The 71521-nt window shown below is 53.5% G+C and overlaps 2 protein-coding genes across 2 annotated transcripts in view; both read left to right on the forward strand.

The window, feature by feature from the left end:
• Window positions 1–5740: 5740 nt before the first annotated feature.
• Window positions 5741–40744, forward strand: LOC144734787 (ras-specific guanine nucleotide-releasing factor 1-like). Its single transcript, XM_078617163.1, has 29 exons — window positions 5741–6238; window positions 6362–6535; window positions 15490–15590; window positions 16205–16352; window positions 16781–16876; window positions 18068–18321; window positions 19018–19097; window positions 19294–19487; window positions 23333–23442; window positions 24849–24967; window positions 25517–25677; window positions 26741–26813; window positions 27628–27752; window positions 28162–28244; window positions 29280–29528; window positions 29825–29922; window positions 30175–30339; window positions 30876–30980; window positions 31580–31660; window positions 32260–32369; window positions 33569–33681; window positions 34643–34703; window positions 35236–35339; window positions 35521–35605; window positions 36831–37028; window positions 37911–37990; window positions 38504–38621; window positions 39296–39364; window positions 40652–40744. Exons 1-29 carry the CDS (start codon window positions 6137–6139, stop codon window positions 40742–40744), a joined length of 3549 nt encoding a protein of 1182 aa, XP_078473289.1. The 5' UTR covers window positions 5741–6136.
• A 14468-nt stretch (window positions 40745–55212) lies between these two features.
• The window catches only part of LOC144717159 (creatine kinase U-type, mitochondrial-like), a 19146-nt gene continuing 2837 nt past the window's right edge, over window positions 55213–71521 (forward strand). Inside the window, exons 1-9 of the mRNA XM_078592488.1 lie at window positions 55213–55371; window positions 61962–62142; window positions 63563–63761; window positions 64556–64651; window positions 65036–65257; window positions 67059–67144; window positions 68046–68169; window positions 68759–68893; window positions 71216–71341. Of these exons, the coding sequence (XP_078448614.1) occupies window positions 61982–62142; window positions 63563–63761; window positions 64556–64651; window positions 65036–65257; window positions 67059–67144; window positions 68046–68169; window positions 68759–68893; window positions 71216–71341 (1149 nt within the window). The 5' untranslated portion in view covers window positions 55213–55371; window positions 61962–61981. The remainder of the gene's footprint in view (window positions 55372–61961; window positions 62143–63562; window positions 63762–64555; window positions 64652–65035; window positions 65258–67058; window positions 67145–68045; window positions 68170–68758; window positions 68894–71215; window positions 71342–71521) is intronic.

The raw sequence follows: 71521 nt of genomic DNA on the forward strand, positions 1-71521 counted from the left end.
CATTACGTGTGCGTGCGTGCATGTGTGTGTACGTGTGTGTGTGTGTGCGTGCGGTGTGTGTGTGTGCGCGTGTGTGTGCGGTCGATATCCCTGTACCGGTATTAGTATTATTCCTACCAGCCCACCCCGCAGGGTCCTGTTAAAATAATACAAATAAAACATAATAAAATATTTTATTGTGTTTTAATTTTTAAAACATAATATTATTTTTAAAACATAATCAAATATTTTATTATGTTTTATTTTATTATTTCCCTTCTATGTGACTTTACCGAAAGAACCAAGAAGATGAATCCCTGCAGTCACGAAAGCTTTAAATCGAAATTTCACGGGAGGTTGTTTGACCATACTTCACCACGGCTGGTGAGGAGTGAGGTTCGGTGAAGGTTGGCTGGGATGCGGAGACGTCCAGAGACACTGCGGAGAGGCACCGCTGAGATCCTGGGTTTGAAATTTTCGTTTCAGCCACCCCTCGTCCCCCGCGTCGGCACCGCCCCACCAAAAACGAGAGCCAAACCAGCAGCCACTGCTGGCTTCGTTTTCAACAATTCGACGAAGCCCCCCCCCCCCTCCACTCACCGCTCCTCGTAGGGATGGGACGCCTGGGGCGACCCCCCCCCCCTTGCTCCCCCCCTCCCCCGAAGGCCCCCCCTCCCCATCCCATCCCATCCCACATTCGCTCTGGCACTGCTTTTGTGCAATAGCGCAACACAATGGCATCGCGCGAATCAACGCAGCTCGTGAGATATTTGAGTGATTTGAACTTAACGCGATGGATTGGAAAGAATGTCCTCTATTCAATGGGCCCTCTGTACACATTTAATCGAGTAAATGCGATTGCTGTTCTTAAGTGGGTCAGCCTTTATGCATTGACTCTCTATATCGCGACAGCCTATTTCTACAACAATAACAAGATTAATTCCAGCCATTCTCAATCTACAAATGTATGAAAGCCTCCCCAAGATGTGTCGGTTATGGAGCCCCCCCCCCGCCCATGCTTAGCCAGGCTGTGTCAGTGCGGATTGGGGAACGGATGGTTCTGGACCGGTTATGATATCCATCGCCACTGCAGGTGCTAGCTCCGTCCGTGGCCGGGAATCGAACTCTGGGGTCTCATCGCGTTGCACACTAACCGCCGTGCCACGGCTCCACAATTCTCTCGACTCGCTTATACGTGCGCTTCTGTGTGCGGGTGTGTTATGTCAGAACTTGTCCTTTGCTTCCATTAGGTCGACTTAGCCTTAAATGCATACCTGGACAAAGACGGACGATTTTAACAGGTGCTCGCTATCACCGCTTGCTCCAACAGTATATAGAAGCCCATGCGTGGAATAATGTGTGGATGTGTGTGTGTGTGAGAGATGGAGAGAAGTGATACGTCGAATATGGTAATCATAAGATCTTGGGGGGATGGAGCTGTCGTGGAAGAGACCTTCATCCGATAGTGGAAAGATAATAGCTCGATGACAATTGTATTGAAATGGTCTATTGTCAAGCATGGCTCACGCACGACGATCGTTTTGGGGTGTCTTACATCCAGTAATCCAGCAGTGGATAGATGATGATGATGGATGATGACAGCTGTCGGGTAGTTTTTGCTGGGTTGTTTGCGCGTGGGGGGTTTCAACGAGATGGTAACGTGGGAGCGCTCCGCGAGAACGGCAAGGCAAGATGATTTACATTTTGAAATGTTTACGTAGCTGCTGCTGTTGCTGCTACTGATGATGATGACGACGATGCCGCCGATGACGAATTGTAATTGGCGCACGTGAGATGCCGGTCCACGCGCGCGCACGTGGCCGCGCACGTGGTTGCTTGCGCGCGTTACGTAAGATTGGTGAATGTGTGAGCGAGCGAGCCCGGGTTGATGGTGACGGTGTTGGGGGGGGGGGAATCAGAGGATGGCGATGCGTCGGGTCAGACGTGGATCTACAAGAGTGGTTCTTAAACCTTTACTCAAGACTTGCACCCCTTTGGTTCTTAATCGTATTTTTTTCTGTAGTAATGTTAATACATACGTAGCTTTGATGAAACAAAGTAGGTGTACTTACATGCCCGTGCATAATTTGTGTTTTTTCGATGATATACATGACAAATTCCTGCGGGGGGAGCTGGTAGGAACGTTGGGTTGCTCGGTCAATGGCCAGGGTCAACGGCGGCGTGGTGTATTCCGAAAATATGCCCGACTGTGAGGGCGGGCACAAGCCGGCGTGAGTAGGTTAAACGTTGAGTTTTATAAGGGCACCACCGGGTGACCAGCCCCTCCCCACCCAGCCCCACCCCTCCCACCCCCCACCCAGCCCCACCCTCCCCACCCTTTCCACCCAGCCCCTTCCCACCTTCCCCACCCTCCTCTCCCCTCCCCTCCCAGCCCCACCCTCCCCACCCACCCAGCCCCTCCCCACCCTCCCCTCCCCACCCAGCCCCTCCCTGCACGACGGACACAATAATCCCCTGTGGGCTGGTGTAACCAGGATGTTCCTACCAGTAAAAACAAAATTTGGCCATGTATCGCACCACCAGAAATGGCATCTCGCACGCCCAGAGGATGCGTGCTCCCCAGGCAAAGAAGAACTACTGGTTTAGAAGAACCACTGGTTTAGACACTTCCCAAGGGAGTGCAAGAGAGGCGGCGGTGGGGGCAGGGAGGCTGGGGGGGGGGGGTCCCGAAATGTCAAGCTTTTAAAATATGTCCCTCCATTGATATCGGGCATGTACAATTAAATAGAGCCTTACATCAAAAAGGCAATCTATTGTATCTGGTGAATAGCGTTAACATAGCATTTCTCGGCGGGTGGAGGGGGGGGGGAGACCTCGCCCCCGCCCCCCACAGCCGAGAGACGTGACGACACGTGGCACGGCGCGCGGGTGTCACCTGGAAACCATGGCAACTGTGTCACCCGCATCACGTGACACCAGTGACGCGACATGCCGTTGTGGAAGCGCGTGGCACGTGCTGCATGGCGCCCGTAGGACACCTGGGATCGAGTCGAGAGACGGTCGCTGTCGATGGCGTTGCTTCCTTCTTAACCGAAGCACCAAATCACACAAACGCGGCGAGTTATTTTGTATCGACCCGGGAGCTCGACGATGACTGTCAGCTATCTCGGGATGAAGGTACAGTCGACGGTGCTTTTCGTTCGGGGAATTGTGGCAAGCGCAGCAGCAGTGATGGGGAATGAATAAACACGTGCTTTGAATGAGTGAAGGACGCGACTGATTTCATCGCCGACTTAATTCTGATTATCTCTACGCGTGGCCCAGTCGCCTCACGCGAGAACAGGCAGAGATATACCCCTGTGAAATGACGACCACGACGGTGATGATGATGTTGGTGTTGATGATTTTGAGTGACGACCAATAATTATGATATCGTATATCTATTATATCTAGTGATGGTGATGATGAGAACTGATCCGGAGTTGTTGCGTTTTTAGGTTAGGTCACGTGGTAGCTTCATGTCAAAATTCATGTCATTGGCATAACAGGGTCACGTGGCTCAACCGAAATTAACTATTGGTGATGATGATGATATCTTGTGATGAAGTTAAGGACCTCTTGACTGGCATTGATGAATAACCACGCACACGCAAAGTTGTAATCGCTGTGTGAATTATATTTGGTGGTTTGGTGAGGGACGAGGTGAGGGAGGTGGTGAGCGATGGGGGTATTTCTGTATGTTGAACTTCTTTCGCGCCGTACGTAGCCAACCGTGCTCTTTGGAAGTGCGGAGTTGCAGGTGAGGGGAGGTGGTGAGCGACCGGGGTGAGGGAGGTGGTGAGAAGAGGTGTAGAGGGATGGCGGTGATGTGGTGTGGGTTCGGGGTGACGGAGGTTTGGCGCGACGGAATAACACATTCCTGCCGAAGGAGCTGGTAGGAACGTTGGGTTGCTCGGTCAATGGCCAGGGTCAACGGCGGCGTGGTGTATTCCGCAAACATGGTCGACTGTGAGGGCTGGCACAAGCCGGCGTGAGTAGGTTAAACCTTGAGTTTTATAAGGGCACCACGGGGTGACCAGCCCCTCTCCACCCAGCCCCACCCCTCCCACCCCCCACCCAGCCCCACTCTCCCCATCCAGCTCCTCCCCACCCAGCCCCACCCCTCCGACCCCCCCACCCTGCCCCTCCCCACCTTCCCCTCTCCACCCAGCCCGACCCCTCCCATTTTTGGATGCACGACGGACGAACGGACACAATAATCCCCTGTGGGCTGGTGGAACCAGGTGGTTCCTACCAGTAACAGGTGGTGGTGAGGGAGGAGGTGAGCGATGGGGGGGGGGGGCGAAGGAGGTGGTGAGGGAGGTGGTGAGAGGCGAAGCTGGTGAGTGATGGAGCGAGGGAGGTGGTGAGCTGTGGGGCGAGAGGCGAAGCTGGTGAGTGATGGAGCGAAGGAGGTGGTGAGGGAGGTGGTGAGAGGCGAAGCTGGTGAGTGATGGAGCGAGGGAGGTGGTGAGCTGTGGGGCGAGAGGTGGGGAGTGAGGGATTGGTGCTGTTGGTGAGGGAGGGGTGGGCGTGAGGAATCTTGTGAATGATTTAGGAACGTGCACGAGTGAGCGACGAGGCTCGAGGGAACGAATGAACGAAGGAGAGAAGGGATTTTCCGAAGATCGGTTTCCCATCCCCTCCCTGCCCAGGTTCGTAGCGCAGCGCGCTCACCGCTACACTACCGCTCCCTCCTCCCCCACCCCCTACACGCCCGCACATTCTCCCTCCCTCCCTGTCGCTCTCCCTCTCTCTCCTGCACCCCCCCCCCCTCCTTTAGCTGAACACATCGATACGCAAGGAGCTCTCGTGCAGCTGGCGCCGGTGCGCAACGAATCCTCGCCGATTCCTCTCGATTAAAGCAGCAGCAGCATCAGCATCATCAGCAGCATCATCAGCAAGCAGCATCAGCAGCAATCATCATCATCAGCAGCATCAGCAAGCAGCAGCAGCGGCAGCAGCAGCAATCATCATCATCATCATCAGCAGCAGCATCATCAGCAGCAGCATCAGCAAGCATCATCAGCATCATCAGCAAGCAGCATCATCAGCAGCAAGCAGCAGCATCAGCAAGCAGCATCAGCAAGCAGCATCAGCAAGCAGCATCAGCAAGCAGCAATCATCATCAGCAGCAGCAGCAAGCATCAGCATAATCATAATCAGCAGCGCTCCGAGCTGACTATGAGCACCGCAGCAGCGCACAGAGCTGCTGTGCGCATGGCGGCGGAGGCGGAGACGCTGGATTTGACGCACATCGCTAAGCATTGATAGTGGGGGGCGCCAGGGATTGGTGGGGGTGCGGCGGCGGGGGGAGTGGGGGGGGGCGTAAAGGTGGGTTCACGGATCGCGTCTCGCACCGCACCTGGCGAGAAGAGAGCTCTCCGTGTCTCTCAATCTCTCTCCGTCCGTCTCCTTGTCTATCCGTGTGTCTGTGTCTCAGTGCCCCCCCCCCCGCCCCCCCGCCCCTGTACTGGGCTCAGCCTCTTGTCTCAGTTTCTCTCCGTCTTCCCTGTGCGGTATATATCCATCTGCGTGCGTCTCTCTCTCTCTCTCTCTTTCCAATGCTCGCTCTCTTGCTTTCTCTCTCTCGCTCTCTCTTGATATCTCTCTCTCTCTCTCACTCTGCCGTCTCTCCAGCGTCGTCGATCAGCTCCAATGAAAGCGACGCGCTCCTAACGAACGCCCGAAAAACATCGGTCTCATCGATTCCACGAGAGGAGACGACCACGCGTTCAAGCTGCGACATTCCCCGTGTATCACGCGCAGTGTTTATCATTACACGTACTATTTACATTCATCAGCACCACCGTCACCATCATCTTCGATATTGTTTATCAACGGCTCTATCATCTTCACCATCATCAGCAGCAGCGTCATAATCAACATCAGCACTAACAGCTGCAGCAACACTACAAGCGATATCATCGTTATTATCCACACACACTTTTACCATAAGCAACACCGGCATCACAATCAGCAGCAGCATCACCTAAGTCAACATCATCTAAATCTGCAGCAGCACCACCACCATCGCCACGATCATTGTTTTTTTATACACATGCTCTATCACCATAAGCAGCAGCTATAAATTCATCACCACCAGCATCATCATCATCATCTAACATCCTCAGCATCATCATCATCATCGGCGGGCATGCAGAAGCTATTGCATTACAATGACGAGCACATCATGCACGTGGCACGGGTGGCGCGCGTCGAAGGCTCGCGCCGCGGCTACCTCCGCGTCCGCCTCGCCGCCGGCGTCGGACCGGTGCTGCCCGCGCTGCCCGGACTGCCCGGGGTCTCGGCCGGCGGGCCCGGTGGGCCGGGTGGGCCAGACGGGCCCTTGGGAGCACCCGACGGGACGTGCCCGCAGCAGCAGGGCCCACGGCCGTGGCGAGCGGCGTGGTGCGCGCTCCACCAGAATCTGCTCTTCTGCTTCGAGAGCGAGGGTAGCGCGCGGCCTCACTCCGTCTTCCTCCTGGAGGACTCCGCGTGCGAGCGGCCTCACCGCTCGGGCCACGAGGAGGAGCAGGAGGAGGAAGACGGTCAGGTGCGAGCCTTGGAACGTCGAGCGTGTGTGTGTGTGCGTGTTTTAGATTAATTGTGTGCGTGTGTGAGAGAGAGAGTTTGTTGATGTGTGCGTAATATCGTCGTAATCATCATCAGCAGCAGAAGTCGTGCGAGTAGCAGCAGAACGGTGGTGATTGATCCGAACTGTGTTCATTATCATCAGCGGCAACAGCAGCAGCAGTAGTATCAGCAATAGCGTCGCTATCATCAGACGCAACAGCAGAAGCAGCGACATCCTCATCATCCTCAGTGGCAGCAGCAAGACCCACGACTATTATAATTACGTATATTCTTCATCATCATAATCGGCAGCAGTTGCGTCAACAGCGTCATTGTTATCAGCAGTACCATCATCATCATCATTGTTCACCACCATCAGCAGCAAAAACATAATCAGAGCAGCATTGTCAACAGCACCGTTATTATCATCCGTAGCAGCAGTAAGATCAACTGCAGCAACAACAGAAACAGCATTATCAGCTGAAGCAAAATAATCACCAGCCAGTGGTGGCATTATCGGTAGCAGCTTGATCAGCATCATTAGCAGAAGCAGCAACAACAGCATCATCAGCAACAACAGCATTATCATCATCAGCAGACACAGCATAACGCTGCATATGAAGAAGTCGTTTGCATCCTGCTCGGTACGAATCCGGAGAAAGCCCCAACACGCATACGAGAAAAGAGTACTCAATGATCCGCACAGACGGATTCACGAATCCCGCTCGCTGTAGCGCCATCTTCTGGTCACCTTGCGGCCCATCTGTAGTATATGCAAAGCATTGCAACCTCATACTGAGCTCACGGTCTGCATCGGGAAATGTTCGCGATGCCAGCAGTGTTTTAAATTTTACTTTCAACCAGAAAATGCCTCACCGAGTCTCGAGAGTGTGGAATCAATGCATTTATTTTTTTTAGATGTTTTGGCCAATTATTTTATTTGTTCTTCATCTCGGAGGAAGCCGAAGAAACCTCGCACAGAGCCTCGCCACGCATCCGAGGGGGGGGTGGGGGGGGAGAAGCCCAAAATTAAATAAATATATAAAATGGTTATGGGTCTGCAACTGAGTGGCCGCCAGAGAGGACGTAGCCTGGCGTGGAGATGGAGCGATGGAATCAGCTTGTATGCAGGTGCTCGGTGATTATAATCACATGGCAGGACCGTGAGAGTCGGCGAAGGCGAAGGGAGGGAGTCCGTCATCGATGCATTATTGGATTGATCATCGCTCCCGCTGCTTGATAACTGATGATGGGCATGCTGTGTAATACTACAGCTCCGATTAGCACGGTTGGTTGCGTATGGTGCGAAAGAAGTTCAGCGTACAGCACTAATCGTGGTGGTGGGTGTGTGTGGTGGATCCCACGCCGCGTGCGGGGACTACAAGGGTGAAGTATGGCTTAAAATGGAGGTGGTTATCACGAGATGTCATCACCGTTTGATGTCGATGTAACGAGGGAAGAGTACAAACGAGCGTGCCGATAGAGCGACGAGAAGTCTGCATCAGCAGCAGCAGGGTAATCAGCAGCATTGTTATCATCTGCAGCAGATTCAGTATCACCTACAGCACCATAATTATCATCATCATCAGCATCATTATGATAAACAATCTTCAAAAGCATCAGTAGCTCCACCTGTAACGCCATTCCCATAATCATGAATATTATCAACAATCTTTGTCATCAACGGCATTATGATCATTATTAACCACGTAATTGTAACGTTTGAATCGTATTGACTTGATGTCGCCATAACCATCACCACTATTACCATAATCACACCAACCATTATCATTATAATTTACACCACCACTACCACCACCGTCTCTATCACAATCACAAACAACGATACCAACATCGGCGTCGCTAACACGACCACCACACTACCAACATCATCCTAATCAGAATCAGTGACCATCGGCATCATCACTATTACCATCTTCAGCATCAAGACCATTATTGGCATCACCACTACCACCACCATCAGCAGCATCATCACCATCATCAACATCACCGCCATCAGCAGCAGCAGCATCACCACCATCATCATCGACATCACCACGATCACCACTACCACCACCATCAGCAACATCACCACCATCAGCAGCATCACCACCATCATCATCGACATCACCACGCTCACCACTACCACCATCAGCAGCATCACCACCATCATCATCGACATCACCACGCTCACCACTACCACCACGACCATCACCACTACCACCACCATCAGCAGCATCATCACCATCATCAACATCACCGCCATCAGCAGCAGCAGCATCACCATCATCATCGACATCACCACGATCACCACTACCACCACCACCATCAGCAACATCACCACCATCAGCATCATCACCTCTGCTGTGGTCAGCGTGCTCGCCACTGGGTGCGGTTTTCTAGGAATTTCCGCAGCCACAAAGAATTTTATTGGTTAACTAAACCACAGCGGCTGTTTACAACAAAACCAAAACCCACCCGTGACGTCTTGGAAAATAATAATAATATTATTCGTGTGTAGGTGCGAGATAAATTATCATACTGCAGCATCGTGAGAAGTGGCTGCGTGCGCTTGGGGAGGCCTTCATCCAGCAGTGGATTGATCAAACAATAGAAACGTGTTAAAAAAAAAAAACCAGCCATTTGCACATTATGCCAAAAAAATTACGACGAGCATTTCCTTAACAAATGCATTCTGGTCCTTCTTGTCTTAGATCAACATCAACATGCATCGGAGCAAATGTGACTCCGGCTGAGTGATGCATTGAATAGACGACGGTGGATCGGTTCCATGTCCAGTAGGACTCATCAGCACAGCATAGTCACATCCGCACTGCGATGGGCTTTGTCGTCGTCATTTTACGTAGCTGCATCAAACTTCACAGCTCATCGGATTCCTCCAGTCTAAATGAAGATCATGAAGTCTTTCTCTCTCTCCTGGCTAACCAAAGGACGTAAAGAAACTCGTCGTTAGTCCACGTACGCCAGGAGAGCGTACTCGGACTCGGTTCAAATACGAATTAAGCCGTTATTCGCTTCACGCGCCTGATGATTGCTAAACGCGCGCCACCTGCCGTGGATATCGCTGCTTAATTGTAATTCAATAATTAGCCGAGATATGCATGTCCTTTTGTGTTCTGTCCCCCCCCCCCCCACAGCTGTGTCCCTCCAGTTATTGTTGTTGTTGTTTGGAAACCTGTTGTGAGAACGTTTGTTTTGCTCATTTTGCAGCAGTCTTTGTTGACTTGTATAATTATCTCCTGTAGTTTAGTCTCACGGCTGTTTTGCTGACGATAAGACCTTCTACTCTAAGACCTTTTTGGGGGGCGCCGTGGTGGCGATGATGTGAACTCCCTCGCCTGGTATGCAGGAGGTCGTGGGTTCGATCCCAACGCTGACACCTGCTGCTTATTAGGAGTTTGAATGCTCTCCCCCGTGGTAGCCTGGATTTTAATCTGGCTCCTCCTCCGGTTGTCGCCTCTACATTTAGAAGCACGCTTTTGGAGTATTTCGCCGTGAAAAACGTCCACGTCATAAGCCGCCACTTCGTTGAGCTCTAATCTGTGACAAGGTCGCTTCTGAAAATGAGCTATGTCGCTCTGCGTGGGCCTTCTTGCATGGTAAAATTAAAGAAATTGTTTTACATAGTAAATATGTTACCCCTGACGCACCACGAGAAAGAGGAGTAGAGTGAATGGAAGCAGAGACAGGAAGGGAAGAGGGGAAGGAGGAATGCCGGGACGGACGTTCCCGAGACGGACAAAGAGGAGAGAAGACAGCTCGAGATGAGCAACAAGGGAGCCTGGAGGAGGAGGATGAGCAGCGGTGGTGCAGGGAGAGGATGATGGTGATGAGAGGGGAGAGACGAGAGGGAGAATGAAGCTATGAGCTGCATGGCGCAACGTCTGTTTTTACAGGGGGCGGAGAGAGGGGGTGGGGAGGGTTTATAGTGGGGGTGGCCAGACACAAGTCACGTGATTTATTTTTAAATTATTTTAAGATAAAATTCACGGAAGGCTCCAGTTGATTTAGAAATAGTGTCGACATCTTCTCATTATAATGGGTCATATTGGTCGCAAAAACAAACAAAAAAAGAGCCCTCCGTGTTAAACTGGCGGTGCGCGCGAGTCAAAACACGCGAGCCAATTCGAACGAGACGGAGCCACGACGGCGGAGAGCGGAGCGAAACGACTCCAATCGAGATCGCGACCACGTGCAATGCAATGGCGAGTGGTGGGAGAATTGTTGCACGCCGAGAGAGGGAGGGAGAGAGGGCTTGGGGGATGTCTGCACGCGGAGGGAACGCCACAGATTGGGTTGCCTGCCACCCACATGCGACCTCGTTTCCTCCTTGTTCGTGTGTGTGGGGTTTGTTTTTTTGCGCCATCTTGCCCGTGGTCTTCCCCCAGCGCCATCGCCCACGGTACTTCTTAATTTAGCAGCGTGCTTCGTGCCGCTGAGCGTGGCTTGCCACATGCCCCCACACACACCCCCCCCTCCTCTTTCCAACTCTCACGTTCATCCAGTAGCAATGGGACGTGGGGCCCCTTACGTTTTGGTAAACATAGAAAAGACAAAGATCCCCCGTACATCCTTATCAGCATTTGGGACAAGTGCTGTTATCGAGCAGCACCGAAAAAGGCCGGCACGCGACGCACGGTGGGGTTGGGTGGCCAGCACCACGCCCGGCCGCCTTTGTGTCCCGAGTGGCGAAGTGTTTACACACCGCACTAGGGTACTCATTGGAGCCTGAGTCGACCTAGGGGAGGCCCAGAACCGGTTCAGATAATCGTCACTGACGTTGGTGACCGCGAGCGGGTATCGAACTCAGCGCCACCATAGGACTGCACTTTGCACACACACACAGACCTCCGTCACTTCTGTCACTGCAAGAGGGCCCTGATTAGTGACAGACGAGACTGAGCGATTTACAATTAGCAGAAAGAGAGAGAGGGGGGGGGGTTGCCAGGTCCATCATATTCCTTGAACATTTCCAGCGACGGGATTCATGATCGTCTGCGGGTCGTTTCGAAGCGGTGAAAGTGCCAATGCGCTCCGTGTGGGCCCGCAGGGCGCACGGAACAAAACTTGCGAGGCCGGCTACAAGCCCGCGGGGCCGTAGGGACTCGCCCACTGCTCGCCCGGGGGGACACGAAACGTCGGAGATGTTCGTCTGTTCCCTCTGTGCGCGCCGCGCTAATCGTTCAAGCAGAATTGACGCGATGCTATTTATTCCCAACAGCTCCGCTACGCACCCCTCCCCCCGCCCACTCCATATCCACCACCACCACCCCTCCCCCCCAATATTCTCAAGTCACCCATGGTGGATAATTAATAGTCGGGATTGATGACTGCCTGCCTGCCTAACCACCAACCCCTACTACCAGACTAACCTCGTATGTAACCCCCCCCCTCTCCCATCACCCCCGCTCCCTCTCTCTCCTCCACACTCCACCTCCCACACGAACGCCCCCCGCCTTTTTTTGACTCGGGTGGCTGTGACGTTTAAAGATCAGAGCGCGTGTGTGTGTGTGGGTAGCAGGGCGTAATAAGAAGAGGGGGCTTTCCCCGGTGAACACGTGTTCGCCGCTAGCGGAGATGTCACGGATGCGTCTATTCGTAATCGATCGGCGTCGATTATTAAGGCTCGCGACGCGCGCGCGGATCTAATAATTATCGACCGTTAGCGGCCGCTACGTTTCTCTAAAGTTAATCGAATCGTCGTGGCTGGGGATATATCAAAAACCGAGAAGGGGTTGGCTTGCAGGTTTATTATTTTTGAATGGAAGACCGTAAATACGACGCGTCGTAGGCTTGAGCTGGCACAGCAATGGATTCTTGAGTCTGTCTGTGCGGAGCTGCGGTGGATTTCTTCGGCTACGCTGGTTTCCTTCCACACGAAGCCCAACACGGTGCCTGTGCACTTTTGAGGCCACGCGTCGTGTCGAAGGCTCGCAGACAGGTCAGGGAACAGCGTGGGTTGAACTGACTGAGATGACTGGCAGATGCATCACCTGTGTGCCCCCCCCCCCCCACAGTGCCGACTTGCTGGCTTTTATCCGCCCGTCGCTCCATAGTTCTCTCACTGCTTCCAAAGCTACCGAGTAGCGTCCTTCACGAGCCGCCTCCACAGAGGCCGATCTTGACACCGCTGGTGCCAGTTATCGGCAAGTCCACTCGGCTCCACGTATTTCTCTACCGCATCAGCGCACATCGCTTCCTAGACCAGTGCCGTGTCCGATTAGCGGCCAAATGGAAGCTGTGGGTGGGTTTGAGGGTTACATGACCCAGCCAACGTAGCCTCGCCTGCCATTAGGAGCTCACCGATGGGACTGTCACACCCACACACACAAAGACAAATAAACCCCGTATAGTCTAACAGACAGTTGTGGCAAGTGCCATTAACGAGCACCTATGAAGGCCGGCACGGCACACGAGGGCGTGGGTGGCCAGCACCACGCCAGACCGCTTTTGCCTCTCCAGTGGCGATGTTTACACACCGCACCAGGTACTCATTTGAGGCCGAGTCGACCTAGGAGAGCCCCAGGACCGGTTCAAATATTCGCCACTGGTGTTGGCCATGAGCGGGAATCGAACTTGGGCTGCCGGTTTAGTAGTGGAGCGCGCTAACCGCCACACCACCGCTCCCGCCACACCACACACACACCCCACACATACACCACACACGCGCGCACACCTACACTCACCTAGACCCACCACACAACCCATTCGCACGCCGTGTAATGCCGCAGGATTGTGACGCGTGCCCCCCCCCCGCCTGCTATAGACTGCGAATATGGGGTGGGGGGCTGCTGTGGGAGGGGGGGGGCTGTATGAAGACACATGTCACGGGTTATTTATTTATTTAGGACCCGCCGAGACTGCGTTACCCGAGTCCCGCGCGAGATCGATGGAGGCGCGGGGGGCCACGGAGGCCACGGAGAAACCCGCGGCAGCTCTCACGGGCAAGCTGCCATTTCGCCAAAAAAAAGAAATGCCCCATTGCTTGGACGAGGGGGCCTTCTCCCGCTCCCCGCCGCCCCACGCCGTGCCGGTCATGGGTTCTTCAACAACCATACTTCACCACTGCTGGTCAAGTGCGGGCTTGGTGAAGGCGGGCGCATAGACGTGGGAAGCATAGTAGTACAGCACAACGATGTATATTTGCTGCACTCTGGCCACTTGGCTGACAACGTTGCTCCAGCAGCATGGCTTCTAGATTGCATGGCGGTCGCCCATCCAAAGCATGATAGATCCAGGCTCACCCCCATCCTGCTTAGCTTGAGAGATCTAGCCAGATCGGGGACATTTCGGATGATTTGACCACCTGCTTAGCTTGAGAGATCTGGCCAGATCGGGCGAATTCCGGATGATTTGGCCACCAGGCTCAGGGCTTAATTTTAGACGGGTAGAAAAAATAGATATGTTGTCTGTCCTCGTGCGGCACACCACGTCCAGTATACATCGTCTCGCTGAAGCCAGGCTGGGGCTACTACTTCAGTTGTCACATGCCACCGGATCACATTCAAGTGTGAAATTCAGACAGCACCACAGTTATTCGCTCTATGGAGAGAGAGAGAGAAAAAACCAAACCCCATCAACAACACAAGCACATCTATTGCAAGCGAAACTAAATGACGGCAGCCGTCAATTGATTTAGCCCAAGTCAATGGCTTTTGTCAAGTTATTTCTGGGGAATGTATTTTGTGTTGTTGTTGTTGATATCTCCGCTGCTCGGTGCTCGGGCATTCCTCAAATTCCGAGACGCGTCCGTGGTTACAGCCCCGATCGATACAAAGCAGCAGCAGCACCCCCCCCACGTGCGTGCGTGCGTGCGTGCGCACAGATCCCGGCTGTCTCCGTACAGACAAAGATCCCTCGTGTAGCCTTAACAGACTGTTTGGGGCAAGTTGCTCTTGGCGAGCACCTTTCATGAAGGCCGTGGCACGGGTGAGCGCGCACGAGGAGGGACGTGGGTGACCAGACACTCACCTCAGGTACAGGACTCGCTTGAGGCTGAGTTGACCTAAGGGGGGAGAGGCCCAAGAAGGGTGCAGATAATAGCCACTAGTGTTGGCCGCGAGCGTGAATCGAACTCTGTGTCCGCAGTGCAGTGCGCTAACCACGACGCCACCGCTCCGCATCCTGTATAAAACACTACCGGCGCACACGATTTGCGATCATTAACCTCTCCCCTCTCCATCATCCCACAGTGATTCCGTGATTGTATTATCCAGTCCCCGTGGTTTGTAGTGGCGTCTACAAGTCGTATTCGCTGTATCCGTCTGGCGCCTCGATTCGTGTGCAATGAACCAGGAGCATGGTCCCAAAACGTGGCCCCGTTATCTTTTACCCTTTTTTTTGAAGAAGACACAGCGTCAATTGAGGCACGTGTTGAGGTTTTTTTTTTATTGTACGTGCTTGTGAACTACTAGCAATGCAGCAGCATCACCACCACCATATCATTCGACGATTATATTGTATTGTTCGTAGCTGTTGTCGTTTCAATTTAAGTAATCGATTATTTGTATGCTCGTTGGTTCTTTCGGTAAAGTCAGGTAGGCGTAAAATAAAATAAATCACGACGTTTCGGGCGCAACACAAGCGTCCGTCATCAGGTGGGAAAGCATGGTCTGCTGCTGAGGCAGACCATGCTTTCCTACCTGATGACGAAACGTCGTGATGTATTTTATCTTATACCTACGTGACTTTACCGAAAGAACTAAAGAGTATCGATTCCTGCAGCCACGAACGCTTCAAATCAAGATCGATTATTTGCTCAACGGTGATTCCATTGCCATAGAGTCACCATTGGGCCATCGCCAGGCCACAAGCTGCAGGTAACCCCTGACTCGCGCTTCTCTCTCAAGCTCACCACCCACCACCACCTCGCCCTCTTCCCTTGCCTCACCGCTCACCCCGAGGCAGATGGAGCTGGTGGTCCGGTTCGGGCCCGACGGGCAGGGCGCACTGCACCTGCGCGCCCTGGACGAGGGAGATCGGGACGCGTGGGTGGCTGCCATCTCGCGGTGCAGGTGGGCGGGAGATGGACACTCACCTCATAGACACTCACCTCATGGACACTCACCTCAACCCTCGGACCCTTACCTCACCTCACGGACCCTCACCAATCCTCACCTCACGGATACTCACCTCACGGACCCTCACCTCATTGACATTCACCTCACGGACCCTCACTTCACGGATCTCACCTCACGGATTCTTACCTCACAGACCCTCAACATCACAGAGCCTCACCTCACAGAGCCTCACCTCACGGACCCTGACCTCACGGACCCTGACCTCACGGACCCTGACCTCACGGACCCTCACCTCATGGACACTCACCTCACTTCACGGATCTCACCTCACAGACCCTCAACATCACAGAGCCTCACCTCACAGAGCCTCACCTCACGGACCCTGGCCTCATGGATTCTCACCTCACGGATCCTCCCATGCCCCCCTCCCCTACCCTACCACCCCTGCCCCTCCCCCTGCCCCCCTCCACCTGCCCCCCTCCCCCTTCCCCCCCTCTGCCCCACCGCTCCCCTACCCCTCCGCCCCTGGCAACCCCTCACCCCGTCCCTCCCAACTGGCCCCCTCCCCCCGCCCCCCTCTCCTACCCCCCCTAACCCCCCACCCCCAGCTACGAGTCGGTACGTGCGGAGCGAGACCGCGCGCTCCACAAGTACCAGCGGCTGCTGCGCCTCGCCGAGGCCGAGAAGGCGCTCGGGGCGAGCATCCGCGAGCACCTGGACGAGCAGGAGAGCGAGGCCGACAAGCTGAGGGCCGAGGTGAGGGAGGTGAGGGCCGAGGAGGTGAGGGGAGGGGTGGAGGAGGAGGAGGGGGGGCGCTGAGCAGTGAGGCGGGCCGAGCGGTGAGGGGGGGGGGGTGTTGGCGGCACGAGGTATACTATAAGCAAACCAAGCAATCTCAACATCGTGTTGATGTTGTTGATGATGCTCATGATGAACCTGATCCTGATGCTACTGATTATGCTGCCGATGATAATGTCACTGCTTCTGATAATGCTGCTGATGCTGATAATGCTGCTGATGCTACTGATTATGCTGCCGATGATAATGATGCTGTTCCTGCTGCCGCCGATGATGCTGCTGCTCATGACGCTGCTTCCGATTATGATGATGCTGCTGCTATTGCTGATAATGATGCTGCTGCTGATGCTGCCGCTGTTGCCGATGGTGTGCTGGTGGCCTGGCAGGTGGTGAGCCTCAACAGGAGCAAGGAGCGCATGTACGCGGTCGGTGAGGACAGCGACGATGAGGACGAAGACCCCGACATCCGGAAGATCAAGAAGGTGACCGCGGCAGCGAGACGCTCCTACGGGGACCACACCGCCTCTAGAAGCGGTGGTTCTCAGTCTTTCTTTTTTTTAGAGAAATACAAATAAATGAGACGGACGTTGTGTTCTTGCTCGCTGGTTACTCTTGAAAACGCCGTTGTTTACGATCGCTGAGTTTAGGAGTGTCTTTGATATCGCTCCAGGCTACCGTACGGATTAAAATGTTATCGTAGTTATTTTACACATTTGCAGATTCACACGTGATTATTCACCAACGACTCCCACGTACGGATATACTTTCGCACGTTTGGAAATCACCTCACGTACCCCCTGGGACATTGCCGCGTAGGGAGCCCGCCTCGAACTCCCCGGGTTGCGACACCACTTTTCTAGAACACCGGGGCCACGTGGCAGCACGGAAAGCAAAGCACGGACTAGCCCACCAGCCCCGAGTACTATCCCTACCCCTAACCAACTCGCCAACCAGCAGCCACTTTGTACTCTCTGACCATCAAGATCAAGATCTCATCTTGGCGAAAGCCACGATTCCTATCTCCTTCGCTAACCTTACTTCTGAAAGTTTGGCAAGTCTCCTTTTTATTTTATTTTTTTAATCAAAATTTCAGATGACTCCCCTTCGCCCCATCCCCCACCACCCCACCAACTCCGATACTCCGATTATAATACTCCGATTGATGCTCCTGCTGTTGTGGAGTGACTCATGCAGCCAGCTATGGCTGCAGGGTTTTGGTAGTACATGTTGTTTATGTCATTTATTGTGAAAATTCCGTCACAATTCCTATGATCACTGTTTCATTGCTTTCATGGCTTTATTTTGGTGATTTCGAAAAGTGTATTGGTTTAGCCATGTTTGTTTGTTGTAGTAGAGTTAGACTGATGGCCTTAATCTAAGTTGTCTTGTGGTTGTTGGTGTTGTTTGACTTGCATCCCACTGGGATTTTTGCACACAGCGTTGGTGTACGGTGTTTTTTCTGCAATATTTTGCTGTCTTTTCTTGGATTTTCTGTTTGCACTCAGTCACATATTCACTTTAATATGTTTTTTTGTTCATGTTTTTGTTTATTGTTTGTTGCGGTTGCACCCGATTCAAGAGCCGAATGGCTCACAGGGTCACACCTAATAAATGAACTTGAACTTGAACCGCTTTCCCCACCAAACCACCCCCCACACCCTCCTCCACCGCAGGTCCAGAGCTTCCTGCGTGGCTGGCTGTGCCGGCGCAAGTGGAAGGCGATCGTGCAGGACTACATCCGCTCCCCGCAGGCCGAGTCGCGGCGCAAGCGCAACCAGCTGGTGTTCTCCATGCTGGAGGCCGAGGGCGAGTACGTGGCGCAGCTGCGCGTCCTGGTCACGGGCTTCCTGCGCCCGCTGCGCATGGCCGCCAGCTCCAAGCGCCCGCCCATCTGCCACGACGACGTCAGCGCCGTCTTCCTCAACAGGTAGCCGCCGGCCTGCTATACTACCGCTCGCGGGGAGCGGTGGTGCAGCGGTTAGCGCGCCACGCCACGAACCCGGCGACCCGGGTTCGATTCTCGCTCACCGCGAACATCTGAATCGGTCATTGGCTTCCCCTCGGACGACGCAGCCTCAAATGGGTACCTGGTGCGGTGTGTAAACATCGCCACCGGGGAGACGAAGGCGGTCGGCCGTGGTGTTGGCCACCCACCCCCTCGCCTGCCGTTCCGGCCTTCATAGGTGCTCGCTAATAGCATTTGCCCCAACAGTTTGTTAAGGCTGTATGGGGGATCTTTGTTTGGGCGTGCTTGTGTGTAAATATCGCCACTTGGGGAAACAAAGGCGGCCGGGCGCGGTGCTTGCCACCCACATCCCTTGTGTGCCATGCCGGACTTCATAGGTGCTGGATAACAGCACTTGCCGTAACAGTCTGTTAAAGCTATACAGGGGATCTTTGTCTTTGTGTGTGTACGCACGTGAGTGTGCGTATGTGTGCATACGTGTGATTCTGTATACGTGTGCGTACGTATGCGTGCGTGCGTGTGTGCATGTACGTGAGTGCCGGGTTGTTGGTATTGCGAGCCGACCCTCGTTTTGGCGTATGTGTTGGCGTTCTTGGCGGTTCTGCTGCTGCTGCCAGTGACTCAATCCCCGCGTCCCCCACCCCGTCTCCACTCCAGCGAGACCATCATGTTCTTGCATCAGATCTTCCACCAGGGCCTGAAGGCTCGCATTGCCAGCTGGCCCACCATCGTCCTAGGTGAGCCCCATCAGCACTTCTCATCCCAGCTCCTCACTCATCTGCATCTCAAACTATCCAACGACCGTTTTCCGGCCACATTTGTTGTTGATGCTTTTGTGAATTGGAAACTGTGTTGATATGTCTTCAGGGAATCATCATCATTAAGGCTCCCCCAACCCCCTCCTCCTCTTCCTCCGACCCCTCGGCCTGACAGCGGACCTGTTCGACATGCTGCTGCCCATGCTGAACATCTACCAGGAGTTTGTGCGGAACCACCAGTTCAGCCTGCAGGTGCTCGCCAACTGCAAGCAGAACCGCGAGTTCGACAAGCTGCTCAAGCAGTACGAGAGCCGCGCCGAGTGCGAGGAGCGGACCCTGGAGACTTTCCTCACCTTCCCCATGTACCAGGTGAGGAGCAGTGAGGAGTGGTGAGCGGAGACTCTGTGCGCCCAGCGTTGTGGGGTTAAAATATCGCCACGGTGGCGAGATGTTAACTCCCTTGGCTGGTATGGAGGAGGTTGTGGGTTCGATCTCGAACCTGATGCCTGTATATTTGGAGTTTGCATGTCTCTCTCTCTCTCTCCCTGTGATCGCGTGGATTTTTCTCTGGGTCCTCCGATTTTCCCTCAATATTTAGAAAGCTGCTATTTAGAGTTTTTTGCTACTGCTATAAGTTTCTACACGATAAGCCACTTCGTCCAGCTATCATTTGTGGCCAGGTCACTCAGTGGGCCTTACCTGGTAAAATAAACACATGTTTTTAGTTTTAAATAATTTCAAGTGTTTTTCCTCCCACTTCTTCCGTGATGTCTTGCCGGCGTGGAAGAGTAGGTCAAATACCCTATAGAGGACCTCTCTCTGGAGGCCCTTCCAACAGCAGTGGTGTGAGCGAGCAGTTCCAGCGCTGCGCCTTTATCTTTGCCCTTTAGTTGTAGGCCAAACTGACAGAAAAAATAAAAACGATGATGTCAAAATTGTGTAAATGCTAGCAGCAAGAAGGCCATCCCAGCAGGTGAAAGGTTATCACAATGGAAAGCAAGTAAATTAATGAAAATCAAAAGTTAATTGGCTGAGCATTCTCACATTTTGGGAGTGAGAGCACAGGGCTTTGCTGTTCCTTTTTAAAGTGCGTTCACTCACGTTCTGAGGCTAACTACCTCGCCTGGTATGCAGGAGATCGTGGGTTCTATTTTGACCCTGACAATACCTGTATATTTTGAGTTTGCGTGTCTCTCTCACCGTGGTCACGTGAATTTTTCTCCAGGTCCTCCGGTTTTCCCCTCCACATTTAGAATCAACGTGCGTTTTGAGTATTTGGCTTAAATGCATTTCCACGCGATCAGCCACTTTTGTTGAGCTATCAATTGTGACCAGGTCGTTTCTGAAAAAGAGCTATATAGTTCAGTGGGGCCTTACCTGGTAAAATAAAAATAGTAGTAGGAATATTATATTCATTCTAGATTTGAAGTTTTCGTCACTGCAAGGATCCATACTGTTTGGTTCTTTCGGTAAAGTCACGTAGGTGAAAAATAAAAATAAAAAATAAATAAATTAAATCACAAAAATATGGAACGCTTCACGCAAATTCGTGAAGCGTTCCATATTTTTGTGATTTAATTTATTTCTTTTTCTTTTTTCATCTACGTGACTTTACCGAAAGAACCAGAGAGTAGGGATATTATAGTAGGTCAACTGATAAAATTGTCCCGTAACCTTCCGGCAGTCGTTCCCATTCCAATACCATCCTATTTCTGTACGTGTAAAAACTTGCACGGACACACAACACTTGCACTTCACCAACACGTACGGACATTGGTGCCTGTTGCTCCCTTGCACAGATGGTAATACATCTCCAGGGAATCACACTTTGGGTTTAACGAAAAGGCCATATGATTTACCGAATCAAAGGGCATTACTGAACTAAAGGGAATTAAAATCCCGGCTACCAAGGTGTGGTGATGAGATGCACCAATGCAGCAGATTTATAGAGTGTCACAATTGTCAGCCGCGATCAATCCACTGCTGGGTGAAGGTCTCTCCTTGAGCTGCCGTTGCCATCCCTCACCGTCCCGCGATGCGGCAGTACACCGAGCGCCAGAGGTCACGCCGCTCCGACCTCTGCTCCGGACGTCCTCTTGGGTGCTGTTCTCTCCTTTGGCCGCTGCTCCACTGTTCTTCTCACCCAATACATTTCCACGCCATTTGCCACTTCGTCGAGCTATCGTTTGTGATAGCCAGAGCTCAGTCAGCTTTAACTGGTGAAAGAAAAAATTGTTCAGTTTAATTAATCGCCGTTGGTCAAGGATAACGACGGAGTGGCAGCCAAACGTGGGGAATGTCCCCGACGGCACGTCCATTGAGGAGATGGAGCGAAGAGGTCAGCTCGTGCGCAGTAAGCGGGAATGGGTTGTGGCATCGCAAGGCCGTGAGAGATGGCGACGATGTCTCGTCGGTGCCAACGGTCCGGCAGTGGCTTGTCCGTGGCCGACGGTGATGATTAGCAACTCATTTGGATACAATCGCGGAGTAACCCTATTCTAGGACGTGCGATTCGAATGCGCCTATATAAATACACCTAAAAGAGCAAACGAAACACATTTTAACCACAGAATCGCTAACAGCTCCACCGGAGCCAGATTACCCTCTTACGACTTCACCGCACCTCGCGGCGAACCCGCTCGCGACCTCATCAAACTCCTCGCTCCCACGCCGCAGGTCGGAGGCGTGGGCCAAGGTCCCGAGACTTCACACCTGGTGGGGGGTGGGGGCTCTGGTTCGCCCGGGGACGGGCGAGGAAGCTGTGCAATTACCGGCGGTGGTCGCAGCCGTGATTTGACCCTAATTTGTGGCGAGCCGAGGGACGCTCCCCCACCCGCCCCTGCCGTAGCAGTGGCGGTGTTGTCCCCGGGGTCCCCCCGTGTTTTGCGTTTGTGGTCGTTCCGTTGTCGCCGGCCAGGCTGTGGTGTTGACCAAGCTGGGAAACGGCTCGTGTCTCCACGGGACCCTCGCCGGCTTTACCGTTACTTTGTGCTCTTTAGTCGGTGCTTTCTGTCAATTCTCGATTGTCTGGGGTAATGGTCGGACGGAATGGCCCAGATGAAACGACATTTACAGAAAATGCGAAACGTATCTGGATTCGATTGTCATTGTGCGTATATTGTTTAGCTACGCAGAATAGGGCTGAAGAATTAGACCGTGTAATTATTCTGAAATGCAATATTTCATGTTTTATATTCATATTTTTACAAGCACGGTTAATGCAGAAGCCAGATTATCTGCACGCAGGCGATCGCAAGTGCTAAGTGCATAATATTACAATGAGGCTTTTACTTTGCCTCTCGTTATCCCAAGGGGATTTCCAGGATAAATTAAATACAAATGGGAAAACATAAAACGAAGGCCATGAATACACACAGCGAACCTGAAAACAGAGCAAAAAAAAACTATCGGTGTAAACTGTGAAATGACAAAATCTCAACCTGCACTAAGTAAAAAAAATAACAAGATATAAAGATAAAAACCTCTTCAGATAATAAAATAACTCTTGAGCTATGATCTAATACCATTTTATCATAGCTGCGGATAGATGATGGCTACGGATAGATCATGGCTGATGATGATGAAGATGATGATGCTAACGACGATTTTAAGGATATTGCAATTCAACCGGGTGCCACTGGGCATCTCCAGAGATCACTCCGTCGCCCAATATCCCTGTCCGTTCACGCTTTAGAGAGGTCAAGAAGTTATTATTGTTATTGTTAAACCATACGAAGAGGAACGGCGTTCAAACAAGAAGCGCCGCTCGGCAAAAGAGGAACCACAACAGGTCATTCCCTCGTTATTCGCGAGGGATACGTTCCGGAGATGCTCGCAAAGAGCAAATTTCGCGGATGATGATATTGGCCTACGAATTACTTTAAATAAATATCGAAATAAACGATTAAATACGTGACAATTATCCGAATAACACAACAAAATAAAAATTGGTCTTGATAAAAATACAATTAATAAAAAATGTATATTAAAGTATTAAATAATATTATAGTTTATGAATGTATTCGTACAGAGTTCCAGATGCCATTCGCGGATAACCAAAATCGCGGACGGCAAGTTCATGTATAACGAGGGAATACCGTGCACCCTGCACAGGGCAGGTGAAGTCACGCTGCAGCGAATCGTCTTCAGAATCGGAATACTTATTTTTACTGGAGGAATCCGATGAGCTATCAAGCTCTTTTTCGTCCCCGCAGATCCCGCGCTACATCGTGACGCTGCACGAGCTGCTGGCACACACCCCGCAGGAGCATGTGGAGCGCCGGAGCCTTGAGTTCGCCAAGTCCAAGCTGGAGGAACTGTCCAGGCGAGTAAAACTAAACTTAGCTTTTTACTGGTAGGAACCTCCTGGTTACACCAGCCCACAGGGGATTATTGTGTCCGTCCGTCGTGCATCCAAAAATTGGAGGGGTGGGGCTGGGTGGAGAGGGGAGGGTGGGGAGGGTGGGGAGGAGCTGGGTAAGGAGGGGAGGGTGGGGAGGGGCTGGGTGGGAAGGGTGGGGCTGGGTGGGGGTGGGAGGGGTGAGGCTGGGTGGGGAGGGGCTGGTCATCCCGTGGTGCCCTTATAAAACTCAACGTTTAACCTACTCACGCCGGCTTGTGCCCGCCCTCAGTCGGCCATATTTGCGGAATACACCACGCCGCCGTTGACCCTGGCCATTGACCGAGCAACCCAACGTTCCTACCAGCTCCCTCCGCAGGAATGTGTTTTACATTTTTTTACCAGGTAAGACCCACTGAGCTATATAGCTTTTTTTTTCACAAGCACCCGGCCACAAATGATAGCTCGACGAAGTGGCCTATGACGTGTGAATTCATAGCAGCCAAATACTCTCAACGCGTGATGTTGATTCTAAATACGGAGGGGAAAAAAATCGGAGGGCCTAAAGGAAAAATCCACGTGACCACGGGTAGAACATGCAAACTCCAAATATACAGGTGTCAGGGTCAGGATTGAACCCACGACTTACGATATATCAGGCGAGCTGACAGATAACAACTTTTGGCTGACCATCGAACGACGTTTATCGCATCGTGTGCTTTCAGGTGCGCTTTTGCGGCCATCTGGAATGCTCTTACTTCTGATTTTAGGAATCCACTGGAGCTATGCACTTGTAAACCATCTAGATTGAAAACTAATTTCTTTAGGACTGATTTTTGTGTTTAGTTTGGTGTCCTTCCCCCACACCTCCGATTATCACGGTTGGCTACGTACGGTGCAAAAGAAGTTCATCATGCATACATACCTATCGGCCACTGTGTTTGTTCTATCGCGGGACCGGGAGAGGTTGCGACGGCTTGGAAAGATCATGGCTAATAATAATAATAATAGTAAAGATAATCTTTGCATGCATAGTAGCGTGTGCTTATATTCCCCAGCTGCTCAAAGCGTCTTTTATCGCATCTCATCTCAGTGGCAGGGGAGTCTGCGCAGTCCAGTGGTGGAATTTCCACATTCCCATGGTGGGGAGTTTGTCTTTCCGTAGGACGACCAGCGTTGACTGGAGGGATGATGGGCCGAGTCAAAACGTCAACCAGAATTTGAACTCGCTACCTCTCCGATTGCGAGCACATTCTCTCCCCCGCTGAGCCATCATCCTTGGCCGAATGACGCTCACGATTGCTCTCTGCACAATACCAGTCGCTGTTAATCATGATGACGATGGTGATGGTGATGACTCGTGCTCGTCAACACGGACGTTGCGTGCGCAGGATCATCCACGACGAGGTGAGCGAGACGGAGAACATCCGCAAGAACCTCGCCATCGAGCGCATGATCGTGGAGGGCTGTGGCATCCTGCTGGACACGAGCCAGACCTTCGTGAGGCAGGGTGAGTGGTGGGGCAACGCTGGCAACGATGCTCAGCGCGCGTTATTCCCCCCGCGCTGCGGCTGCTTTCTTGTGATTTATTTATAGCGGTGTCGTGTGCCAAGCGAATGTGCCAACGTTGGGCATGTGGTTGGAATTGTGCGCCCATCGTTTCTCCAGCATCGATGACGATTATGATGGCTCTATGTTGATAGCGACGATGATGATGACGAGTGTGATGATAATAATGATTGCGATGACGACGATGGTTATGATGGTGGCGACGATGATAACAATTATGATGGCGATGATGATAGCGACGATGATAATGACAATGATAATGATGGCGATGATGACAGCGACGATGACGACGATGGCAATGATGACTACGATCACGACGACGATGGCGATGATGACGATGACAACGATGATGACGACGATGGCGACAATGATGACGATTTCTGCTTGCCCAACTCGAGCTCGCGGTGCTGACGCCGGCGTTGACCCTGGCTGTCACGTTGACCCACGGGTCGCCCCCCCCCTCCCCACCCTCCCTGGCGGCATGCCGCAGGCTCCCTGCTGCAGGTGTCCACCGCCGAGAAGGGCCGCATGAGCCGAGGGCGCCTCGGGTCGCTCACGTCGAAGAAGGAGGGCGAGCGGCAGTGCTTCCTCTTCACCAAGCACCTCATCATCTGCACGCGCGCTTCCGGGGGCAAGCTGCACCTTAACAAGGTGGTGGGGTTGTGTGTTCACGTGTGTGTGAACCGTGTGTGTGATCCGCTTACGTGTGTGTGTGTGATCCGTGTATGTGAGTGATCTGTGTGTGTGTATGGGTACATGCATGTGAGCCCCGTGTGCGTATTGTGTGTGTGTGTGAACCGTGTACGTGTGTGATCCATGGGTATGTGTGTGATCAGTGCGATTGTGTGTACGTGCGTGTGTTTGGGGCGTGATTCATGTGTGTGTGGTTTGGGTGTCTTGAGTGAGTCGTGTGTGTGATGTCGTGTGATGCATGTAATTGTGATGCAGCTGTATCTAGCTGCTTTGTAAATCCAAATTGTATTGTATAACTTAATTATAGTGTGTGTGCGGGGATGGATGTGGAGATTTTACAAACCGCGTCTTGACGGCTTTGTCGGATATCGTGAGGGTTGCGCAGTGGGTATTAATTGGGCAGAGTAAGGGTCCAATGTGGGGAGCGGTGGTGTAAGCGGTCAGTGCACGGCACTACGAACCCAGTGAACCGAGTTCAATTCCCGCTCATGACCACAATAACATTAACGGATATTTGAACCGGTCCTGGGCCTAACCGAGGTCGACTCAGCCTTAAATGAGTACCTGGTGCGGTCTGTAATTATCGCCATTAGGGAGACAAAGGTGGTCGGGTGAAAGAGTGGTACTGGCCACCTACCCCTTAGTGGGCCATGCCAGCCTTAATAGGTGCTCACTAACAGCACTTATCTCAACAGGGGGGAGTTGTGGTGAAGTGGTTAGCGCACTGCGCTAAGAAATTCCCCATTCCCGTGCCGGGGGAGAGTGTATCCACAGGACAACAACTGTTGATTTACCTACAAAGTGGTTACATATTTTATCTACCCCAGAGGGGATGATGGGCAGTCAACCCCTTCCCAGGAGTTGAACTCGCAACCACCGAGCCTGCTGTGTGACAGAGCGCCCTGTACTCTGATATAAATATGATTTACCATTATAATTACATGCAATCAAATTGACACGAAATATTATAATTAATTATTATTGTTCGAGTGATCATGTGTGTGTGTGTGTCCTCCATCAGAACGGTGGGGTGCTCCCCCTGCTGAATTGCACTCTCCTGGAGGATCTGGAACCTGCGGATGATGAGGGTGAGTGTGGGGTGAGGGGTGAATGGTGAGTGGTGAGTGCTGATGTGTTATGGGTGGGAGCGAGGAGTGAAGGGTGAGGAGTGAGAGGTGAGGGTGGGGAGGGTTAAGGGGTTAGGAGATATATTTATAATCAGCAGACATGTAGCTGATCAGTTGAACACGTAGGCTTTCGCGACCATTATTATTGATAATACATTTTTTTGGGGTTAGATCGTGTAAGTATAAATGTGTCGCAACCCTCCACCACCCGACACGGCCAATCACTAAGAAATGTGTCACGTTAACAAAACGCCAATTAGTTATTTCATCAGCCCACCGATGTGATTGAAGAGCGAATCCACAACATTTACAATTTGAGTACGACGTTTCGCTGGATATTACATGCAGCATCTTCGGGCGATTTGCCAGAATAGTAGCTGTTCCCCTGGTAGTCAAACCACTACCAACTCCTCGTGTGCCGTACCGGCCCTAATAGGTGCTTTTGGGGAGCGGTATTGTAGGGGTTAGCGTGCTGCACTACGAACCCGGCGGTCCCGAGTTCGATTCCTGCTCTCGCCCAACACTTGTAACCATTATCCGAACCGGTCCTGGGACTCCCCTAGATCGACTCGGCCTCAAAACATTACCTGATGCGATGTGTAAACATTGCCACTGTGGGGAGACAAAGGCAGCCGTGTGTGGTGCTGGCCACCCACGTCCTCCTCGTGTGCCGTGCTGGCCTTCATAGGTGCTACTCGCTAACAGCAGTTGCCCCAATAGTCTGTTATGGCTACGCGGAGGATCTTAGGCTTTGTGAGTGTGTATGCACCTACGTCCTCAGCGCGCAGTGCGGTGCAGGACCTGGAATTCCGCTTGGCCATCGAGGCCGGAGACACCCCGCCCTGCATCGTGCTCGTCGCTGCGTCCAGGCAGCAGAAGGCAGCTTGGACCAGCGACATCAGCCAGGTGTGTGTGTGTCTAGGTGTGTGTGTCTGTGTGTCTAGTAGCATCAGACAGGTGTGTGTGTGTGTCTAATTGAGTGTGTGCCAAGATGTGTGTGTGTCTAGATGTGTATGTGTGTTTGTGTGTGGCGACATCAGCCAGGTGTGTGTGTGTCTAGGTGTGTGCGTGTGTAACTAGGAAGACAAAGGCGGTCGGGCGTGGTGTTGGCCACCTCGTGTGCTGTGCCGGCCTTCATAGGTGCTCGTTAACAGCACTTGCCCCCACAGTCTGTTAAGGCTATACGGTGGCGTTTGTTCCTTGGCAAACATGCGGCGGTCCGTCAATAAGTCCCTAGTTCACCGCCTCATGTCTTCTCTTTCTCTCCCCCACCCCTCCCCCCACATCGCATCGTCTCTCCTCTCGCTCAAACCAGTGCATCGATAACCTGCGCTGCAACGGCCTCATGATGAACGTGTTTGAGGATAACTCCAAGATCTCCGTGCCGCAGATGGTCAGGTGAGGTGGGGGTGGGGGGATGGGTCGGGTGACGGCGGCGCCCACTGGCGGTGGTTAAATAAAGGGCAAGCTGGGGCGCGGGGAAGAAAAAAATGGAGGTCAACTTACACGCGACCGCACATAACGAATCGTAAACAGCGATGCCCCGTGCGATTTTGCACGTGTAATCGTGAGAATGGGTTTTAAACTCTAAACAATTTTTTTTTACTTTACCAGGTAAGGCCCGACTGAGGTGTATACTTCTTTTTTAGAAGAGCCCTGGCGACAAATGATAGCTCAATGAAGTGGCTTAAAGTGTGTAAATGTATAGAAGCCAAATACTGTAAACGCGTGTTTCTAAATGTGGAGGGAAAAACTGGAGGACCCGGAGAAAAATCCATGCGACCATTGGGAGAGACACACGCAAAATCTAAATATACAGGCATCGGGGTCAGGATCGAATCCACGACCTCTTGTATACAAGGCGAGGTCGTGAACGTCTCGATGGATCGATGCGTTGTCGCCGCATCGCATTTCCACCCCCCCGTGGGTGCCGGCAACGTCCAATTTCTTTCTGCCGATGGGTGGGCGATGGGTGACCCGGATAATACAACGATAATACGATGTGTTCCTATTAATAATAAAATGTATTCGTTCATTCCGGGAGACTGTTTTTGGACTCTCTTGTTCACGGCTAACAGGATGAATTTGCTGCCAATGTCGTGCCCACTCCGATTTTATCCACGAGAGATGTGGATAATAGGAAGGACCGTTCATCCATGGGGTAATAGGACCTTCGGAGTCACGGGTAATGGGGCTGCGGAATAAGAGCAGTCGCTGGTAATCGCTTTTCGGACAAGTGGGGTTTTTCGGGATAACAGGGTTGCGGATAATAGGAGCCACAGGTAATGGGGAGTAACGGGGCTACCGAAAAAACGGACGAGTGTACAATGAGACTTTGGTTTTGAGGGGTTTTCCGGATAACAAGACTGCGAACAAGAGAGGTTTTGCGGACAGTGAGTCTGCGTATACGAGGGTGTTTGACCGTCCGCGCAGGTCGGACCGCAGCCTGTACTGCGACGGCGCCGACATCCGCTTCAGCCGCACGCTCGACTCGTGCAAGGTGCCCGTGATCCGCGCGGCGAGCGTGAGCCGCTTGCTCGAGCGCCTCACCGACCCTCGCTTCCTCAGCATCGACTTCCTCAACACCTTCCTCTACTCGTACCGCGTGTTTACCACGGCCACCGCGCTGCTCGCCCGCCTCGCCGCGGGCTACCGTCGCCCGCTCAGCGCCGTGCCCGCCAGGTGACGGCACGCGCAAAGGCAACGATACCCCCACCGCCCCTCCCCCTCCCCCCCGCACCACCTCGAACGGACCCGTTTGGTGGGGGGGGGGGGGGGGGGGCGATGTGACCGGAATTGGCCAAAACATCGCCATGCTGAAAATTAACCTGCAGATTGCTCAATTGGGATCACACAACTGGCAGGACCCTCGCGAACGAGAGTCTTCAGAGTCTTGAGAGACTCTCCTCGGTAAGCGAACGCAATAAATAAACAACAACAACAAATCAGCGTTGTCTTGGTGTGTGCGCACGCGGCAGCTCACTGGAGCTGTTCTTCTCGAGCAGCCTGCCGGGACGCCCGCACTACGGCGAGCCCCCCAAATCTCCCCGCGCTTGCCGCAAGTTCTCCACTCCCCTCTCCCCGACATCCCCTCCGGGCGCCGTCATCGCCACCATCGCCACGTCTCCCCCGCCCGGAACGAGTGGCGGCAGCGGCGGCGGCGCCGTCATCGTCGGCGTGAGCGTCAGTGTCAGCGTCAGCGTCAGCGAGGCCCCCGCGGCCAGCGACACCGACGTGGCCACCTCCCCCCTTGCCGCCGCCCCCGCCACAGCCGGCGCTACCGTCTCCGAGCCGGCGTCGCCGCTCACGTCCCCCACGTGCCTCCCGGCCCCCGGCGCCATTGCGGGGGTCCCCTCGCCATTCCGCGGGCGCCGGAAGATGTCGCTGAATGCTCCTCTCATCCACGAGCCGCCGGTGCACGCCGCCCTCCCCCGCGGTGCCGATGATGCCGCTGCTTCCTCGGCCGGATCGCCCGATGGACGAGGAGGCTCCGGTACCATCTTCTTCTTTCTTCCTCTTATTCCTTCTGCTTCTTTTTTTCTCTTCTTCTTCCTTCTTCATTCCTCTTCTTTGTTCCTCTTTTTCCTTCTTTATTGCTATTCCTTCTTCCTCTTCTCCTTTCCTCAACAAAGCGGCTAATCACGTGGAAATTCACCGCAGCCAAATACTCTTAAACGTTTGTTTAACTCGCGATCAGGCAGCTTCCCCTGAATCCCCCATTCACAGAGGAGGTGTCCGCATCTCCCGTGTGTAGTTCCCACCCAGGGGCGAAGCGTAGTTTGGTGTCTGTCGGAGCTTCAATCCGTGCCTTGTTCAGGACATCGCAGGCCGACCTCCACGTAACTGGCCACCGGCTATCGATGTGTCACTCCCGGTTGATACAATTGTTGAGTCATGGTAACAGAAAGGTGTCTTTGAACTTTATCCGGTGGCTGGGAGGTTTGCGACGATCCGATGTCTCGATGTGACATATGCCGTCGCTGTAATAACTCTGTCAATAGCATTGCCCCATCTGCGTCGCCCTCGCAGGAGGAGGTGGTGATGCTCGGAGGTCGCCCCTGGATGCTGAGCAGCATGAGACGGGACCTCTGCGGTCCCCTAGCACCCCGCGCCACCGCTCCTTCCGCCACTCGGGTCCGTCTCCCCATGCCGGCCCGGGGACAGGGCCTAACCTGGTTTAGCCTGGGCAGGGCCTAACCTGGTTTAGCCTGGGCAAGACCTGACCTGGTATAGCCTGGGCAGGACCTGACCTCGTTTAACCTGGGCAGGGCCTAACCTGGTTTAATATAGACAGGGCCTAACCTTGTTTAACCTGGGCAGGGCCTAACCTGGTTTCACCTGAGCAGAGCCTAACCTTGTTTAACCTGGGCAGGGCCTAACCTGGTTTCACCTGAGCAGAGCCTAACCTAGTTTAACCTGGGCAGGGCCTGACCTGGTTTAACCTGGGTAGGGCCTAACCTCGTTTAACCTAGGCAGGGCCTGACCTGGTTTAGCCAGGACAGGGCCAAACCTGGTTTAACATGGGCAAGACCTAAGCTGGTTTAACCAGGACAAGACCGAACCTGGGTGAAACCAGGTTAGGCCCAGCCCATTCGCTGCCCCCCAATTACCCCTCACATTTGAATGTTGACTGTGTGTGCGTATATACATTTGGGCACGAATGTGGATATGGGTGCGTGTGGACGTGGTTATTGGGTGCCCATTGTAAGCACGCTTCCTGTTGCCCTTTGCAGAGTTCCCCCTCTTCCACGTGGGGTCGACGGCCGAGGTCGGGGGCGAGACGCAGGAGAAGATCCGACGGCTCTCCCTGGCTGGTACGCGAGTTACGCTCATACACACACACACATGCGCACACACACGTATGGCAACAACACCAGCCCGCCATTCACCACTAAGCGTTGGTGGAGTCTCGGCACAGCAATTATGTGCACTTTGTGCCACGCTATGTGCACTTTGTGCCAGGCTAAGTGCGCATGAACGCGTTGAATGCTCGTTGAAAGGATGTCACGGGACAGGCCCTGGTGTTACGATTTGACTAAGATGACTGACAGATGCACGACCTGTTCTGCCGGCTACGGCACTTGCATACATACATACATGTACATACAGGTATGTGTACGTACACATACGTACACACACGTACACACATCCACATGTGTACAGCTTATGAAGAAGGACCATGGCTTGAAACATTGCCCATTATAAATATATCCTTTTAAACCCATGGAATGGACAGACGTGTTGAGTTTGGAGCCTGTGCAACCCTACCAATGCAAGCGGCATCGCCAAACTACTGTGTAGTCAATCGGTGTGGTTGCCTTCGTTAGATCGGTTACATCCATCCCGCCCACCTTGCCCCCCACCCCACACTCTCCCCACCCCCCAACCCACCACCCCCCCCCCCCACACCCAGGTTTCTCCATCGCCGAGCACCGCATGCTCGACAAAGAGTTCATCATCCGGCGTGCGGTCACCAACCGCGTCCTCAACGTCCTGCGCCACTGGGTGTCCAAGCACTCGCAGGTTTCGTCCCAGTGAACATGGAATGTTGGGCCAACGTTGGGGCAACGTTGGGGCAACGTTGGGCCAATGTTGGGCCAATGTTGGGCCGACCCACGTGCAAGCGTTGGCTCAACGACGGCATGCTTACCGGGGTGTGTCTGCACATTCCTCCATTCGGCCGGCAAGTGAGCTGGGCCATGCTATGCCGTCAGACAGTGCGAGGATAAAATGAGCCTAAGAGCCCACCGAGGAGGCTCTCTTGCAAGGGTGTGACTTGGGTCAACAAGTGACAATAAAATCAGCTGATCGATCAATGAATTGATGCAGCAGCCACACGGATTCACTCGTGCAAACGACCGGACTGATCATCGGGCAAATTAGACCGACGGTCGGTGGTTAATTCAAGCAAGTAACGTTTATTTTAAGCGTTAACCCGGAGAAAGGCCTTGGTGGAGATTGTGCCCCTTGTTCTGCATGTGATTGGAAAGTTAGAGCAAATCCAGATCACAAACATGGGAGACAAACTAAAACTAAAATAATCCTAGGATATGATTATAAATCACTAATTATAAATTATGAGTGACAAGCGGTGGCACCATGAACCCGTGGCCTGAGTTTGATTCCCGACGACAACTCACATAAGTGGCGGCATATCCGAACCTGGCCTGGGCCACCCTTAAATGTGTACGTGGTGCGGATTCTCATGAACGTCAGCGCTGGGTGTAGGCAAAGGTGGCCAGGCATATTGCTGGTCACACCACCATTGTTGGGTGTCGTGCTGACTTCATTAGGTGCTCACAAACGGTACTGGCTTCTATAATTCCTCTCTGCCACTTGTAGAGTCCAAATGCGCCACGGCTGTGTGCCGGACCTGCACGGCACGGCTCAGGAGGTGCCGGGTTGTTTTTTTCACTGTAGAAGCCGAGCCGTGCCACCAACGTTGTACGCAACCAACGCTTCGTTAACCCCGCCCCTAGTCCTGCTTGGCCGCACAGCTAGATTCAGATGATACTGTGAGGCCAGCCTATCACGGCTTGGTTCCAGCTCGGCTCGGCAAATAGTCGGTGAAAAAACGGACGCGTACCATGAGAGCGTCCCGCCCTGGCTCAGCTCGACTTGTGGCAGTGGAAAAAAAATGACGCATACCATGAAAACGCCCCGTGCTGGCTCAGCTCGATTTGTGGTAGTGGAAAAAGTTGTTGTCTTTGTCTGTGGCTCAGGACTTTGAGTCAGACTCGGATCTTAAGTCGGCCGTGGTTCGGCTCCTGGAGGAGATTTCTCGCGACACAGAGCTCATCGGCCAGGAGCGCAAGGCAGCTGCCAACATCCTGAGGTGAGACGATGATGAAGATGATTACATGAGGATATGATGATGTATATGGTTATGAAGAATGAGTATGATGATAATCATGTTGATGATGACCAACATTGATGATGATAATATTAATGGTGATGATATTGGTGATGGTGATAACGATGATGGTGATGATTACATTAAGCTATCTTGTTATGAAATCATATATACGATAACAACAACAATAGTAAAAATGTGGTGGTCACGTTGCTTTTAACCTATTAAAGCAATGCTTGCAATTACGATTATGACAAATCAAACGAATAAAAACAATCATAAGAAGCGTGCATCCCACAACGGCGCAGTCTTTTGCGATACAGGCGCGTCTCGCTTAACGAGCGAGATACGTTCCGTGGAAATTGCTCGGTAAGCGAAAACTCCCACCCCTCCCTACCCACCCGCCCGCCCATTACAGTGCCATCACAAGGCTACCTCCCCCCACCTCCCTCACACGGCGAACCACGCGCGCACGCAGCCCACCACAGACTGCATTCAATCGATCGATCGGTCTTCGCTCGTTATGCAAACATTTTGCTCGTTGTGCGAACAAATTGGTTTAAATTCGAATTTGCTCGTTTTCGCGAAATTCTCGCAGAAAGAACACTCGTTAAGTGAGACACACCTGTATATATATTTTTTAAGATTGTTAGAATTGTATGTACTGCAGGTTTATGGAGTGCGGGAGCCAGAGACCCTGTGTGAGCATCTGTGGAGCGGTGGTGACATTAGCTCGTGTGCAGGAGCCAGATGGATTGGGGACGGCGTGGGGAGGCCTTCAGCCAGCAGGGAATAGACCATGACCGATGATGATGATGATGATGCCTCCTGACATGTTAACTAGTTTACATCATGGCGGTTGTGATGATGGTGGTTATGATTGGTTATATAACGAGGATGACGATGATGCTAATGGGTTACGTGATGGTGACGACCATGCCAGAACCCTGACGCAAGAGGAGTCGGAGGACATCCCGATGACAGTGGAGCAACTCGCGCTCACGGTGAGCAATTCATCAAATCCTCTCTGATTCGCCGCTCCCTCCCTGACCTGCGAAATAAGTTATTGGGGTGATGTGGGCGCGCCTGTCTGCGTTGGTGATTTGTGTCCGTGCTTGCGTCTGTCTGTATGAACGTGAGTGTGTGCATTCTTGCATGCACACTTTGCGTGTGTTTCAGGAACATGTGTTTTGCGTAATTGCGTATTTCTGTTTACGTCTGTGTGCGCTGCACTATGAACCCGGCGACCCGAGTTTGATTCCCACTAACCGTCAGTGACGGTTATCGGAACCGGTCGTGGGCCTCCCCTAGGTCGACTCAGCCTCAAATGATTACCCGGTGCGGTGTGTTAACATTGCCACTCGGGACACAAAGGCGGATGGGACGTGGTGTTGGCTGCCCCCCCTGCCCCCACCTCCCCCCCATGTGCCATGCCGGCCTGCATAGGTGCAGCTCGCAAACGGCACTTGCCCCAAAGGCCTGTCGAAGGCTATATGCGTTAGGATCTTTGTCTTTGCTGCGTGCGCGTGGCGGCAGTGTGAGGGCCAGCGCGGCGAGGCGTTCGAGTCATTCACTGCGATGGAGCTGGCAGAGCAGCTCACCCTGCTCGACCACCTCGTGTTCCGCAGCATCCCCTACGAGTGAGACGCACGCACGCACACGCACGTATGCACGCACGCTCGCGTACGAACATGCGCACAAGCATGTTTACACGCACATATGCATGTGTACACACTCGCACGCTCGCACGTGCGTTTGTGCGCACCTATGTTTGTGCGTGTACACGTGTGCCATCGCTGTGCCGGGCTGCGCTCCCTGCAGGGAGTTCTTTGGCCAGGGCTGGATGAAGCTGGACAAACACGAGCGAGCGCCGCACATCATGAGGACAAGCAAGCACTTCAACGAGGTTCGTGTCGCGACGAGCGGGGGGGCGAGCGAGCGGGCGAGCGGGAGGGCGAGCGGGGAGGGGGTGAGCGAGCGGGTGCGCGAGCGGGCGGGCGGCGTCTCCCCCGTCGACCGCTGCCCGCCGCTCGTGCCCGCGCTCTTTCCTCCAAACCGCCGTCGCTCACAGCCGCCCTCGCCTGCGAGGTTTCTTACGGAGACGAAGTAACCACGAGTGTCGCTGCGCGGAATATATACGCGACAGACATTGAAGTAACCACGAGTATCGCTGCGCGGAATATATACGCGACAGACATTGAAGTAACCACGAGTGTCGCTGCGGATTTCGGATAACCGTCGAACGAAGATGGTCGCAGCATCGCGTGTGCTTTCTGATGCGCTTCTGCGGCCGTCTGGAAAGCTCTTCCTTCCGATATTAGGAAGCCACTGGAGCTATGCACTTTTAAATCATCTGGATTGAAAACTCATTTGTTTAGAACTGTTTTTTGTGTTGAGTTTGTTTTCCTTCCCACGAACCTCCGATTAGCACGGTTGGCTACGTACGGTGCGAAAAAAATTAAACACACACACACATACGTTGATCGCGTAGGTGCCGAGCAACGCACAACACTGCTCGCTCCTCTGCAGCAGCAACAGCAGCAGCAGAAGCTTGCAGCAGATCCACCACTAGATGGCAGTCACTTTACCAAACGCAACTTAACTCTTTTTTTTATCATCCAAGGTCCACTGAGCTTATAGGTCTTTTTCAGATGCGACCTGGCCACAAATGATAGTTTATCATTCGTGGCTTATCATGTGGAAATTAATCTCAGCCAAATACTCTAAACGCTTATTAAAACATCTGGAGGGAAAACCCAGAGCACCCAGAGAAAAATCCACACGACCACAGGGAGAGAGATAATGAAAACTCCAAATATAAAGGCATCGTCAGGGTCGAACCCACGACCTCCTGTATACCAGGCGAGGTAGTAAACATCTCGCCACCATGGCACCAACCCAGGGAGCGGGTGAACCGGCGCTAATGACCGCGTAACAGCGCCAGCGAAGGTGCGGCATGGGTAAAGAAGAGTCGTTAATTTCGTTTCTTGAAGTGAGCGAGCGTGTCAAGAGGGCCACGGTGTTCTTGACGGACGCGCCGAGCGTGGCAGTGCATGAGCCGTCGCCCACCCACCCCACCCCCCCACCACCCCTTGCCCTCACCCCGTCCGCCCGATCCTCCCGCCGCTCAGATGAGCAACCTGGTGGCGTCGGAGGTCGTGCGCCGGGCGGAGGTGGCGTCGCGCGCCGCCGCCATCGAGAAGTGGGTCGCCGTCGCGGACGTCTGCCGCTGCCTCAACAACTACAACGGCGTGCTGGAGATCCACTCGGCGCTGAACCGCACCGCCGTGTTCCGCCTCAAAAAGACCTGGCTCAAAGTCTCCAAGCAGGTCCTCCTCCGTGATAGAGGGTTTTTTTTTTTTTTGCGTGGGGTTAGATCGTGTAAATATGTATAAATGTAGTAATGGGTTTATACCCTTTGATCTGGCACCAAAACTGACACCTTTATACAAGGGATTATTTTTGCAATAACCACAACACAGTCAAAATGCAAACAAAAAGAGACAACTCTGATAATGATATGCACTGTCCTTGGAATTGATTGGTCCACACCCGAGACGGCTTTTCTTAGAGCCTAGTCTCACATGGTGTTGGACAAGATGACGCCAAAAGGCGCACAACTCAAAAACAGCGCACTATCAGAGTATTGAGAGCTCGGGGTAAGCATTTATATATCTTGCTACTGGCAAAGGAGGTCTCATAATGTATAAATGTGTCATTGAAACCCGCCGCAACCCAACACAGCCATCTAGTAAGAGGCTGTCACGTGAACAGAACGTGGCCAATTCGTCACTCGTACAGCAGAGAGCCAAGCCACATTTACAATCTGAGTACGACGTTTTACCAGTAATTACAACTAGCTTCATCAGGCGACAGCCAGATTTGTGGAGAAGTCCACCTGTTTCGTTCCTCCTCCCACCTCCTCCTCTGATGAATCTGCTCCTCTCTCCTCCCCCCTCTCCCAATCCTCCACCCTCTCTCTCGCGTGCGAGAAGTCATGTTTATTTTGTAGCTGTGCGTTGCGCGTAACGGGTTCACATGACCCCTGCAGCCCACTAGCGGCTCCTCCATTCACCTCTTTGGAATAAAATCGCGACCGTGAATTGTGACAATCCGTTGGTGGCGGCCGTGGTGGTGATTGTCGCACCCTCTGTTTAAGCGCCGTTCACTGATCTTATCAGGGTCCGCATGTCCTTTCTCTCTCTGCACAGACTAAAACCCTGTTCGAGAAGATGCAGAAGGCGCTGTCATCCGAAGGGCGATTCAAAAACCTGCGGGAGATGCTGAAGAGGTACCGTGGGGCCGTCGCTTCTGGGTGGAATGACGCGTCGATTCGCCGATCCGACGTCGATTTTATGTCTCGCGCGGCAGCGTTGCGTGGTTGGTGTGGGCCCAGGTGCAAGGGATCAAATGGGCCCCCATCCCTAGCTGTCGCCCCCAAGTCGTCGTAGCCCTGGACCTGGGCCCCTCCGGCTCGCAGGCCCCGGTGCAGTTGCACTGCCTGCGCACTCGACAGCCACACCACCGAGCTCGCGATACAACGCATCGGTATCGCTTCTGTCGACGCGTTCTCGGTGCACTCGCTGGCGCTACGTGACCCCCTTCGGACACTAGGGGCGCTACCATTCGCTGCGTGAACCGTGTGACCTTGTGACCTTGTGACCTTGTGTCTTGTGTCACCGAACTGAGCGGCGTCCCGGAAACCGGTGAACTGTGCCCGCCTCCGGGGGGGGGGGGGGGGGCGCACAGCTTGTCGGCCGTCGCCGCTTCACCGTTTGCGCGTGTCGGTGTGCCCACGGTGCAGCTGCGATCCGCCGTGCGTGCCCTACCTGGGGATGTACCTCACCGACCTCGCCTTCATCGAGGAGGCGACGCCAAACCTCACCGACGACTGCCTCGTCAATTTCTCCAAGATGCGCATGGTGCTCGCCAATCGGCAACGGCCACCACCGCCCATCGCCCCTCTTCCCCCCTGCACCCACTCCCCTCCCCACTCTCCCCCCCCACCCACTCCTTCACCTTCCCACAAGCAACGCAATCGTTGCACGCTTGACATAAGCAGGGGCCATTCCAGCGATGTCACAGGCTCTGTCTGATTGTTCTCCCATAGTCACGTGACTTAAATGGCCTAGACGTGTTGCCTGGCGTTTTTGGTGGTGGTGAATGAGACGTTGGCTCGTTTTCACCGACATTCTCGCCGAAAGGGGAAGCATTCACTTAAAACACGCCGTTGGGCCCTAATTAATCAGGGTGTCATCCTGGCCCATCATTCCCCTGCCGTCGTTGTGAAGCACACGGCGCCTGCCTTGAGCATGCGGAAAATGTAGAATCGGAATATTTACTTGTACTGGAGGAATCCGATGAGCTGTAAAGCTCTCTTTCACTAATGTCCCGTAAGGGCGGGTCACCGCCAACGGAGAGGCACGTGCTGCCACGTCGCTCCGTTGACCGTTCTCGAGAGCCCACCGCTCGAAGCCCGATGCTTCGAGCGGTCGCGCTGGGCGGCTCAGCGGCTCTTGACGCCTTGAGCCGCCCGGCGAAGAAGAGACGGTCGTGCTGGAATCAACGTTGCGCTGGGCGTCGTGCGTTTCCGCAGATCACCCACATTCTACGCGAGGTGCGACAGTTCCAGCAGACGCCGTACAAGCTTGAGCCGGACCCCAGGGTACGCCGCCTGCGTCTGTCTGCCCCCGCACCAACGCCCGGTGGCTCCGCTTCACGGAGCCCTGGCACCTGCCCGTGCGTGCGCCCGCGTGACTGAGCGCGCCTGCCCGTGCGTGCGCCCGCGTGACTGAGCGCGCCTGCCCGTGCGTGTGCCCGCGTGACTGAGCGCGCCTGCCCGTGCGTGTGCCCGCGTGACTGAGCGCGCCTGCCCGCGCGTGTGCCCGCGTGACTGAGCGCGCCTGCCCGTGCGTGTGCCCGCGTGACTGAGCGCGCCTGCCCGTGCGTGTGCCCGCGTGACTGAGCGCGCCTGCCCGTGCGTGTGCCCGCGTGACTGAGCGCGCCTGCCCGCGCGTGTGCCCGCGTGACTGAGCGCGCCTGCCCGTGCGTGTGCCCGCGTGACTGAGCGCGCCTGCCCGTGCGTGTGCCCGCGTGACTGAGCGCGCCTGCCCGCGCGTGTGCCCGCGTGACTGAGCGCGCCTGCCCGTGCGTGTGCCCGCGTGACTGAGCGCGCCTGCCCGTGCGTGTGCCCGCGTGACTGAGCGCGCCTGCCCGTGCGTGTGCCCGCGTGACTGAGCGCGCCTGCCCGCGCGTGTGCCCGCGTGACTGAGCGCGCCTGCCCGTGCGTGCGCTCGCGTGACTGAGCGCGCCTGCCCGTGCGTGTGCCCGCGTGACTGAGCGCGCCTGCCCGCGCGTGTGCCCGCGTGACTGAGCGCGCCTGCCCGTGCGTGTGCCCGCGTGACTGAGCGCGCCTGCCCGTGCGTGTGCCCGCGTGACTGAGCGCGCCTGCCCGCGCGTGTGCCCGCGTGACTGAGCGCGCCTGCCCGCGCGTGCGCCCGCGTGACTGAGCGCGCCTGCCCGTGCGTGCGCCCGCGTGACTGAGCGCGCCTGCCCGTGCGTGCGCCCGCGTGACTGAGCGCGCCTGCCCGTGCGTGTGCCCGCGTGACTGAGCGCGCCTGCCCGTGCGTGTGCCCGCGTGACTGAGCGCGCCTGCCCGTGCGTGCGCCCGCGTGACTGAGCGCGCCTGCCCGTGCGTGTGCCCGCGTGACTGAGCGCGCCTGCCCGTGCGTGTGCCCGCGTGACTGAGCGCGCCTGCCCGTGCGTGCGCCCGCGTGACTGAGCGCGCCTGCCCGTGCGTGTGCCCGCGTGACTGAGCGCGCCTGCCCGCGCGTGTGCCCGCGTGACTGAGCGCGCCTGCCCGCGCGTGTGCCCGCGTGACTGAGCGCGCCTGCCCGCGCGTGTGCCCGCGTGACTGAGCGCGCCTGCCCGCGCGTGCGCTCGTGTGCCGCAGACGCTGCAGTACCTGCTGGAGCGCTCGATGCTTCTGGACGACGACAGCCTCTACGAGCTCTCGCTGCAGCTCGAGCCGCGCCTGCCCACGTGATGGGGGGACCGGGGGGGGGGGGGGCAGGGGTGGGAGGGGCGGCCGGGAGGGGCCGCTCGCTACGACGGGGGGGGGGGGGAGGGGGGGGCCGACAACGACGCTTGTGCCGTGCGACGGCGCGCGACGGCGCGGGGCGGGATGGCGGGTGAGCGAGCTGGCCGGTGATGGAGTCGGGTGGATCCCGACCCGGCCACTACGCCAAACGCGCCGCCGCCGCCCCCTTCCACAGGACGACTTTGAGCTGAGCGCTCGCTCCTCCTGCTCATCCTAATTCCATCTCCTCCTCTTCCTTATCGTCGCCTGCACGTGAAAATCCAACGTAACCAAAACTGTGCGCATGCATAGGTACTCGTGCGCCGACAATAAACTGCGGCATCCCGCATGCGGCGCGTGTGCACGTGCACGCGCGCTGCCGAGGCCCTGCGCACCACCTGATCGCGCTGGCTGCCACCCCCTGGCAATCGTAGAGGGGACGGATGAACCGATTGGCCTCGTGAGGCACCGAGAGTGAATGTCTTGCCATGGACGTTCGGAGGAAGTGGCTCCATTGCAGATCGATCGATGGCTCCACGTTTTAATGCTTTCGTTTGTTCGTCCGTTCGACCTCGCGTCCCACGCGCACCGACCTTCCCGTCGGATTGCCATGGAGGTCAAAGGGCAATTTTATTTAAGGGACGTCTTTTTGCAGCCGGCGGGGAGGCCTTCGAATGCACAGGCGTGGGGTCCCCACCCCCCCACCCCCCTTTTTTGCGGGCATTGAATGTTTTCGCTATTTCGTGACGTGTTCAAATTTCAGGAGCGTCGGCTCAGACGGCCAAACGAGAGTCGCTCGCTGCCACGTCGCCCCTGGTGGATGGGGTGGGGGGGGCACCGCTCAACGTCACCCGAGGCCAGTTCGCTTGTCACCGACGGTGGCGTCCGACGCCAATTGGTGAATTTCCGCGAAGTTGGATTGTTTTTTTTGTTCCTTAACGGCGTGGTTGTCGATTGCGTTTTGAGCAAAGCGCGGTGCAGCCCTGGCAAGGAGGAGGCCGCCTCCCGGAGCGAGCGATCGGTCTTGGCTCAAGCAAAACCACGAAGAAAAACGAAAGAATCAGACTCAAGAGGAAGCACTGCGAATCCAGCAATACGTGTTTAGAAGCTATAATTACGAACCCACGGACTCAGGGGTGGTGGTGGTGGTGGTGTGTGTGTGTGTTAACCGGCCAACGGAGCAAGCGTCCGATCAATTTAACCGTCCTGCGGGAGACTTCCCCCGGCGTCTGACGACCCAGTCGTGGGAACGCCTCTCTCTCTCTCTTGGTGCACGAACGGAGCGAGTGCGAGCGACAAAAATGTCTCCCAAACGCGCGTCGATGTATCCGTGAACAGATTGGGAGATCCTAACCGAGAGATGGCACTTTACCGATGGTGGTGATGCTGGTGGTGCTGGTAGTGCTGTGTGTATGTTGAACTTTTTTTGCACTGTACGTAGCCAACCGTGCTAATCCGAGGTGCAGGGGAAGGACAACAAACTAAACGCAAAAAGCAGTTTTAAAGATGATTTAAAAGTGCGTAACTCCAGTGGCTTCCTAATATTGGAAGGAAGAGCGTTCCAGACGGCCGCAGAAGCAGCGCATCCGAAAGCGCGCGACGCATTTGCCCCGTCTCTGTTTGATGACCAGCAGGCAAAAGCCGATGCTTGCTGCGAGGATGGCCGCAGTTCGCGTGATGGTGGGTTAAGCTCCCCCCTGTGTTTGCAGCAGAACAGTTGAGTTGTACGTGTGCGAGATGGGGGATGGCAACACTTAATGTCTGCTTGTACGCGGCTGTTTAATAATCCTTAAAGACGAATGCACACTTTTAAAGCGGGCCCCAACCACCCATCCGGTCCGCCAGCCCCTGCTCCTCTACTCCCCTCCCCCACTCCGCCCCTTCTGATTTTGACCTGAATCATTGGGATCCGTTTTGCAGTCCGATTTTACGATTACCATAATGATCGTGAACGGACCCCTCCCCCCTCCCACCTCTTTGTGCGAACGATCGACAAAAGTTTGCCCAGTGCAACGCTAGGGTAGCGGATTGTGAAATCCGGCTCTAGCGTGCGTCGCGTTGCAGGAAAGTTTGGAGGAAAAATAAATAATAGTTTAGATGCACGTGGCATTATTTGCGAGACAGACGCCAGGGAGAAAGGAATCCTTTTGTCAAACGTTGGAATGTGACCCCGGGGAGAATGATCTGAAATCACAAGCTTGAGTAGGACGCTATTTTACGGGCGGTATAACAGTTTACTCCCCGCACACACACACACACCAGCGATGGAATGAATTTTACACAATTCAGGATTAGATTATTTTTTTTACGTGCCGGCTAATGTAGCGGCCTCTAGTGGCTGTAGGGGAACGACCTCCCCCCCCCCCCCCGAGCCCCGTTTATGCACACCGACACTCGGAACAGAAACACGTGGATTGTGTTACGGGCGCGCGGCGCACGCGACTTCGACGCACGCGTTGCTAGCTAAGGGAGCCGTGGTTTACGGGGCGATGTCGATTCATCGTCCGCGCCCGCTCTGCTATTCTAACTCTTTGCAGCATTCAATGCAGGGATGGGGGACGGGGGACTTCCAGCCCGCGGGCCGGACGTGACCCGCTACTTCGTTTCACTCGGCCCGTAAGCGTCCTTGGCCGCGGCAAATCGTCGTACTCGAGGTGCAGAACATTTTTTCTGCCTGGCAATACCGACCGCCGCGTTTGTACATTTCGCGCGCTCGGTCAACCTCTGCCACGGCGAGGTGGCGTCTTTGTGCCCGTTCTCGATGCGCGCGTTTGTTATTTCCCGCGGGGTCATCGGATAGCGCCCAGGGGGACGTAACGTCTGAATGCGTGGTTTTGGCCCACGGGAGGCGTTTTGAAAGTCCCCTCTCTCCCCCTTCCTCTTTTTTTCTTTCCTTTCTGACCCGCGGTCAGGAATGGGTCCCCCACTCCCGTGCAGAAGAGCTGCGCTGACGGTCGCGACGATTGTGTTCTTGGGGTTTTTAAAGCGGAAGGCTATGCAATTGTGGAGAAGCCAACACATTGTTTTGTATGCAAGGCCTCCATGAATTGCTTTAGAATTATTATCACTATAACTATAATTTACCCAGCAAAGCCTCAATGAGTCTCAGGACTTATTTTCACAAGTTTCCTGCTTTGACCTCCTTGGCTTTTTGCATTATGAGTATATACACACACACATATATATATTTATTGCTTCTTGTGCCAGTAAACCGGAGTGCCCAGAGAAAACCCGCCCACGCATGTGAGGACTCAACACTCAAACACACTGGATATCTTGCTGCCCGCCACTGACGCCTCCAACCCTGGCTGCGCCGGCAGGCGAGCGTCTGCGCCCCGTACACCCAATCTGACTCCATCCCTGCATGATCCACCAACCCCTTGCCTCCCTGTGACCGCGTCGCAGGCGAGCGTCACTCGTCCACCTCGATTAAAAAAGACAACAATGTTGAATCGATGCCATGCCGGTTTCGCAGTCACCATTATTCAGCCACGCCGCACAGCGTCGCGTACGCGACCGCCACGTTGTGTCCGAACTCCTGACCGATGAGCCTGAGCCCACACTCGGTGCAGTTATGTGACGGTCATTTCCTAGCGGTGTTCACGAATTCGACCTTGTCACACACACAGTTAACGTATCACCCCCACACCCATAACCCCGTGTACATTCGCTTACTTATAAATTTCCGCAAAAACATCCCCCCCCCCGCCCGTGGTCAATACAGTCCGCGAGTTACATATTTATCAAGTCCAGGGCGTAATTTCCTTTTTGACGTTCACATATCTGACCCAAGCACGTGTCCAGCCCACGGCGTGTTGAACCTACGACTTTGTAACCGCGAAACGAAGTCGATGGTTTCTCAAGACGGCGATTTGTCAGAATCAGAATGTGTATTTAAACCGCATGAGGGATCCGATGAGATGTGAAGCTATTTCTCACAGATGTCCAGTCGGGGCGGGTAAGAACGTTACGACAACAAACAGTCCGACGACAGCACGATATGCGTGCAAAGTACAAGAAAGGTAAACAAATCACCCAAACACTCACAAATGAAACTAAACCATCCTAGCAAGACAAGGCCTACTGAGGTATTACATTATTTTTCAAAAGCGACCTGGCCACAAATGATAGCTCAACAATCAGTAAATGTACCCCCCCCTCCACCCCTTAAAGCTGGGTGCAGGGCCCAGCTTTGTACAATCTTCGTGTCCTCCCTCTCCTCCCTGCCCTCCCATCCTTCCCCTTGCAGCAATGAATCAGGACCAGCAGAGGGAGTGTTATTATTAATATATCGGCCACGTTAAATCGATGGTAGGAATGGAACAGTCCCGCTTTTCTTAAATCAAACTAGAAGAAGAATCGTGGGCTCCACTGGAATTTTGGGCCCTGGACAAATGCCCCCCTCCCTCCCTCCCTATCCTCCCCCCCTTCCTCCACCCCTAGATCCAGCCCTGCACGGATGCTCTTCGCTTTGTGAACGTGCTATACCGAGGCACGCCATTAGCACCGCAGAACGCTGTGCTCTTGATTGGAGTGATGCCCACACGCTCTATTTCGGACCTCATTTGTGTACCGCTCTGACCCTCGGTTAAGCTCAGCGGAGGGCATCGAGAGGTATCGATTCAGCTGCCCTGCACCCACCTCCCCCCCCCCCACTCCCCAAAGGCCGTGTGCTTTGGCCACGAGACATGCACGTTGATGAGTTTGCTATACAAAGCCATATGCGAGACCAAGACGGGCCCTTTATATAGAGCATCGCGCGACGCTGCTCATCGGCGGAAAGGTTGCTCGTTCAATTCCCGATCGGGGGGGTGGGGGGGGTCAACGCAACCTAACGTCTATCCTGACGCCGTAACATCGCGGACCACTTTTGTAGGAAAAGTCAAGATTATCTGCGGGTGTGCATGTACGATCGCTCCCGCCATGGGAACGTGGAATTGACGTTGCTAGCTCGGTGCTGTAGGCAGTAGGTGAGGTCGCGAGTGGGCGGACAGTCTGACGTTGGTTGTTGTTGTTGTGGCAGGAGCGGGAGTCAAACCCGTGTCATTCGGCTCGGCGGCGGTGAACGTTACGACCGCTGCTCCTGTAAGTCCGTCGGTAACCGCAAGGGTCTTCGTGAACCCCGAGTCTGCGTGGCCGACCCCCGAGGCCTCTTTCGGGTCTCGGGTTTCTCACACTTTGGTTGCCGCCGTGCGAATGAGTGATGGTGCCCCAATTGCGGATGTCTTATTATTCATCGGAGTGGCGGAGGGGGCTTTGAAGTTGGCCGCTGGGTGGGATGTCGCGGTCGTGGTGGTTAGTTTCGTAATGGCCGTGTCGGAGACTACCCCTGTCGGTACCGCTGAGATCCTGGAACCGAGTTCCGGTCTGAGTCGCCCAGCCGTGACTTCGCCAGGTTCTCAGGCGCAGCGAGCCGAAGTTTATTCAGTGCGGCCGCCCCAATGTCCGCAACAAAACAACAACAAAAAACTAAACAAAAACCCAAAACCTCGTTCATTTTACTTTGTCACCCAATTCATTAGATACCTCGAAACCCCCGCGAGAGATGACATTCCATAGAAATGCATTCCAACAGGCACGCACGGCAAACTCCCTGTACGGTTGGGGGGGCTTAAGGTGAGCGCCTGCACGCGGGGGAGGCCTCGGCAAAGCGACTCGGGAGGTCGCTCATCCGTGGCGATGCCCACCCACCCCCCGCGTCTCCCGGAGTCGATCCCGGAAAGCGGCGCTCTGCTCTGCTCAACTTTGCGGGGTTGTCCCGAGATGCGCGTTTTTAGCCGTGCCGTTGCTTGCGGCGACTCGAGTTGGAGCAAAACGGCGATTAAGATTCCTCCGCGACGAATAATAAAAGAAGAAAAAGAACACAAAAATCGTAACATGTGCGTGTTGATTTTGTACTTATCTCTCTGCCTCTCTGTCTCTTCGGTCTCTTCCCGCCCCGAACCTCCGATTGGCACCGTTGGCTACGTACGGTGTGAAATAAGTTCAGTATACATACAGGTACACATTTACTGCACTATACGCCACGCTATACACTACACTATGCACTACACTACTACATTGAAAACGGATTTCTTTAAAACGGCTTTCCTTTGATTTAAAGCTTTCATGACTGCAGGGATTCATATTCTTGGTTCTTTCGGCAAAGCCACGTAGAAGGGAAACAATGACATAATAAAAATATAAAACAATAAAATTCTCACGACGTTTCGATTGCAACACAGGCAATCATCATCAAGTGTGAAAACCACAGTGAGAAAAAACCCGCCATTTTTTTCAAATTTTCTCTTCTTGCATGGCAAGAAGAGACCCTCAAATACGGCTTTAATCGGTACCATCGCGAGTGGCAAACCCGAACAATGATCGCCTTGAAGTATTGTCTCTCTGGATCACAGATATAAACGTGATAGCAGGCAGGCCCAGTATGGTCGTTTTTTTTGTCATGAAGACCATGAGAACGGGGCGAAACAAACAAAACAACCCGAATGTGACATGAAACATCGCGGAGTCTGAAACATGAATGTGAAGATAATCGAACGAAGCAGATAGTAGCCGCGCTGACCTTTCTGTCCACGATGGACACTCCCTATGGTGGACACCGGTGGCATTTGATCTCCCGTAAGGGGGCACCGACTGACCTGCTTGGCTCTGCGGGCCATGTTGGAGGGGGCTGGGGTGGAGGTTGAGCAGGCGAGTGAGGAATGTGCTGGTCCCTCGCTAATTGACCAGCTCCTCACGTGCACGTGCCGCGTGTCACGTGTCGCGCTGCTGTCCCCGTGAGGTCACGGAGCGGGGTCGTGTTTACGAGCCCCACTCCCCCCCATCTGCTGCCCCTCCCCCTTCCACCACTGCTCAAGGAGCATTGACCTCCTCCCCCGCCCCCACCCACCCCAGAATTAAAATGTCTCTGTCTGGCATCATGGCCCCCATGACAAAAAAAACTAATTCAAATAATCTCAGGTGAACGATATCAGCTCGCGTGGCAGGAGCTAGCTGAGCTGGATGAATTGGAATGGGGCGTTGGGCAGGACACAACACGAGAAGGGGTGATGACGATTGTGGTGGTGGTGATGACGATGGTGGTGGTGATGGTGGCCGGGGCGGTCGAGACGAACAACGGAGTCGCAGCCCAAGGACAGAACGCACCCGGAGAGGGGCTGTCCAACCGCCGAGACTGAGTGATGAAATCGGCTCGTGTGCAAGAGCTCGTATCCATGGATCGTTACAGCGTGTAGGACCGTGAAGGGCTGGCAACGGATGAGGGTGATGATGCTCGTGATGTTGACGAAAACAATTTAATTGCCGCCGAGAACATTCGCACCTTTATCTGCGTTCATGCACGCGCGTGGCAGTGACCCACAACTGACTCCCCAGAAGTGCTCAATGCGTCGCAATATCCGCCAGGTTTATTAATTATCCCCCCTCCCCCCAACGGATAGAAGGAATGGAATATTCATCATCCTATTATCCGCGATTGCTTAGCAGGCCACCAGACGGGAATGTAATTGAATTGAATTTTCACGGAGAATGAACAGGGGGAGGTGGGAACAACCCACAGCGGCCCCCCTCTCACATCAACGTGCGCGACACGTATTGTAATGTACGGCGAATCTCTTTCGCACCGTACGTGGCCAATCGTGCCAATCGTAGGTGTGGGGGGAAGGACAACAAACTGTGGGTCTCTGTGTGAGTTTATGGGTCTCTGTGTGAGTCTGTGGGTCTCTGTGTGAGTCTGTGGGTCTCTGTGTGAGTCTGTGGGTCTCTGTGTGAGTCTGTGGGTCTCTGTGTGAGTCTATGGGTCTCTGTGTGAGTCTATGGGTTTCTTGTGTTAGTCTATGGGTCTCTGTGTGAGTCTATGGGTCTCTGTGTGAGTCTATTGGTCTCTGTGTAAGTTTATGTTTGTACGTATGTTAAACTTATTTCGCACCGTACGTAATCAACCGTGCTAATCGGAGGTGCAGGGGAAGGACAGCAAACTAAACATAACATTTGACACACCTTGACAACACTTGACACTATTGCAAATTAGATTTTACATTTCTAGGCATTTTCTTGCTCAAATATTTTGGTAGCAAAAACGGAAATCACGTGGAGTCATTCTGCAACGACTGTTCGTGTCACCAGCCCTCGATTCACACCAGAGGTGTGGACTCGAGTCATGTGACTTGGACTCGAGTCAGACTCGAGTCATGAATTTGATGACTTGCGACTCGACTTGGACTTGCATAACAATGACTTTGTCCCACCTATGAGATGTGGACTCGAGTCATGTGACTTGGACTCGAGTCAGACTCGAGTCATGAATTTGATGACTTGCGACTCGACTTGGACTTGCATAACAATGACTTTGTCCCACCTCTGATTCACACCGCAACCAGAGGCAGTCAGAACCAGGGGCGGTTTCTTCATTAGGGCGATTGGGCGACGCACCACCAATGTCATTCAACCACAGAGTCACGCTAGCCGTCACTGTGCCTCTGGATATAGTCCAATCAGCGTCATGCTACGTTCTGTGGAGTACCGCCTCTTTTTGGGCGATTTCCCTCCAGCTGAGAATCGCCCCGAGTGGTCCCATAGACTTACATTCAAAGATGTTTTTTTTCGAATGGGGGCGCTGCAATGCATTCTCTATGGCTTCCGGGAGGGCTCGCCCTAACGTGCTTACGTCATCATACGTGCTTACGTCATTATACGTAAGCACGTTTCATCCAACAATATAATTTGTTGCCACCTAGTGGAATCTTTAATAAAATAAACTTGAGTGGTTTGTTTTAATAGTGAGTATAGAAACAAACAAGATGTATTGTAAGAGTCACTTTATTTTTCATTAATATTAAAGAAGTGAAGTTGCCTTTACATGCTTAAGCTGTTAATTTATCCATTGCATGGGTGGACCTTATCCTTATCAATCATCCAGACATTTGCCCCCCCTGAGAGATTTTGCAGGAGCCGCCACTGGTCAGAACGACGTGAGATCAACTCGGGGACAAGATGCAGGCTCAGATAATTACATCATCATCATCACCACTGCAAGCCGCAATCAACTGCTGCAATATATCTACAAACAACAACAACAATCTAGGTTAAAAAACTACTTTCTTTAGAACTGCTTTTTGTCTAAAACGTGCTCCCGTTCCACCGCACCGCACTGTCAGTAATCTCACCACAAGTTTTAACCTCGCACCTACTTAATGAGCCTGTGCTTCAAATAGAAAGGCAATGCTATTTAATGACCACTTGAGCACATGTGTGCGTGTGGTGCACGCTCGCGCGCGTGTGCGTGCATTCTGCAAAGTGTTATTTATTACGTGTGTGTGTGTATTAATACCCCCCCCCCCCTCTCACCCACCCTCGTGTGCAGTGCCGACCTTCATAGGTGCTCGCTAACTGCATTTACCCTAGCAGTCCGTGAAAGAGGCTATACGGGTGATCTTTGTTTTTGTGTATTAATACACGTGGCGATGGGCCACGTGGCGGTGCGACCTGGCCTCTTACCGCGTCGACTGTCCCGGCAACCTTGTTGCTTCTTCAGTGGCATATTCTTAGGTTTTTTCGGTAAAGTCACGTAGGTAAAAAATAAAAATTTATAAAAGTTAAATAAAAAATAAAAATAAAATAAAAAATCACGACGTTTCGGAGGCAACACAAGCTTCCGTCTTCAGGTGGAACCGTCACAACACGACAGCTGTATCAAGTAAATGAGAGATTACAAGAGATACCACTCCGTATATATAATGGTTGAGGAGTGGTATCTCTTGTAATCTCTCATTTACTTGATACAGCTATCGTGCTGTGACGGTTCCACCTGAAGGCGGAAGCTTGTGTTGCCTCCGAAACGTCGTGATTTTAATTTTAATTTTTTTTTATATTTTACCTTTATAAATTTTAATTTTTATTTTTTACCTACGTGACTTTACCGAAAAAACCTAAGAATATGAATCCTTGCAGTCACGAAAGCTTCAAATCTAGAATCTTCGGTGGCAGTGGAGCCACGAGGTGCAGGGTCTGTCCACACCAGGGGTCTGCAACCCGCGCCTCTGGAGCCGCGTGCGGCTCTTGAATGACTGCTTTCGTGTCGCAATGTCGGCAGGGCCCCACCGTCTCGTAATCGCCGCATGGCATTGCGGCTCTTGAAAGATAGCGGGGTTTTTTTTCGTTTCTCACCGAATTAGAAAAACAAAAGGGCTCTGCTTTAGTTATTTTGATCGCCCGAGCCTGGTCCACACAGTGCTAAACAAACGAAACGTGAAATGTATCACCCCCACTTGCCCGTGTTTATTTCACGGAGACTGTTGGGGGCGAGGGATGTTACAGAGCAAAGCGTTGGGAGTGGCATAAAACCCTGAATTCAGTTTTTCAAACTCAAACCATTCTCCCAGACCCGATGCATTTCTCATCTCGACTTCTCCCCCTGCTCCTCCTCCTCCCATGCAATGACTTGCATGGAAATTAGGTCCATATCAGGTGTATAATAATAACATATGTTGAACTTCTTTCGCACCGTACGTAGCCAACCGTGATAATCGAATGTGCGGATGTCGTTATCCAGTAAAGCCTCCCTGAGCCTCAAGTTTCTTCTTCAGCTGGATTCTGCTGCGCTGGGGGGTTGGTGGGGGGGTTGGTGGGGGGTGGAGGTGTTTAGCCAAGTCTATAAATGAGAGTCTGGCTCCATGTGGGAGGAAACCAGAGAGCCCGGAGAACACCAAAACCTCGCACACGAGAACGGTGACATTTAAAGGTGGGCACAGTGAGGGGTTCACAAACTCACCCGCCGTACTGCCACCTCGAACGCGTGGTGTTAGCAGCCCAAGGTGGATTTTGCGCGCTTCACAAATCTCAACGGGATCCACCAACACTTTTCGTCCAACGCTCTGGCAACAGGTGCGCCACGGTGGTGAGATGTTAACTACCTCGCCTGGTATACAGGAGGTCGTGGGTTCGAACCCGACCCTGACGCCTGCTGTTTATTTGGAGTTTGCGGTGTCTCTCCCCGATGATCACGTGAATTCTCCTCCGGGTCCTCAGTTATTCCCCCTCCACATTTAGAATGAACATCACGCGCTTAGAGTGTTTGGCTGCTGTACATTTCCACACGACAAGAAGCCACTTCGTTGAACCGTCATTAGCGATAGCCGGGTCGCTTCTGAAACAAGTAGCTCCGTAGCTCAGTGTGTGTGGGGTCACTATGGGGACGGGTAGAGTACGAAGGGTGAAGAGGGAACCAGGGGTAGAGAGGGATCGAGTGGTGAGTCTGGGGAGAAGCCGGTGGTAGCCGATAGAGGTGCTCTCTCTCCGGTCGGTGGAGTCGGCAGAGTCCCCGATCCGACACGAGAGAGAGACCGGAGCTAGCCGGCAGGGACCCGGACTCAGAGTAGGACCCCTAGCCCCTGGGAGTTGTGTACCGTTGTGTGTGTATTGTGAAGTCTTTAATAACAAAAAAAATAGTTTAAAAAAATAAATCGCCACCAGGCGTGCACCAAGACCCACCTCGAAATCTCCACGAATCTTAAATCGGCGTCGCCTCCTCCACCACGACCCCTCCCCTCTGGAGCCAAGGCCGGGTGCGGGCACGCGTTAATTCTCTCCGCCCGCTACAGGTCGGAGAGGATTTCGTCGCTCGTTGGCCCCACCGCGTCTGGCACGAGCCAAGTCGGGATTCGCCACCGTAGGCAGATGCGAGAGAGAGGAGAGGGGAGAGGGAGGGGAGAGTGGAGAGGGGAGAGGGGGGAGAGGCGACCTCCGCTCAGATTAATCTCCCGTGGTCAAGGGCGGCTCTGCTGCGGCAGACCAGTGCTGTAGAACCCACATTACCCCCACGGTCGATCATCATAATCATCAGCAGCAGCAGCAACAGCCTTGGTCAATCCACTGCTGGATGAAGGCCTATCTGGATGCTGTAGACAACGCGGTGCGGCCTCTTCGTTAGCACGGGAGTGACGCGTTGCTTCAAGGGAATAAATACGTGGTCCTTGAATACATGAAAGTCAAATAGTTTTTACACATTCCATCAGCCACGCGACATTCTGGGGGGCGCGTGCAGTCGCACCGACGTTGGTTCAACACGAGCAACAGTTCTGGAGCGGATTAGACGCTTTGGTGGGTCGTACGTTGAACTTCTTTCGCACCGTACGTAGCCTAACCGGAGGTGCGGGTAATCGTGAGCAGAGTGAGTTCTAGCCCGAACCGAGGTACGGCGATCCCCATCGGCCTCCCCGCCTGTTCGCTCTTTGGTCTCGGCTCGCAAGTGACCCCCCACACCCACCCACACACAGCAAGGTCAAAGTCACGGCCCAAGTGAGAAGGAGAGCACACGAGCGATCGATGTATTTCTTTAGGGGGAGTTGTTTAGGTGGCGCGTGTTCATGCGTGGCCACTCAATCTCGCGCTCACGGCACTTGCCCCAACAGTCTGTTGAAAGGCTATACGGGGAGATCGTTCGTGTCTGTGGGGTATGTGTATGTATCTGGATCTGTGACGATTAGCTGAACTGGTCCTGGCCTCCTCCACCCCCTAGGTCGATTCAGCCTCAACTGAGTACAGTATCTGCTGCGGTGCGTAAACATCACCGCGGGAGAGACAAAGGCGGTCGGGCGTGGTTACTGGCCACCCACAACGGTCTGTTATGGAAATTCATGGGCTTTTTTAAAATCTGACTATTATATGCGGGTAAGTTACTAAGCAGTCGTGCTTATGTATTAGTAAGCATGTACACATAAATTATGTACAACAAGATGGGAGCCCATTGGGAAGGTATGTAAGCGTGTGTATGTGTTGGTCTGTGTGTGTGTTGGTCTGTGCATGTGTTGGTCTGTGTGTGTGTTGGTCTCTGTGTGTGTATGTGTTGGTCTGTGTATGTGTTGGTCTCTGTGTGTGTATGTGTTGGTCTGTGTGTGTGTTGGTCTGTGTGTGTGTTGGTCTCTGTGTGTGTATGTGTTGGTCTGTGTATGTGTTGGTCTCTGTGTGTGTATGTGTTGGTCTGTGTGTGTGTTGGTCTCTGTGTGTGTATGTGTTGGTCTGTGTGTGTGTTTGTCTGTGTATGTGTTGGTCTGTGTATGTGTTGGTCTCTGTGTGTGTATGTGTTGGTCTGTGTATGTGTTGGTCTCTGTGTGTGTATGTGTTGGTCTGTGTGTGTGTTGGTCTCTGTGTGTGTATGTGTTGGTCTGTGTGTGTGTTGGTCTCTGTGTGTGTATGTGTTGGTCTGTGTATGTGTGTAATCTGTGGGGAGCGCTACGCATTCGAATCCCGCTCACGGCCAACACCATTGACGACAATCTGAACCGGTCTTTGGCCTCCCCTAGGTCGACTCAGCCTCAAATGAGTACCTGGTGCGATGTGCAAACATCACCGTGCCGCCCTTCATCAATGATCAAAGATCCCCCATATAGCCTGAACAGACTGGAGGGGCAAGTGCTGTTAGCGAGCACCTATGAAGGCCAGAATGGTACACGAGGGGGGTGGGTGGCCAGCACCACGCCCGACCGCCTTTGTCTCCCTAGTGGCGATGTTTATACACCTCACCAGGTACTCATTTGAGGCTGCCCTTCATAGACGCTCCCTAACAGCCCTTGCCCCAACAGTCTGTGCCAGGCTATGCGGGAGATCTTTCTCTTTGTAATCCGTGTAATCAGGCGAGAGCCCGAGAAGACAACGCGCGCGTGCGTGTCCGACCCGGTCATCTCTCGCCCCCTCCACCCCGCAGTCTCCTCCTGCTCCGACTCGGACATCCGCCTTCCCTCGGACGCAAATCCCATCCGAGCCGATTGCTGTGTTACCCCCCACCACCACCACCCCCCACCACCACCCCCCACCACCACCACCCAACACACCCCCACTGCTATTTCTGCCGGCGGAATGAGCCCACCTAGTGGGGGGCAGCAGGGTAAGGTGGGGGGGGGGGTGAGGAGGGAGGGTGAGAGGAGGGGGGTGAGAGGTGGGGGGGTGAGAGGAGGGGGGGTGAAAGCAGGGGGGGGTGAGGAGGGGGGGGTGAGAGGAGGGGGGGGTGAAAGGAGGGGGGGTGAGGAGGGGGGGTGAGAGGAGGGGGGTGAGAGGAGGAGGGTGAGAGGAGGGGGTTGAGAGGAAGAAGGTGAGAGGAGGGGGGGGTGAGAGGAGGGGGGGTGAGAGGAGGGGGAGTGAGAGGAGGGGGGGGGTGAGAGGAGGGGGAGCTGAGAGGAGGGGGGTAAGAAGAGGGGGGGGGTAAGAGGAGGGGGTAAAAGGAGGGGGGAGGGGTAAGAGGAGGGGGGAGGGGTGAGAGGAGGGGGGGTGAGAGGAGGGGGGGGATGAGAGGATGGGGGAGCTGAGAGGAGGGGGGGTAAGAGGAGGGGGGGTAAGAGGAGGGGGGGGGGGTAAGAGGAGGGGGGAGGGGTAAGAGGAGGGGGGAAGGTTAGAGGAGGGGGGTGGGTTGCGCTTGGCGGAGATGATGCGGGAGAGAGAAGACGGAGAGAGCGGGATTTGCACCACCACCACCACTACAACAACCACAACCACCACCGCAACCATCGCCACCGCGACCATCACCACCAGCAGCAGCAGCAGCCGTGGCAGCATTCTCCGCCGCACTTGCCAGACACAAGCTTGACTCCTCGCCATAAGCCAAGGTACGCGCGCGTGTGTGTGTGCACGTATGTGTGTGTGTGCACGTACGTGTGTGTGTGTACGCATGTATGCACGCGTACCTCCACTCGAGGTATGCGCAGCCTTCATCCCTCCTCCTCCCTCTTTGTTATTGCTCGGGCGCGTTCATCCATCAGTGATTTGTGCGCAATGCACGTCCACTGCGCCGTGCACGAACGACCGAACGAATTCCCAGCTCCATTGGCTTTTTTCTCTCTCGACCGAATCATCAATCACTGCCGTTTATTTGCTTTCAAACGCGACGACGAAAGTATCATTATGCGGTATTTGTTTGTTTTGTTGCGTGTGTGATAATCCTCATCCTCCTCCTCCGCCATCATCATGATCCACCGTGCGATGTGAAAAATAAAAATCCGCCGAGCACCTTGCACACGAGATGATCGTTGTTGTTTGCGATACAAACAATACCAACAACAACAACCCTTGATGCGTGCGTGCGTGTGAGTGAGATGGATCCAGGGTGCAGTCGCGACTTGCCGATTCAGACGCGAGGGATCACGCAGTATTTGTGTGGTGCGTCTCTTTGTGAGTGTAGCCTTTAAAAGAGTGCTTGGTGAGCTACGTGAACATCACTGCTGGGGAGACAAAGGCGGCCGGGTGTGGTTACCGCGAGCTCATACACCGCCCCCTCCTCTCCTGTGCCGTTCCAGCCTCAAATAGGCGCTCTCTATCAGCACTTGCCCCAACAGCCTGTGTAGGCTATATGAGGGATCTTTGTCTTTATTTTTGAGTGTGACATCGCAGGCCTGCGAGGGCTGGAGACAGCATGGGGGGAGGCCTTCACCCAGCGGTGCGTAGACCATCGCTGATGATGGTGCTCATGATGGTGTTTTGTTACGCGATGGTCATTGTTTTGAAGGATGAAATGGTGATCCTGATGGTTAGGTACATGATGATATGCCTCATGATGGCATTTAGTTTATATTACTATGATGATGATGATACCAATGTCCACGATGATATCAAAATATACTGATGGTGATATGTACTTGCATCAACCAGATATGCAATCTTGTTGATCACAGTGACGTCAATTTATATGATTACGTCAATTTGAATGGATGAATGATGATTGATAACATCAATTTACACGATCATGATGTCTAATTGCATGGCAATCATCATTAAATATATTGATGATGATATGTACTTGCATCAACGAGATATGCAATCTTGTTGATCACAGTGACGTCAATTTATATGATTACGTCAATTTGAATGGATGAATGATGATGATAAAATCAATTTACACGATCATGATGTCTAATTGCATGTCAATCATCATTATATGTCGTTGCATGTTAGTCACAATCATGACATCTAGTTCCGTGACTTTGATCATCGTGGCTTTGATCATCGTGACTTTGATCATCATGACGTCGGCTCGTGTGGAGCAATTTCCATGCCGTCTGCCATCTCCATCGATTGCGGCTCCCTCCCCCCACCAACTCCCCCGTTCCCGCACAGCACACACATCACCCCCCCACCACCACGGCCCCCCCTGCCCCCCAGCTCTCCCCCCCCCCCCACTCATTCCGTTCTTCTCATTTGACCCTGACAGCACGACCTTCGCTTGGACTCGAAACTCAACCGTGGAACTCACGATACTCAATTCGAGCTGGCTGCTCGGATTTAAAAAAAATAATTCACTGCTGCGTCGATCGCGGGGACGTTGTTTGACCATACTTCACCACTGTGGACACAGTTGAACAACAACAAAAACACGTTGGGTTTTTGTTTGTCGTGATTACTGCTTTGGAAAGTGGTGCACAAGCAAAGCCCACACAACCTCGCGTGCTATGAAGACGATCCATACACTTCTTAAGGCCACGGTGTCATTGCAGAAAGTGTCGAATTTTGTTCGTGTTAGTTGTGCTTTTACACCACTGCAGTAGCAGCATCAACACAATACTTGTTAAATGCAAAGGCGACTATAACGCTGTTCTAAAAAATATATATAATAGGCGACGTTTCGGGCAATTGTCCTTCTTGGTGAAGGGAGGCCTACTTGTCCACTGATATCAGCCCGTAGCCAGGAATCGAACGCAGGTGGCTAGGTTCATAGCACATTGCACCACCGCTCAGCCTTGAACAGACTGTTTGTGCCAGTGCTGTTAGCGAGCACCTATGAAGGCCGGCACGGCACACGAGGGGCGGTGTGGCCAACACTAGGCCCGGCCGCCTTTGTCTCCCCAGTGGCGATGTTTACACACCAGGCTGAGTCGACCTAGGGGAGACCCAGGACCGGTTCGAATAATCGTCACTGGTGCTGGTGACCGTGAGCGAGAATCGAACTCTGGTGGCCGGGATCGCAGGGCAGCGCGCTAACTGGCGCTACACACCGTGTTAGGCACACACACACACACGGCTACGTGCAGTTTAAAATGCATCCGAAATAGCCTTGCGGTATTAATGAGTCCTGCCGACCGAAGGCTTTCCCATTATCTTCACTTACAAGATGAAGGCTTTCCTCGTCTCATCCAATTACGAATCCCCGCTCAATCCTCAACCTTCATTCTGATTTGTTTTTTTTAATGGCACGCCAAGTTGTTGTAAATTTTCTTCATTCATTCATTCACTTGCACGCACCACCACTCGGGCTCCATTCACTCCAAATAATTATTCCCCCAAAGTGATGTCCCACGCCTATTGTTGCAGAGCGCCTTCATATCAATTCGACCAATGCCCCCCCCCCCCCCTTTGGGCTCTGTGTTTAAATCCGCGGGGAGCGGCGGGCACATTTGCCGCTTGTTGTCGTTTCTTCAATTGGTTTTGGCTATCGTGGGACGGATCGGGAGAGGCCTTCATCCAGCAGTAGATAGACCAGCGTGCATGATGATCACGACGACCGTTACATTCTCTCGGTTTCGTCATTCTCAATCCGTTAATCGGCAGAAAATAATCCAGAATGCCGTTTCCACGAAGATTCCTTTTGGAGGTACTGTATGTCGTATTTAATTTCGCAGCGAATTTGGAGCCCCATAGCCCGTCACATCTGGGCAGTTCACCAACATCGATTCAAGCGAGTCTGACTCTGCTGATGAGACACTGCGTGCCGACGACGTCGGTACCAGAGTTTGCCCGCCTTGAATAATCACTGCTTGAAATCGTGCACTGCTCGAGAGAAGGGCGCGCGGCCGATGCTTTGTGTAAGAGATTCCTTTTTGTGTTCCCAACGTAGGGAGAGACGGGGGCGTGCGTGTGAAGGAGACGTTCTTTGATTCGTGAGGTCATTGGAGGCTTTTCGCACACTCAACGCAGACGCCCCCACCCACTACCCAGCCCCCGATTCATGTCACCCCTCCACCCTATTCACGGCCACCCCCTCCTATTCACGTCCACCACAGGCAGGGCAACAAATAAATGGGGATTAAATCCATTCACCCCACCCCCCCATTCGTGTGTCTCACTTGGCAAATGCCGTAGTGACACTGCATGGATGACGGCTCCCGTTTATCGCCATATACAGGGCGACCCGTTTATAGATGCCCCCAACTCATTTCCCATCACCCTCTCAGCTCAAGCGGACTTTGCCTGGTGAGAATACAACAAAAAGAATAATAGTTGAGTTTCATTTGTGTCTTTTTTTTAAAGCCGATGTGTTTACATCTCTCCTATACGCTGCAGTCCTGTCGCGTTTTTTGTTGTTGCGAGGTTCTCACCACGTGCCTCCCCCCCCCCCTTTACTGGAACATCTGTGGAGCAGAGCCGTATCGCTCATCGGATTCCTCCAGTAGAGATACACATTGTGATTCTGGCTTTCATCTCGGCGGTGTGACTGATTGACACGAGGAGGCGGGTTGAATCAGCCACCGACCAACAGCATTGGCCAACACCAACACCCCGCGCATTCGCCACTTAAGTGACGGCGGCGTCATCACGACGCCTGCGCCAGGCCAGGTGCACTTCGAGGCCACGTGAAGTGTCGTAGGGCTCGTCCGCTGACAGGAGGTCACTGGTCAGACGTCGTGGCGTGGGAAAAAAACACGAGTTGGAAGGACGCGTTAACATGTCCCGTGTCGCGTTACAGATCCGTCGCTCACGACCTCTCGGGCGTTCGTGCGTCCTGTCTGCGCGTCTATTTCTAGCCCTGCGCGTCCACCTATAAATAAATACAATCGCGCACACACATATAATAGCATCGTTAAACCTTTGCTCGATTCAAATCGCACTCGCGCCCTCGACAGGCGGCACAGAAGTCGATCGAAGATCCACTTCGCTCGGCCGTGTCATCTCTCTCCGCCGTCCTCCCGCCGGTGACATCTCGAGAACAGCACTGACACCTCGTCGACGCATCGACACCACAACGCACGCAACCGACGACTATTCATCATTTCTAGATTTGAAGTTTTCGTGACTGCAAGGATTCATATTCTTAGGTTTTTCGGTATAGTCACGTAGGTAAAAATTTTAAATTAAAATTAATAAAAGTAAAATAAAAAATAAAATAAAAATCACGACGTTTCGGAGGCAACACAAGCCTCCGTCTTCAGGTGGTACCGTCACAGCACGCTTGCTGTATCAAGTAAGAGAAATTTCAAGAAAACAGTCCTTGTATATATACTGGTTGAGGGTGGGAGGAGCCAAGGTAGGCCCTGGATATTATTATTGTGAGGCTGAAGCACGCTGTTAGGAATGAGCATTTGTTGTGTAGACTGGTTGACAAGAGTTGGGTGTGTACTGTGTGTGTGTACTATTCATCAGATTTGAAGCTTTCGTGACCGCAAGGATTCGTACTCTTTGGTTTTTTCGGTAAAGTCATGTAGATAGTGACTTTACCGAAAACACCAAAGAGTACTATTCATCACACCGCCGCCGCCGTCGTATTAGCAATCGAATTTATTAAATCAGTTTATGTTTTAGTTTGGTTTTTATCTTTTATTTCCCGTCGTGCAGAGCCAGGTAGGTGCTCGCAAGGTGCGTCGCGTTTGCGAAGTTCCTACTCAAGGGCTTCATTCGTGCACAGACTAAAACTAAATAATGTTTTCTTGGTTCTTTCGGTAAAGATAATAAAATAATTATGTTTTATTTTTATTATTTTATTACCTCCCTTCTACGTGACTTTACCGAAAGAACCAAGAAGATGAATCCCTGCAGTCACGAAAGCTTTAAATCGAAATTTAAATAATGTTTTTTAAATATTTATAGTTTTTACAAGGCCCCAACTGAGCTGTCTTATGGCTCTTTCTTTTTCAGAAGTGGGCTATCACAAATCGATAGCTCAACGAAGTGGCGTATCACCACGTTGACATTTATAGCAGTCAAATACTCCAAACGCGTGGCGTTGATTCTAAATGCGGAGGGGAATAACCGGAGGACCCCGGAAAAAAATCCACGCGACCACGGGGAGAGAGAGAGGGAGACACGCAAACTCTAAATATACAGCAGCAGGCGTCAGGGTCGGGATTGAACCCACGACCTCCTGTATACCAGGCGAGGTAGTTAACATCTCCTAGCCACCGTGATGATGAGAGAGAGAGAAAGAGACGCAAACTCCAAATATACAGCAGCAGGCGTCAGGGTCGGGATTGAACCCACGACCTCCTGTATACCAGGCGAGGTAGTTAACATCTCCTAGCCACCGTGATGATGATGAGAGAGAGACGAACCCACGACCTCCTGTATAAACACAAGGCGGCACACAGTTGATCGGTTTGCGTGCCTGAACGCGTGCAGTTTGAACTCACTCAGATGCAGCTGTGCGGTCGAACATAGGACAACCCTCTGTGTGTACTGTGTGCATTGTGTGTGTACTGTGTGTGTACTGTGTGCATTGTGTGTGTACTGTGTGCATTGTGTGTACTGTGTGCATTGTGTGTGTACTGTGTGTGTACTGTGTGTGTACTGTGTGCATTGTGTGTGTACTGTGTGTGTACTGTGTGCATTGTGTGTACTGTGTGCATTGTGTGTGTACTGTGTGTACTGTATGCATTGTGTGTGTACTTTGTGTATTGTGTACGAGTACTGCTTGTGTACTGTCTGTACTGTGTGCACTGTGTGTGCACTGTGTGTTTACCGTGTGTGTGCACTGTGTGTGTACTGTATGCATTGTGTGTACAGTGTGTGTGTACTGTGTGTTTACCGTGTGTGTGTGTACTGTGTGTGTATTGTATGTGTGTGTGTATTGTGTACGAGTACTGCGTGTATACTGTGTCTGTACTGTCTGTACTGTGTGCATTGTGTGTGTACCGTGTGTGTGTAATGCATGTGTACTGTGTGTGTGTGCCGTGTGTGTACTGTGTGTGTACTGTGTGTGTACCGTGTGTGTACCGTGTGTGTGTGTACTGTGTGTGTGTACTGTGTGTGTACTATGTGTGTATGTACTGTGTGTGTACTGTGTGTGCGTGTACTGTGTGTGTGTACTGCGTGTGTACGATGTGTGTACTGTGTGCGTGTGTACTGTATGTGTACTGTATGTGTACCGTGTGTGTGTACCGTGTGTGTGTGTACTGTGTGTGTGTACTGTGTGTGTGTACTGTGTGCATCAATATTCTGATTTGATGGAGACCGTGGCTGCCTGCATGGTATCCCTTCTGCCCCCCCCCCCCCCCAGAAAATCGTAGAGCCGGGGCTATGGCAAACAACTTCATCCGCGCGATGTTGGGGGGCCGAGGGGGCCTCATGCTGGGGGCTGCGGCGGGGGCCGGCATCGTGGCGTCGGGGTTGGCGCTCAACCGGGACTCGAACTGGGTCGGAGCGGCGATGAACACGGGGAGGCGCTTCTACCCGGCCAGGCGAGAGCACTGGGGCGGTGGGAGGGGATCGGTGGTGATGGCGGTGACCAGGGTGACGATGCTGATCGTGATGATGATGCTGATCGTGATGATGATGCTGATTGTGATGATGATAGTGATGATGATCGTGATGATGATGATAGTGATGATGATGATGATGATGATCGTAATGATGATCGTGATGATGATCGTGATGATAATGATGATGATCGTGATGATGATGATGATAGTGATGATGCTGATCGTGATGATGGTGATGATGATAGTGATGATGATGATCGTGATGGTGATGATGATGATGATGATCGTGATGATGATAGTGATGATGATGATCGTGATGATGATAGTGATGATGATAGTGATGATGCTGATCGTGATGATGATGATGCTAGTGATGATGATGATAGTGATGATCGTGATGATGATGATGATCGTGATGATGATGATCGTGATGATGATGATGATCGTGATGATGATGATGGTGATAATGGTGACAGTGATGATGGTGTCGATAGCTGTTTGGAGTGTTGCTCCTGATGATGATGATGATCGTGATGATAATGATAATGGGGACAGTGATGATTGTGTTAATAGCTGTTTACAGTGGTGCAGCTGATGATAACAGTGATGATTGTGTTGATCACTATTCTCAGTGCTGATGATGATCGTGATGATGGCGATGAAGATGGCGATAATGATGATGATGAGAGTGATGATGATGGTGGTGTTGATGGCTTTTTCAAGTGCTGCTGATGGCGACGATGATTATGACGGTTATGACGTTGATGACGGTGATGCTGATGGTGATGACGACGGTGACGATTTATGACGGTGATGATGATGACGATGATTATAACGGTGACGATGATGATGGTGATGATGACGGTGACAATGATTATGACGGTGAAAATGACGATGATTATGACGGTGACGACGATTATGACGGTGACGATAATGATAACGATGAAAATGACGAAGATTATGACGGTGACGATGATGACGACGGTGACTATTTATGACGGTGATAATGATTACGATGATTATAACGGTGAAAATGACGATGATGGTGACGATGATTATGACGGTGACGATGATGATGACGGTGACGATGATGATGACGGTGACGATGATCGTGACGGTGACGATGATCGTGACGGTGACGATGATCGTGATGGTGATGACGACGATGGTGACGATGATGATGATGGTGACGATGATGATGACGGTGACGATGATCGTGACGGTGACGATGATCGTGACGGTGACGATGATCGTGACGGTGATGACGACGACGGTGACGATGATGATGATGGTGACGATGATGATGACGTTGACGATGATCGTGACGGTGACGATGATCGTGACGGTGACGATGACAGTGATGACGACGACGGCTGACGGTGGCGTTCGCCGTCCACAGTGCCGAGTACCCGGACCTGCGCAAGCACAACAACTGCATGGCGAGCAGCCTCACGCCGGCGGTGTACGCGCGCCTCTACGACAAAGCCACTCCCGGCGGCTTCACCCTGGACCAGTGCATCCAGACCGGCGTGGACAACGCCGGCCACCCCTTCATCAAGACCGTGGGCATGGTGGCGGGAGACGAGGAGTCCTACGAGGTGCCGCGCTGTTGCTGTGCCTCGTAGCGCACTCGGTAGCTTCACGAGAAGTGGGAGGGTAGGGGGGGTGCCTTGCATCCCCCCTCCCCCTCCCCCCCCAGTGGTCAAAGCTACAATGAGAGATGTGTTTTCGACGGTGTGAAAGAACGTAAACTTATTTAAAAACGCGGTTCAAATTAACACATTCCTGCTGCGGAGGGAGCTGGTAGGAACGTTGGGTTGCTCGGTCAATGGCCAGGGTCAACGGCGGCGTGGTGTATTCCGCAAATATGGCCGACTGTGAGGGCGGGCACAAACCGGTGTGAGTAGGTTAAACGTTGAGTTTTATAAGGGCACCACAGGGTGACCAGCCCCTCCCCACCCAGCCCCACCCCTCCCACCCCCCAACCATCTCAATGGATTCTTTGTCACGTGGACACAGAGCTGGTTGCTCGATCGGAAATCTCCCCCCCCCCTGCACCCCCACCCCAACCCTCTTCCCCCCCCCTCCGCCACGTCCAAATTTATCGTAACTCGGCCACTGGAGCCTTTGATCCACGTTGGCCCACGTGCAGTTGCACCGACTGCACACTCGAAGCTGCACCACTAACTCCCGCGCACCTTGTCCCGTGACACACCGCGTCACGTCTGACCACACCGCCACGACACCGCCACCACCTCGCCACGCCGTAACCACACTACACCGCCACCACTCCACCACCACACCGCCACCACCACGGCACACCGCCACGACACCGCCACCACCTCGCCACGCTGCGTGTGGTTCCACGCCGTGCCGGTCCTGTGTCTCGCAGGTGTTCGCGGACATTTTCGACCCCGTGATCAAAGAGCGGCACAACGGGTACGACCCGCGGAAGATGCTGCACAGCACGGACCTGGACCACTCCAAGGTGAGGAGCCCGAGACGCACGGAGGGACGCGGAGGCACTGAGAGAGACGTCGAGATGTGCAGAGGGAGACGTAAACTTTGTTTAGAAGCGAGAAGAAAAACTTGCTGAATGTGGTTGAATTACTCATCCAACTCTCACCCTCTCTCTCCTCCCCACCACCCCCTGTCCCTCTGTCTCCCTCCCCTGCTCCCCGTTTGTCTGTCTCCCCCCCCCCCCCCGTCTGCCCCACTCGCCCCCCTCCCCAACTCCCTCTCTCCTCCTCATCTCCTTCTCTTGCCCACCACCACCCACTCCCAACACCTCCCTATTACACCCCCTCGTGCCCCCATTTCCCCCCGTACCACACCCCCCCCCCCCTCTCCACCACCACCTCCTCCACGGCAGCTCACCCACGGCGTGATGGACGAGCGCTACGTGCTGTCCACGCGCGTTCGCAGCGGGCGCAGCATCCGCGGGCTGGCGCTGCCGCCCGCGTGCACGCGCGCCGAGCGGCGCGAGGTTGAGCGCGTGGTCACCTCGGCCCTGGGAGACCTCAAGGGTGACCTCGCGGGCCGCTACTACCCCCTGTGCGGCATGAAGGACTGCGAGCAGGAGCAGCTCATATCCGTAAGGAGCATCGGCAGACGCGTCACAATAGAGCCCCCACCCCCCTGTCCACCCAGCCATCCGCTCACTGATTGGCTGGGAGGTGGCGGGGAGCGGCGTTATTGGGGGATGTAGGTAGAGCAGTATAGCTGAGTGGGTCTTACCTGGTTAGAAATAAAAAAATATTTTATTTTATTTGCATGGGCCTCCCCTCCCCCTCCCTCTCCTCCCCAGCTAATCTGTAGCTGAATGGGGAAGTGCTTCCCCCCCCCTCCATCCCTCACTAGTGAAGGGCGCCACGACGTTAACTACCTCGCCTGGTATGCAGGAGGTCGTGGGTTCAATCCCGACCCTGACGCCTCCTGTATGTTTGCAGTTTGCGTGTCTCTCCCTCGGTTTCTCTCACCGCGGTCGCGTGGATTTTTCTGTGGATTCTCCGTTTTTTACCCCTCCACATTTATAATCAACATCACGCGTTTCGAGCATTTGGCTGCTACAAATGTCCACATGATGATGATAAGCCACTTCGTTGAGCTATCACATTTGGCCAAGGTCGCTTCTGAAAAAATAGCTACATAGCTCAGTGGGCCTTACCAGGTAAAATACATTTAACAAAACATTGTTTAGCTTGAGACATCACGAGAGTTCAGAAGCAGTGCTGAGATGTCTACTTCCACGGGCCGTTATTTAACACGGCGGAGTGGAGGTGGGGGGGGGGGGCTTGCACCGCTCCGCTGCGAGATTTATGAATGGATTCTTCCGTTCCGTGACGCGACGCCGTTTGGCCCACGTGGGTCAGGGGTCTCGGGAGCAATTGTAGCCGGCACTGTTGAAAATCTGGGTTCGACTTCAGGTTTCAGTCGCCGCTGGCCGGCGATGGGTCTCATCCCGTTCACCGTGCAACGACCGCGCGCACGCGCACGCGCGCACACGCACACACACGCACACACACGCACACACACACACACGCACACACACGCACACACACGCACACGCGCACACACACACGCGCAGGCACGCGCGCACACACACACACCACACACACACCACACACACACCACACACACACCACACACACACCACACACACACCACACACACACCACACACACCACACACACCACACACACCACACACACACACAATATCACAATTTATTGGGGTTGTTTTTGTTTTGCCGTTTCATATGGCAGATACCAGCCCTGCGAGATGACATTTTTCGAGGGTAATAAATGGACACGTGGCTTGGTATGTGGCAAGAAAGCAGATCTTGTTAAATCAAAGGTTGTATTTCAATCGCGTAAATTCCAGCTCTGAGAATGAAGAGAGAAAAAAATTGTCGTCGACTGCAATGCGACATTCCCCTCGCCTCGTGTGTGCGGTGGGGTGAAACGTCACGGAAGGGATCTCAGAAGCGGTTCTGTGATAGCAACTTCCACGGATCGTTCTTGAACATAGACCGCCCTGACAAAGTCTCCGGTAGCTCGATCGGACCCCCCCGCCGCCCCCACCCTCTTTCTTGCCCCCCCCCCCCCCACAACCTCATCCAAATTTATCGTAACCCAGCCACTGGACCCCTTCGATCCTCGTCGACCCGCATGCAGTTGCACCGCCTACACACTCGATATGTATGTGTGTTGAACTTATTTCGCACCGTACGTAGCCAACCGTTCTAATCGGAGATGCGCTGGGAAGGACAACAAACTAAACACGAATACAGCTGCACCACTGAATCCACCACTGACTCCCCCCCCCCACCGCTCACCCTCACCGCCCTCTCTGTGCCCTCACCTCTATGGCACTCACTCACCTCCTACACGCAGGACCACTTCCTGTTCGACAAACCCGTGTCGCCACTGCTCACCTCGGCTGGGATGGCCCGAGACTGGCCGGACGCCCGCGGCATCTGGTGAGCCGGAGAGGGAGGGAGGGAGGGGAGGGGGGATGGAGGGGAGGGAGGGGAGGGAGGGAGCGAGCGAGGGGATGGAGAGAAGAGGGGGGAGGAAGCCGTCCTGGTGGTGTGGGGAGGAGAGTGGAAGATGGGTTAGATCAGTGGCTCTTAGCCTGGGGTGCACCCTGCACCCCCTGGGGGTGCGAGATGCCCTTTCAGGGGGTGCGAGACGTGGCCAGATTTATTTTTAGAAGGTGAAGTATGGTCTAACAACCCCCACGACCTGCGTGGCGTGGCCCTCGTCCAGCAGTGGAGTGACACAAAGTGCCGTAGGTCGCGTCGTCAAGATGTGAGTGCGGCTCGCGGCGGTGCAGGGCTGACACCACCGCTGACGATCGTCGGCGATTGTCGTCGTTGTTATCGCTGAGCGAGTTCACCCGGGAAAGCCTCACCAAGTCCCCGACACTCACTTTCAAGAGGGTCCTGCTCAGGTTCTCGCAGGACGGGGAGACGATCGCTGCTTTATGACTTTCCCAAATTCAGTGGTTCGGGAGTGACTTTCTATTTTGTTACTTTGGACAAAGTTGGCTCGTGACGCCGGCGCACGTGGCCCTACGGTGTTCAGACGATGACGGCGATGACGGCGATGATGGTTATGACGACGAAGACGATGATGGGAACAATGATGATGACGATGAAAATGAAGACGATGACAACGACGATGACAATGATGATGACGACGATTATGATGACAATGAAGACGACAACGACGATGATGATTACAATGATGACGACGATGATGACGATGATAACGACGATAATGATGAAGATGATGACGACGATCATGATGAAGATGATGACGACGATGATGTTAACAACGATGATGACGACGATGATGATGACGACGATGTGGTGGCAGGCACAACAACGAGAAGAACTTCCTCGTGTGGATCAACGAGGAGGACCACACGCGACTCATCTCGATGGAGAAGGGAGGCAACATGAAACGAGTGTTCGAGCGCTTCTGCCGTGGGGTTAAGGAGGTGAGGGGGGCATCCATGCCTGTGCGTGCACGTGCGTGTGTCTGTGCGTGTGTGTGTGTGTGCGTGTGTTTGTCTTTGTGTGTGTGTGAGTGTGCCTGTGTGTCTTTGTGTGTCTGATCGTGCACGCGTGTGTGTGCGTGTGTCTGTGCGCGCACGCGTGTGTGTGCGTGTGTCTGTGCGCGCACGCGTGTGTGTGCGTGTGTCTGTGCGCGCACGCGTGTGTGTGCGTGTGTGTGTTTGTGCGTGGGGAGCGGTAGTGTAGCGGTTAGTGTGCTGCGCTGCGAACCCGGCGACCCGAGTTCGAATCCCGCTCACGACCAACACTACCAGTGACGATTATCTGAACCGGTGCTGGGGCTCCCCTAGGTCGAATCAGCCTCAAACGAGTAAACAATTGAGTAAACGTTTGAGGCTGAGTGCGGCGTGTAAACATCGCCACTGGGGAGACAAAGGCGGCCGGGCGTGGTGTTGGCCACCCACTACCTCGTGTGCCGTACCGGCCTTCTAGAGCTGCTCGCTAACGGCACTTGCACCCACAGCCTGCTCAGCCTACACGGGGGCTTGTTGTTGTTGTTGTCTTTGTTTGAAGGTGGAGCGACTGATCCAGGAGCGTGGCTGGGAGTTCATGTGGAACAAGCACCTGGGCTACGTGCTCACGTGCCCCTCCAACCTGGGCACGGGACTGCGGGCCGGCGTCCATGTCCGACTGCCCCTGCTCGCCAAGGTTAGGGGTTGGACTTCAGGGCAGCGGCGGAACGAGCGTAGGGGGGGGCAGGCAGGGGGTGCCTTGACCCCCACCCTGCCCCACCCCCCCCCCCCCCGGGTGGCCAGAGCTGCGAATTGAAGGCCCCCCCATTGATAACCACCATGAGAGATGTGTTCGATAGTGTAGAAGAACATGCACTTGTTCAAAACGCGGTTTAATTCTTTCGTTTTTTTTTTATGCTTTAATTTACGTTCCACGTTTCATTTTAATTTAATCGGAGCGGCAACGTTATCTTGCAAATAAATACTCCGGGGCTGTTAAGCGGCTGCTGAATTTTGCGAAGACGGTGCCGCCCCTCCAGCGTTAAATGTCCAAGACCGTGAGCGTAATGACGATGTGATGAGGGCAAGAGGAGCCGCGATAAACAAAATCGCCGAGGTGCGACCGTGCGAGACAAAAATCAAAGGTTGGGGCCCCACCTGACCGATTGCCGCACGCCCCCCCCCCCCCGCCGACCTGATGATAACGTAGCTACCACGGTCACTGCTTCAGGGTCAGGTGTTCGGTGTTAGTACCGAGGCTGGGGGTTGGTGCTACGGTTAGGGTTGGGGCTCGGGGTTAAAGTTCGGGTTGGGCTCCAGGGTCAGGGTGTGGGTCGGCGCAAGGTGTTGGTATCAAGACCGAGGGTTGGTGCTCGGGGTAGCAAGGGGATTAGGGATGGGTTGGGGTTGGGGATGGGGTTGGGTTAGGGATAAGTATCGGTGTGTTCATTGTGGTTTACGGGTGGCGCTAGGATTTGGCTTTGGTGTCAGGGTGAGGGTTAAAGCTCCTCTCCGGCCGCGATCTCTCCACTGCTGGATGAAGGAGGCCTCCTTCCCAAGCCGTCGCCATCTCTCGATGCAGCGTGTAAACATAATCGCCTCTGCACTCGGAGGGTTGCGACTTCAAGGCTCCGCGTCGCATATTCCAAAGTGGGGTTACATCTGCTTAGGCGGTGCTCTCTCGCATGCAATGAGAATGATTGGTCCCGGCTCAGACAAAAACGACTTCGTTAAAGAAGAAAAACCCCCAGGGAGGTAGACTTCAGCCTCCCAATGTGATTTAAGCCAAGGGTAGCTCTGATAGTTATCGTCTCAATCATGCACGCGCCCGATGGAGAAGTCCTGAACGCAGCCCACAGACGTGTCGCTGGATCAAGATCGTCATCATCATCAGAACACTGAAACCATTATAACGCATCATCATCACAGTCATCATGACGTGTAAGTTACAGATACAACATGTTTGCGCGCGTGCCATTGCACGTTTGTATGTATGTATGTTGAACTTCTTTCATGCCGTACGTAGTCAACCGTCCAAATCGGAGGTGCCGGGGAAGGACAGAAAACGAAACATACCAATTGACACACCTCAATTGACACACCTCAATTGACAACACCGGACACTCTGGCAAATTAGACTTTACATTTCTAGGCATTTTCTTGCTCAAATATTTTGGCAGCAAAAACGTAAATCACGTGGAGTCATTCTGCAACGACTGTTCGTGTCACCAGCCCTCGATTCACACCGCAACCAGAGGCAGTCAGAACGACGTGAGATCGACTCGGGGACAAGATGCAGGCTCAGATAATTACACCATCATCATCATCACTGCAAGCCGCAATCAACTGCTGCAATATCTCCACAAACAACAACAAGACTGCCACTACATACTGCTGAGCTTGCAAATTCGAGCGCATTATTTTAAATCTAGGTTGAAAAACTGATTTCTTTAGAACTGCTTTTTGTGTTTTAGCTGTTATCATTCCCCCGCGCTTTCCGATGAGCACGGTTGGCTACGTACGGTGCGAAAGAAGTTCAACATACGTACACACATAGACTCGCACATAGACCCATAGACTCGCACATAGGCCCATAGACTCGCACATAGACCCATAGACTCACACTGAGACCCATAGACTCGCACAGAGACCCATAGACTCACACAAGAAACCCATAGACTCACACAGAGACCCTTAGACTCACACAGAGTACCATAGACTCACACAGAGTACCATAGACTCACACATAGACCTATAGACTCACAAAGAGTACCATAAACTCACACATAGACCCATAGTTTCTTGTCATTCCCCCGCACCTCCGATGAGTACGCTTGGCTACGTACGGTGCGAAAGAAATTCAACGTACACACACGCACATTCCGTGCGGTGTCAAATTGGTGATACGATACAGACAGACACTCGTACGATCGGTGGTCATAGAACGGGACACAAACACTTCCCCCCCCCCCAACATAATGATCAAGGCGCTCCCTCTGACGTCTTCCGCTGTCTCCAGGACCGCCGCTTCGGGCAAGTGCTGCTCAATCTGCGCCTGCAGAAGCGCGGCACGGGCGGGGTGGACACGGCCGCCACGGGTGACACTTTTGACATCTCCAACCTCGATCGGCTCGGCAAGTCCGAGGTAAGCCCCCCCCTCCCCCGTGCCCATCACCTCCATGTCCCCAAGTAACCGCCCACCACCCCCACTTTTTTATAACTCTTCACTAATTTTCAGAGGGGGGGGGCGGAGTCACTTTCGCCGATTAGACATCGTCAGTGTGTGTAAGAGCCGCCACACGTGTCTCTACCATTGGGGGTTTGA

This window comes from Lampetra planeri, chromosome 3 (genome assembly GCF_965212315.1).
Source record: "Lampetra planeri chromosome 3, kcLamPlan1.2.h2, whole genome shotgun sequence".
In the NCBI taxonomy this organism is placed as follows: Eukaryota; Metazoa; Chordata; class Hyperoartia; order Petromyzontiformes; family Petromyzontidae; genus Lampetra; species Lampetra planeri.

Coding starts and splice junctions, on each gene's coding strand:
- LOC144734787 (XM_078617163.1), top strand. CDS start 6,137: ATGCAGAAGCTATTGCATTACAATGACGAGCACATCATGCACGTGGCA. Junction 24,968..25,516: donor CCAGACCTTCGTGAGGCAGG/GTGAGTGGTGGG, acceptor GGCATGCCGCAG/GCTCCCTGCTGCAGGTGTCC. Junction 38,622..39,295: donor ATTTCTCCAAGATGCGCATG/GTGCTCGCCAAT, acceptor GCGTTTCCGCAG/ATCACCCACATTCTACGCGA.